Genomic DNA, 72,089 nt, shown 5'->3' with positions numbered 1-72,089 from the left:
TTATTTCCTTTGTACAGATTAAGATCATGTCCACCATTTAAGAACTAATTCAACTGTCCCTCTTTTTGATAGTTTTTAAAAATTATAAAGTATAGACACATTTTTAGACCTGGAAATATTTGTCAAAATGCAGATTATTTACCACAGTAATGAAGTTATTTGAATGAACTAGCTGATGATGGTTAAACTCTCCCTAATTGTTAAGCATTTACCAAGACAGGACTAATTGTCTTCAATAGATAGTATTATTACACATATGCTTTGGCTGTAAAGATAGAGCCTGATGGCCGTACCTAGAATACAAGCTTGTGTATTTGAGAGGACCATTGCTAAAAAGGTCAAAGTATCATTGCGTAGGTTTCGAAATATGTAGCCAATTTGCAATCATATTCTCATTAAAGGCAAAAATATCACCAATCCTTTTGTAATTTAGAAGCATTAGGTTGTATGCTATCTACATTATTATACTTCTTTTCTTTCACAACTCTTTGATTACACTTTTTAGCTTAGACTGCACACTGGACTGTAATTGTTAGTTTACATCTCTGCCATTCCCCAGTCTGTAAACAGCATAAGGGCAAACTCTGATTTATTTATCTTCAGTCCTTAGTAACAGGCACAGCTACAGAGTTCAAGTAGACAACCTTTGCATTTTATAAAGATGTTTGAGTTTAAAGAGGTTAAGTGGTTTGCCTCAGAAAATAAAATTGCCTCTTGATAACAAGCTAGACCTTTGCTTTTTTCTAAACTAAGCATTATAACAAAGACATTGACAGAAAACTATGAATGCTTTTTCACTTATTAAAGTTGAAATTTTGCCTAAGATAGACATCACTCTACAGTATTTAATAAAATTCGTATCTGCCACCACAGTATCCACAATGTGGATCATCTATAATAAATTACTCTCCTGACAACCTCTATATTCTAATTGATATCATCTTGCCATCAATTGCTATGTTAGAAGAACTGATTAATTTTAATTATAGAAATACTAAATATAATTACGAAGCTAAGTTTCCCTCCTTAAATTCCAGGCATAGGTAGGGATGAATGTTGAAGGAAGCTATACAGGTGGATTATCATTTGATACTTTTCTCTGAAATGTCTCTAAAAGATAATAGTATTCTGCTGCCTACTTGAGATATTTAAATCTGATTAATCCATCGTTATTTCATGCAAAAGCCTTAATTTAGACAATTCTACAGACCCTAAATATTCTTTTTTTTCCAACTGGCAGCAACTAGTTTAGAAAGTACTCCTTATATCATTTATCTATAAAACTTTGATGCTACGTATTAGTTTTAACCAAGGAAATATAGAGATGGATAAATTTCATTTTGCAAAAATGTAGATATGTCTGTACACTAAGCTCGTCTGTACCAGTTCTTACAAGGATTCTAGCACTGGGTAAGGATTGTGGAGGAAGTGGGACATCTCAGAATTGGTTTTACTTTATAACTCACCTCCTGTCTACTTAGATCAATAAGGATGGTATTGTATTCCATTAAGGGAAAGACATTTTATTTCCCATTTTGACATTGCCATTTTCACACTGTTGTTCCTTTTTAGTCCCTTGAGACTCTCTCTGAAACTGGAAGCTAGACTAACTATGGACGTGTCTCTGGCTCTGCCCTTCCCCCTGACTTTCACAAACTAAGTAGATGTGCTGATTAACTCCCTTCAAATAGACATCGAACATTGCCATTAAAATCCCATAAATGAAATAGTTTTTAAAATTGCTTTTGTTCCCCATGATTTTCCCAGGGGGCTTTTCAATAAAAAGGAAGGTTTCCTATTTTAAAAAGATTCTAACATTGTCACAATCTTCAACTCCCTGATGACTTTAATCTAAATAAAGGTCATGGCTACCCTATTACAATAAAGTTGCTAAGAGAAAACAAAATTGGCAGTAGAATTTCTGGTCATAAATATATTCATAAAACCTTATTACTTCAGTTGAAAGTCAAGGATATTACTATTTCAGTTATGTCAGTTGTTATTGGCACAAATAGAAATTTGAATTGGTTTAGGTCTATATCTTGTCAGCACCTATTTGGCAAGACATGAACTTTGTAGCTTTTCCAAAAACTGCCAAAAAGCAATAACAACAATAAAGTAAATATGTATTTCTGAAAAACCAAGATTATGCTTAGTAGGAAAGTTCAACATGACCAAACATCCCTTCAAATGATTATAATTCCTTGGAGCAATATTTTGACCATATTACAAATGTTGCAAAATAAAATATGTTTTAATAATACTCTCAAGGATAAAAAAAGTTCTGAAATAAAATTAATACAATTTTATGAGAAAAACAAATGCTAATGCACCCATTTTCATATACCTTAGATTCCTATGAAACTGTAGAGCTAAATTTAAAGAAGTTTAACCAGTTTTGTCAGTATGACTTTGCCTACAAACTTTAAAGATCCTTGGGGTGGTTAAAATTGCATCCCATGGCATAATTCTGACTCTGGAGCTCCAAGAGAGTGTATTGGGAAAGTAAAGTCTTGAGATAAGTTCTTTCTTCATTAACAAAGATTATGTCCTTTATTATGCTTCTTACACACTTGTGTTAATTAGCACTTTAAAATTCTATTCCTAAATTACCCATATTATAGTTACTCTATTTACTATATGTTGCAGAACAAATTGTGATCTTGATGTGTATTCTTTTATAAACAATAGAGTAAATACTCATCACATTTTCATGCCTTAAAAAAATACTTGCTTTTCTGTCAGTTACAAATGTTGAATCTGTATTTCTTCTTCCTGACATTTGCATTTCTCACACGGTGCCATCATTTGAGCTATGTCATGTGAATGATTCATTTTATAGGGAAATAGATTTAAGAAAACAAGTTTGTTGGTGGATATTACATTCACTCCTTTTCTAAATCAAGGAATAGAGTAACTATGAAGTATCTGAAACATTTTCCTTTAAGTGCCAGATTTAATTGGCATTTTTCTAAAATTGTCTGCACTGTTTAATGCCTTCATGGAAAGAATCTCATGATGCTCATGGATATAATTATGGATGTTATTGCATTCTTTTAGATAAAATAATTTTTAAATTAATGAGATAAATAAAATTAACCACCCCTGCAATTAAAGGCCGTAATTTTCTATGATTTGCAAATTCTGTACCAGTTTTTCAGAATCTCTGGCATCTTCTTCAATGAGAGAATGCTAAACTAACTTCCTTTTTGTAACTCAGAGTTAGTATCCAGCAGTCATTAATGTAACACAAGCTTTGCTTTAGAAAAGCTAGGTTTGAGTACAGAGTATACTATGGAACTTGGTAAAGTAACCTAATGAAGCCTCAGCTTCACCATCAGTAAAATGGTGACAATGTGAGAATCCAGCCCATAGCATACTGATATTTGCACTGAGATTTAACTAAAATAGAGCATATAGAGCTACTAGAGTAATGATAAGCAGCAATAAAGGTCATCTATTGCTAATACTCTGACTCTAAAACCAGTATGTATTCACTCAAACACTTGAGCTGAAATCGAGAGTTGGAAAGTCATCCATGCAAAGACAGTAGTAAAGATATTCTGAGCAAAGTTGCAGTTGAGAAGTCCTTGAGGTGACAAGAACATATCTGAGCCACAGAGAAGAAGTCCGTATGCTTTTAGTAAAAATATGAGATTAAGTTGGAGAGGTAATATAAGGACCATTTACAAAAGACCTGTAGAACATAGTAGAAAATAAGAAGCATTGCATGAGTTAGTGGAATGGTCATGATTTGAATTAGGTTTTTAAATTATTAGTCTCTTTGCTTTTTGTACAGGAAACTCTATGTAGACAAAAGTAAGGAGACAACAAGAGGTGTAGTATGGGTGAAAAAATAATGGTGACACAGATCAGGATGATTTTCAAATAGATTAAGAGACACATGTGTTTCTCTCATGTTTCATTGCTTGGATTCCATAAAATTTGATTTCTGATTCTCTACGGAAAGTATAGGCCTGTTCCTATTTTCGTGGCATTTGCTTTCCATGTGCTAATATTCTCCTATATAAATATACACATTCGCATATTACCACTTTCTGATTACAACAACCCCATGAGTTTGTTATGGGTTGAATTGTGCCTCCTATTCCCCCGAATTCAGGACTTGAAATTTTAACTCTCCCCCCTCAGAATGTGACCTTATTTAGAAATAGGTTGTTGTGGATATAATTAGTCAAGTTTAGATGAGATCATTCTGGAGTGGGATGGGCCCCTAATCCAAGTATGATTGGTGTTCTTATAAAAAACAAATGCTATGTGAAAAGATGTATAGGCACACAGGGAGGACACCATGTGCAGAATGGGGTTATGCCACCACAAGTCAAGGAAGAAGAGGAAGCTACCAGAGAGGCCCAGAACAGATCCTTCCTTCAAGCCTGCAGAGAAAATACAGCTCTGTTGATCCCTTGATTTCAGACTTCTAGCCTCCAGAATTATGAGACCAATTTTCTGTTGTTCTAAGCCACCTAGTTTGTGGTGCTCTGTTACAGTCACCCTAGCAAAACAATGCAGAGTTATATGGTAATACTGTCATATTGAGGGAACTAAGGCTGAAAGGTTATATAATTAAGATCACATGGTAGTAAATAGTAAAGCTGAAGTTTAAGCCAACAGTCTGATTCTGGAGACAGAACTCTTACTGGAGCAAAACAGCCTCATATGTGACCTTAAGATTCCTCAGTGAATTATCTTCTCTCTTCTTTTATTTGATGAACTGAAATTAAGGTTCTTTTTAATGGAAATATTTGCAAGAAACTTATATTGGAATCAATTGATTTAGCTTTAAATATAAAAGTAAAAGTTCATTAGTTGGAATTTATAGTAATCTTTATATGATAACTTTTACATTTTATGAAAAAGCATATAAGTTTTATTTAGAAAATATTTTTGGGTAGATAATCATTAATTAAGTGTTAGATACTCATAACTTGAGAAGGAAGTCACTCTCCAATCAACCTATTTTTAAAGGTTTTTGACATATTGAAATTTAAAAGAAAGCCATTGCTTAGCTTTTTATCTCTTAATATATTTGTGTATCAACTCTAATATGACATATTAATGTGATGTACCTAATAAATGTAGTTAGTTACCTATTTTTTTAGTCATAGTCTTCTATTCTTATGACTATTAAAAGTTTAAACACAAAATGCACATCTTCCCACCAGTATTGCTTGTAACAGGGAAGATTTAAACTGAATTTAAAAATAGTTTAAAGGGACATTATAGTGGTCTTGCACAAAATGTGCTTGCTTTAGGGCTGTCTTAATCCTTAATCATCTCCTCATACTGTAGCTCTGTGCTAAAACCGTAAATATCATGTTATAGTAAATTACATAAGTTGTATCTTATAATTATTTAACTTTTAAAATACTTTTATCTAAAGAATTCAAAAGTGGTGTTACTTAATACTAGCTTAATCAGAGGAAAAAATGTTCCTATTTTAGTGACAAAGGCATCCATAAAGAAAATAATCTCAGAGATCATGAAGTTATCTACTTCCACCATTTATCCCATAGAAGAGGAATTTGAGGCTCAAAAAGGTGAAATTCTGGGCTAAATTCCAGAAAGAGTTAGTGGCACATAGAATAATGGTTTTGCTTTTGTGACTTCCAGATCGTGCACTTGCCACTAAATTATGCTACCTGTCATGACTTCACTATATTATGAAACAATTTTTTAAGATATTCTTGTTCTATATATCCTGTCGACTTGTACCACGTCCTAGTTACTACTTGAAGATATTTTTTTTAGTTGTGATTGATATACACTCTTATGAAGGAAGGTTTCACATGAAAAAACAATGTGGTTACTACATTTACCCATATTATCAAGTCCCCACCCATACCCCAATGCAGTCACTGTCCATCAGGGCAGCAAGATACCACAGATCCACTAGGTGCCTTCTCTGTGCTACACTGTTGTCCCCGTGATCCCCCACACCATGTGTACTAAACATAATACCCCTCAATCCCCTTCTCCCTCCCTCCCCACCCGCCCTCCCACACCCTTCTCCTTTGGTAACCACTAGTTCATTCTCGGAGTCTGCTGCCTTTGTTCTTTCAGTTTTACTTCATCGTTATACTCCACAAATGAGGGAAATCATTCGGCATTTGTCTTTCTCTGCCTGGCTTATTTCACTGAGCATAGTGTCCTCAAGCTCCATCCATGTTGCAAATGGTAGGATTTGTTTCTTTCTTATGGCCGAATAGTATTCCATTGTGTTTATGTACCACATCTTCTTTATCCATTCATCTACTGATGGACACTTAGGTTGCTTCCATATCTTGGCTATTGTAAAAAGTGCTGTGATAAACATAGGGGTGCATATGTCCTTTTGAATCTGAGAAGCTGTATTCTTTGGGTAAATTCCAAGGAGTGGAATTCCCGGGTCAAATTGTATTTCTATTTTTAGTTTTTTGAGGAGCCTCCATACTGCTTTCCACACTGGTTGAACTAGCTTACATTCCCACCAGCAGTGTAGGAGGGTTCCCCTTTCTCCTCATCCTTGCCAGCATTTGTTGTTCTTAGTCTTTTTGATGCCAGCTATCCTTACTGGTGTTTGGTAATATCTCATTGTGGTTTTAATTTGCATTTCCCTGATGATTAGTGATGAGGAACATCTTTTCATGTGTCTGTTGGCCATCTGAATTTCTTCTTTGGAGAACTGTCTCTTCATATCCTCTGCCCAATTTTTAATCAGGTTATTTGCTTTTTGGGTGTTGAGGCATATAAGTTCTTTATATATTTGGGATGTTAACCCCTTGTTGGATATGTCATTTACAAATAAATTCTCCCATACTGTAGGATGCCTTTTTGTTCTGCTGATGGTGTCCTTTGCTGTACAAACTTTTTAGTTTGGTGTATTCCCATGAGTTCATTTTTGCTTTTGTTTCCCTTGCTCAAGGAGATACGTTCAGGAAGAAGCTGCTCCTGCTTATATTTAGGAGATGTTTGCCTATGTTGTCTTCCAAGAGTTTTATGGTTTCATGACTTACATTCAAGTCTTTGATCTATTTCAAGTTTACTTTTGTGTATGGGGTTAAACAATAATCCAGTTTCATTCTCTTGCATGTAGCTGTCCAGTTTTGCCAACATAGGTGTTGAAGAGGCTGTGATTTCCCCATTGTATATCCAAGGCTCCTTTATCATATATTAATTGACCATATATGGTTTGGTTTATATCAGGGCTCTCTAGTCTGTTCCATTAGTCTATGGATCTGTTCTTGTGCCAGTACCAAATTGTCTTGATTACTGTGGCTTTGTAGTAGAGCTTGAAGTTGGGGATTGTAATTACCCCTGCTTTATTCTTCCTTCTCAGGATTGCTTTGGCTATTCGAGGTCTTTTGTGGTTCCATATGAATTTTAGAATGATTTTCTCTAGTTCATTGAAGAATGCTGTTGGTATTTTGGTAGGAATTGCATTGAATCTATAGATTACTTTAGGCAGGATGGCCATTTTGACAATATTAATTCTTCCTATCCATGAGCACGGGATGCATTTCCATTTATTGATATCTTCTTTAATTTCTCTTAAGAGTGTCTTGTAGTTTTCAGGGTATAGGTCTTTCACTTCCTTAGTTAGGTTTATTCCTAGGTATTTTATTCTTGATGCAATTGTGAATGGAATTGTTTTCCTGATTTCTCTCTCTGCTAATTCATTGTTAGTGTATAGGAAAGCCACAGATTTCTGTGTATTAATTTTGTATCCTGCAACTTTGCTGAATTCAGATATTAGATCTAGTAGTTTTGGAGTGGATTCTTTAGGGTTTTTTATGTATGATATCATGTCTTCTGCAAACAGGGACAGTTTAATATCTTCCTTGTCAATCTGGATGCCTTTTATTTCTTTGTTTTGTCTGATTGCCATGGCTAGAACCTCCAGTACTATGTTGAATAGAAGTGGGGAGAGTGGGCATCCATGTCTTGTTCCCTATCTTAAGGGAAAAGCTTCCAGCTTGTCGTTGTTAAGTATGTTGCTGGCTGTGGGTTTCGCATATATACCCTTTATTATGTTGAGGTTCTTGCCCTCTATACCCATTTTGTTGATAGTTTTTATCATGAATGGATCTTTAATTTTGTCAAATGCTTTTTCAGCATCTATGGAGATGATCATGTGGTTTTTGTCCTTTTTGTTGATGTGGTGGATGATGTTGATGGATTTTCAAATGTTGTACCATCCTTGTATCCTGAAATAAATCCTACTTGATCATGATGGATGATCTTTTTGATGTATTTTTTAACTCGATTTGCTAATATTTTGTTGAGTATTTTTGCATCTATGTTCATGAGGGATATTGGTCTGTAATTTTCTTTTTTTGTGGTGTCTTTGCCTGGTTTTGGTATTAGAGTGATGCCGGCCTCATAGAATGAGTTTGGAAGTATTCCCTCTTCTTCTACTCTTTGGAATACTTTAAGAAGAATGGGTATTAGGTCTTCACTAAATGTTTGATAAAATTCAGCGGTGAAGCCATCTGGTCCAAGGGTTTTGTTCTTAGGTAGTCTTTTGATTAACAGTTCAATTTTGTTGCTGGTAATTTGTCTGTTTAGATTTTTCTGTTTCTTCCCTGGTCAACCTTGGAAGGTTGTATATTTCTAGAAAGTTGTCCATTTCTTCTAGGTTATCCAGTTTGTTAGCATATAGATTTTTCACAGTATTCTCTAATAATTCTTTGTATTTCTGTGGTGCCGGTCATAATTTTTTTTCCTTTCTTGTTTCTGATTCTTTTTATGTGTGTAGACTCTTTTTTTCTTGATAAGTCTGGCTAGGGGTTTATCTATTTTGTTTATTTCTTGAAGAACCAGCTCTTGCTTTCATTGATTCTTTCTATTGTTTTATTCTTCTTGATTTTATTTATTCCTTCTCTAATCTTTATTATGTCATTCCTGCTACTGATTTTGGGCCTCATTTGTTCTTTTTTCTAGTTTCATTCATTGTGAGTTTAGAGTGCTTATATGGGATTGTTCTTCTTTCCTGAAGTAGGCCTCTATTGCAATATACTTTCCTCTTAGCACCACCGTGGCTGCGTCTCACAGATTTTGAGGTGCTGAATTATTATTTTCATTTGTCTCCATATATTGCTTGATCTCTGTTTTTATTTGGTCATTGATCCATTGGTTATTTAGGAGCATGTTGTGAAGCCTCCATGTGTTTGTGGGATTTTTCATTTTCTTTGCATAATTTATTTCTAGTTTCATACCTTTGTGGTTTGAGAAACTGGTACTGGTACAATTTCAATCTTTTTGAATTTACTGAGGCTCTTTCTGTGGCCTAGTATATGATCCATTCTTGAAAATGTTCCATGTGCACTTGACAAGAATGTATATTCTGATGCTTTTGCATATAGAGTTCTGTAGATGTGTGTTAGGTCTATCTGTTCTAATGTGTTGTTCAGTGCCTCTGTGTCCTTACTTATTTTCTGTCTGGTTGATCTGTCCTTCAGAGTGAGTGGAGTGTTGAAGTCTCCTAGAATGAATGCATTGCATTCTATTTCCCCTTTTAACTCAGTATTTGTTTCACATATGTAGGTGCTCCTGTGTTGGGAGCATAGATATTTTTAAAGGTTATATCTTCTTGTTGGACTGACCCCTTTAACATTATGTAATGTCCTTCTTTGTTTCGAAGTCTATTTTGTCTGATACAAGTACTGCAACTCCTGCTTTTTTCTCTCCATTAGTTGTAGGAAATATCTTTTTCCATCCCTTCACTTTTAGTCCGTGTATGTCTTTGGGTTTAAAGTGAGTCTTTTGTTGGCATTCCCTCTTACAGATGGGTCTTGTTTTATTATCCATTCAGTGACTCTATGTCTTTTGATTGGTGCATTCAGTCCATTTACATTTATAGTGATTATCGATAGGTATGTACTTATTGCCATTGCAGACTTTAGATTCCTGGTTACCAAAGGTTCAAGGTTAACTTCCTTACTATCTAAGAGTCTAAGTTAACTCACATAATATGTATTACAAACATGACCTAAAGGTTCTTTTCTTTTCCTCCTCCTTTATCTTCCTCCTTCATTCTTTATATATTAGGTATAATATTCCATACTGTTTGTCTATCCCTTGATTGACTTTGGGGATAGTTAATTTAATTTTGCATTTACTTAGTAATCAGCTCTTCTACTTTCTTCACTGCAGTTTCATTTCCTCTGGTGACAGCTATTAAACCTTAGGAACACTTCCATCTATAGCAGCACCTCCAAAATAGACTGTAGAGATTGTTTGTGGGAGGTAAATTCTCTCAGCTTTTGCTTATCTGGAAATTGTTTAATCCCTTCCTAAAATTTAAATGATAATCTTGCCAGATAAAGTAATCTTGGTTCCAGGCCCTTCTGCTTCATTGCATTAATATATCATGTCACTCCCTTCTGGCCTGGAAGGTTTCTGCTGAGAAGTCTGATGTTAGCTTGATGGGCTTTCCTTTGTATGTGATTTTATTTCTGTCTCTGGCTGCTTTTAATAGTCTGTCTTTATCCTTGATCTTTGCTATTTTAATTACTATATGTCTTGGTGTTTTCTTCCTTGGGTTCCTTGTGTTGGGAAATATGTGGATCTCCATGGCCTGAGAGATTAGATCCTTCCCCAGATTGTGGAAGTTTTCAGCAATTTTCTCCTCAGTGACGCTTTCTATCCCTTTCTCTCTCTCTCTTCTTCTTCTGGTATCCCTATAATGTGAATATTGTTCCGTTTGTATTGGTCACACAGTTCTCTCAATATTCTTTCATTCTTGGAGATCCTTTTTTCTCTCTGTGCCTCAGCTCCTTTGTATTCCTCTTCTCCAGTTTTTCTATTTCATTTATCATCTGCTCCACCGTATCCAATCTGCTTTTAGTACCCTCCATTGTGCTCTTCAACAACTGGATATCCAACCGGAATTCATTCCTGAGTTCTTGAATATCTTTCTGAACCTCCATTAGCATGTTCATGATTTTTGTTTTGAACTCCCTTTCAGGAAGAGTCATGAGGTCCATGTCATTTAAATCTTTCTCGGGAGTTGTATAATAATTTTACTCTGGACCAGGTTCTTTGGCGTTTCATGTGTGTATATGGCACCCTGTAGTGTCCAGAAGCTCTACTCTCTGGAGGTGCTCAGCCCCTGAAGCAATGTTGGGGGTTGCAGGGGAGTGGTATTGGTGCCTGGGGGTTGCAAAGAGCTATTTTCTGCTTCCCAGCTGCTGTGCCTGAACCAGTGGGACGCGCACACAGGTATAAGCTTTTGTCCCAGAGCAGCCAAATATGGATCCCTGCTTTCCACAAGCAGCTGGAATCTCAGTCTCTCCAGGAATTCTGTCTGTCTTAGCTTTCCTACCCCATAATCATCAGAGTATCATGCAAGCACCATGAAAAGTAGGTTTGTGTTTCCAGAGCAGATGTCCAGAGTTAGGTATTCAGCAGTGCCAGACCTCCATTCCCTCCCTGCTCAGTTTCTCTTCCTCCTGCTAGTGAGCTGGGGTGGGGGAAGGCTTGGGTCCCGCTGGGACACAGCTCTGGTACATTACCCTATTCCATGAGGTCTGTTCTTTACTTCAGGTGTATGCAGTCTGGCGCAGTCCTCTTTTCTGTTGCTCTCTCAGGATTAGTTGTATTAATTGTATTTTCATATTATATGCAGTTTTCAGAGGAAGCCTCTGTCTCACCTCTCATGCTGCCATCTTTAGTCTCAAGTGGGTTAGTTGAAGACATTTTAATGGTTGGCATTGCTATTTGGAAACACTCAATTTCTCAAACATTGTTCTTGCATCTACATTGCAATTTTATAGTTTTGTTTTCATTGAGAATGTATTTTTCTCAAATAAAAAAATTAACCCCTAAATAGTAAAAGTATCACCATTCCTCTATTTCCATTTCAATAGCCATTGCCCTCAAAATATGCTCCGTAATTAGTCAAATGGTTGTCACCTAATTCACTGAAGTCTAATTTTAATCTGTCTACTCACTATCTTCTTGAGTGAAACAAGCCCTCAGGATATGAAAGCTTGTCATTGTAGTTTCTGACTGTGAAGGGTTGTAGTTCACATAATCACTGAAAGTTTTATTTGTCATTCAGGCTATTCCTTGCCTCTTGCTGGGAAAGTACTACTTGCTGAAAAATACATCTGCCTTAACCTTTCTGACCCAAGCCAGCTCATAATTGTCCAAACTAAATCACAATCACAGGTGTACAGTTTCTGTGTTAAAGGCAAAAACAGATATTGCAATTTTAACCTCTCCATACTATATGTATTTAAGGAATAAAGGACAAAAGAGATTTGGGGGCATCCCTTTTTCTCAATCATTTTTAATGATTCCAGCCTTATTGGAAAAATATATCCATAAAGGTGGACATTTGTTTGGGTTAACTAGAATTGGATGGTTGGCCATAAATTCAGTGTTGGAGCCACCTCTGTTTCAGTCATGCTGCTCATTGTCTGAACCTATTTTTCATTATTTGGTTTGAGAAGTGTAATCACTTTAGGTATAGTGTCTCTCAGCAGCAACGCAGTTCTCCATCCCTCGTCAGGCTGTGTAAGTTCATAACTAGAAGTACATCAATTGAACTTTCAGGTAGTGTCTGTGAAGTATAAGCCATCTGAACGTGGGTAGAGATGCTGAAAAAAATTGCATTTAAATAATTATATATTTTTTATAAGTACTTACTTTTTTCCTTCATTTTTACTCATGTGCTTGGCTGAGTGGGTGCTTTATATCTTTTTTCAGAACACAACTGGCTGGCATCATCTAAAGAGATGGAGACAATATATTTGAATAAATGTCCCTTAAACAACATAATTCTTCTGTAGAATAATGCATTTTCCTAAACAATACCTAAAATTATAGAGATTATTTCAGCAATTGACAGATATTTTAGTATTATTTAATGCACACCATTGTACATCTTGGGGGAAAAATTCCTTGCAGGTCATATAACCTTAAAACAGAATCCTCATCAGAAAGAAGTAGTAGTTTGACATCAAATCATATTGTATTCTGCAAAGCACTTAGCAACACAAGTAATTTTCAGCAACCTTAAGGCATGCCTCCTCTTGGATTTCAGAAAAACAGTGTTTTCATGGCAAAGTAATGAACACCTAATAAGCATTCAGAAAAATCTTAATGGTTGATTAGCTGATCTGTCTTTATGAGTGCCATTCTTCCATTCATTAGTATATTTGATGACTACTCTCCCAGTAAATGAAGGAAAATTGTTTTTGCCAATTAAGGCATTAGCTAACCATGTGATTAAAATGCAATCCAAAAAAGCAGAGTCCAATTAAAGTTTTTAGTAAGCATATCAAGATCTACCAAAAAAAAAAAGAGAAATCTCCAAAATTTTTGCTCCCACATCCTTTCCCCAGCTAGCTAGAATTCACAAGATCGAGGAGATGGGACACTGAAATCATTTAAATATTTACTCTTCTGTTCACCCTACATACTATTACCGAAGACTCAGCCATTCGTTATATTAAAGAATAAATCGGGAAATACAGTTAAGAAACCCAAAAAGAAAAAAAAATCATCCTAAATCCAACGCACCAAGTTAGGAAGCACTGCTATCAGTTTGTATACACTCTTTCAGATGTTTTTCCTATTATTTTATGTTGATATATTACTGGCATCACAACACTCTTTATTCTATAATCTGCATTTGTTACTAAATATTTTTATTACTCTTTGTCTCAAGTATATATGTTCATTTTATAGGGCTATATATATTTTAATAGTCTTGATGTTGCATAATTTTGAAAAACAGACTATTACTGTGGACTTTAAATTATTTCCAAATTTACAAAAATATTTACAAATAGCCTTCTTATATATGATTAATCAGATATTCAAAAATTTTCACATGAAATTGTCAGTCATTTCAAGAACAATGGTGTTATAGAAAAGAGTTTATGTATTTTATGCATTCCTCCCATTTCATTACCATAGACTATTTAAAAAGATGTTTACTAAAGGGCCCAAATTGAATAAAATTAAGGATGTTATTGTTTCATCAAGGACATTTAAAAAGTGAAACTGGCATTTATTTTCCTGTGAGCAAATGGCTTTGAGAAATATAGTAACTATGAATAGAGTTTGGTGCCACTTGCAGAACTTTTACCCCCATTGCTTTTGGACCATCAGTACAAACGTTAGCATAGTGAAAAAAAGGGAAATAATGTCTTAGTATTATTATTAAAATAGTTTCTAATTTAGCTTTCCCCAAGAGAAATTTGTAGTCATCCATTGACTTACTGAGAATGACCTAGTCATGAAGTGCATGTAGTCTGTACAATTATTCTTATGCCAAATATCTGTTGAGCACATTTCTAGTTTGTGGAGATATATAAGTGAACAAAACAGGAATCAGACTCATTGCTGTCTTTTAAAAGTGCATGAATAAATCATATGTGAAAACATTGAAAACATTGAACAGAAGCTGATCAAGAATATTGTAGAAAATGATAGATGTGATTTCCAATAAATTGATATCTATGGGCAATCCTATTGTAAGTGTGGGTTAAAAAAAAAACAACTTGTTAGTTGGCTCATTACTGATTAATTTTTCTAGATGAATAAATACTCTGGTATAAACTTTGTTTAAATAGATATTTCAACTTTTAAGCCCACCTGCACCTGAAAACTTATTTACTAAATTAATTATTTAGAATATATAATCATATATTTCAGTAATGCCTATTTTTTGGTAAGCTAATATCCATGAAATTTTTCCAGCTATTATAAAGCAAGTAAAATGAAATGGTTTAATAAAATGCCATAAGGATAGTGTTAGAGAAATTTCAGAAAATGAAGCTCAATCAGTGGATTAGAAGATTTTTTTTTTTTTTTAGATAATAATTTTTTATTGAAGGGTAGTTGATGCACAGTATTACATTACATTAGTTTCAAGTGTACAACACAGTATAAAACATTTATATACATAATTCTAGGTTCCAGCTATCACCCTACCAAGCTGTTACAATATCTTGACTATATTCCTTATGCTATACATTACATCCTGGTTACTTATTTATTTTACCATTGGAAGTCTGTCCTTTCTTTCTTTCTTTCTTTTTTTTTTTTTTGTGAGGGCATCTCTCATATTTATTGATCAAATGGTTGTTAACGACAATAAAATTCTGTATAGGGGAGTCAATGCTCAATGCACAATCATTAATCCACCCCAAGCCTAATTTTCGTCAGTCTCCAATCTTCTGAGGCACAACAAACAAGTTCTTACATGGAGAACAAATTCTTACATAATGAATAAGTTACATAGTGAACAGTACAAGGGCAGTGATATTTTTGTAAGTTTCTACTATGTTTTCAATATCCCAACAAAATACCTATTTAGCAGGGAAAATAGATCACAACCAAAAATCATACAATTAAATCAGTGAAAAGTAAGACTTACTGACCAACCTATTTATAAATCTCAGATTTTTCTTCAGGTTAAAAAAGAAAAAAAAAAAAACTAGAGGTATACCAGAAACCATAATTGGTGATTCAGTCATGTTATGCTAAGTTCATCAGGCAAGCATGGTTTGCCCTGTTAATAGCTAAGAAGACTCAAGCCTTCCAAACAGATCACTGCTTGCTTTATTTTATGAACTATAAAACCTGGGTAACTAGAAATAAACTTTTCATCCTTATCGGTTTATATCTTTCCAAAAACTTCCTGAAATTTCCTCACTTATATACAATCTGTTAGAATGCTGAGTAGGGACTGCTTGCTGGCCATGATTTTATTCTGGAGGTTATAGCTCCAGCACAAAAGATTTATAGGCAAAAACAAAGTTAGAAGGAGCCATAGGGCAATATGTTTTCAAATTAAAATATCTAAAAGGCAGGCCTTAGTGAAGCAATAGCACCCAAGTCTAGGAAATTTGTCCTGTATAAAGGTACTAAAGATGTCAGGCTTTATGTTAAGAGATGAATTCATCCATCTCAGGCTGTAGATTGGAGAGCAGGATGCTATAAGCACCCAGATGAATAGTGTCAATAGCAAAGGAATAGTCCTATATTTTCTTCTTTGGCAAACATTGGGTCTCTTTGGGCATGCACTTTATCAAAAATAAGTGAGCAAAAAATATATGTACAAGAAATCCAAAATGTGGAATATATTTTGAAAAATAAAACAAAAGAAGTATTATATTATGGACTAGTAGGAAAAGCTACCCAAAATTAATCAAATAAGGGAAAAATACTTAGAAAGATTAGATTTATTTCTTAAAAAGATACAAGAAAATTTCACCTCTATGAAATGAAAATGAGAAGTCCTAAAGCAACATCTAGAAGAATGATAGCACACCAAAGATCCCTAATACTCTAGTGAGATACAAGAACTCAAATGAAAGTGAAGAAACTAAAAGGTAATTGAAAATGTAATAGCAAAATTGTGGTCCATTCATTTAGGTTAGTAGGAACACACTGAGGAAAATTGCAGCTGTGATTCTCAGGACATTTGAGAAGCTCCATTAGAATATCAAGTATAAGACCAGTAACACAACTTTCTAAAGAATGAGATGTTTGGTGTTGGAGTTAAAGACAGAAAAAGACACAGACTTACAATATTGGCTTACTAGAACCGAGGAAAAAAACATTAATCAAACTTACAATAGAAGAAAGTCAACTTCCTGATTTGACAAATTACCTGAGTAGCTACCCCCAAAGTGCTTATTGAATCTAGACAAAATTAGGGACAAGAGAATCATGTGTTATATTTTGAGTAACAATGATAAAGAAAATGTAGTCAACATAAATCCACATGACAACTGCTAGTTTTCTTAGAACCCCAAGTAAACAAAACAGGAAAATCATATCATATTATATTCAGACTTCATCTCTAAAGACTAAATGTCAGAAAAATTTGATCAGTATTTACAGAATTTAAAAATTTTGTGTTCATTTGTCACCCAATAATTCTGATTCCAGATACAACCCAAGAACACAGAATAATTTCAGCTTCTTATTCAGTAATCACAGAAGAAAGAAAGCTGAGCTTTTCAATACAAAATGTGGACCAAAAATATTGTTTTGGCCTAAGAATCTGACCTTTATGCTTGCTGTGGAAAATTTATTCTGATTCTCCAGATGGATGCCTCAGAATTTATAAGCTTGATGATATTAAAATTTCAGATTATTTTACTATCTTCATATCCTCAGGTTCTATTCTCACCAAATTTTTTTGCAAAATGTCTGCCAATGTAAGATACCTACAAAGAGAAAATTTTCTAACAGAAAAACTTGTATCCAGTTTTCCTTTGAGATTATAACTTTGCAGTTCTTGAGTATATTGGCATATGGCTTACATAACAATCCAGAACATTTTTTTAAACAAGTGAATTCATCCCCTAATTTACAGATATATTCTTAAATACTTTTGTCAGAAAAGTTTGTATCTAAAAAAGTTAGAACAAAACTTTGGACTGTGAAATATTTACTAATGGATGTATGTACTGCTGTGGACCCAACTAACTGGGTTTTCCTTTCTTATTTAAAATTCTACTTTAGACATTAGGTTACAAACATTCATTTCTTTAATTTTCATAGTAACTACAGGAGAAAGTTCTACTTTTTTTTTCCTGTTTCATGTGAGGTAATTGAGGAAAAAGAGGAAAATTGACTGTATTTATAGTTTGTTGTCTTGAAAGTTTTCCTAATTAGCATATTTTATAGACATTTGTGCAATATGCAGACAATAGAAATTCATTTTAATATAAATTCCACCATCACCTTTAAAATCCTGATTTGGTAAATTGAAATCACTGTGCTCATTCTAGTTATTGGCATTCATCTACAAAGCACATTTTATACACCTTATAAATATTGTTAAATGTTATATCTTGAAGCAAATGATATGGAGATTCCTGAAATCTGATGTGTAGTGAAATCTTATGAATCCTAGGTCATTCCAGCAACACCCTTATAGAATCTTCTTCTAGACATACTCAAAGATAAAAATTTAAAATAGTAGAAGTCTCAGTTTTGTTACTTGTGTCACCATTAAGGCATCTATCATGTGTTAAAAAAAACATGAGAAGCGCAGATTTCTTAAAATGTAGGAGTACAGTTCATTGTGGGGATACTGCAGCAATGAGAAGGATAAATGGGAATGCTTTTCTAAAAGCAGCATTTTGAAAATGCCAGTTCCTTGATTAGGGCTCAAAGTCTGGAAATGATACACTGTGACTCTAGTATCTGGCCTCTGAGTAAATTCTCCTTTTTCAAGAAATATAGCCCATGTTTGCAGAAGAGTGACTTTCTTTTTCGATTTTCGTTGATAGATATTTGACGAATCTGTGTATGTTTAACTAGAAAATTAGTGGAGGATAGAGGTGCCTACTATTAAAATCCATTGAGTCACATTTTAGAGGATATGGTTACTAGAATTGTTATATTTTATTTGGAAAGAAGAAAATAGAACTGAAGTTGGATACACATCAGATGCTTCCTGAAATTGAAGTTTTATATAAACCAAGGAAGTGAAACTGGCCATCAAATATCTTTATATATTTGAAATAAGGGAATTTTTTGTGATGGGAATGCTGAAGTCAGAGAAAAGTCTTCTGCCATATATATATAATAGTTTTCTAGTATGAATTATATTTCTTTTATGTGGTAAATAGAATGGAATTGCTTACTTGTGTGTATGTACAAGGACTCTTTGGTGAAAACCATAATAGAAAATAAAATTACCCTTTTCATCTTAAGGCAAAATTACATGTATCAGTTATTTATATCTGCATAACCATCCCAAAATCATTGACTTAAGATAATGATAAATTTTATTGTCCCTCATAATTTTTATGGGTCTGAAGCATCTTGGGTTGAGTAATTTGCTAACAGATATTAACCAGGACTGCAGTATTCTGAAGTGCTGAAGGGGGCTGGAAGATCCACTACAAAGTTTAGTTACATAGCTGACCAGCAAGCTGGTGGTGATTGCTGTTAAGAGATCCTACAAGGGGGCCTCTGTACAGGGCTGCTTCAATGTCTGTATAGCATGTTGGATGGCTTCTTCCAGAGCAAGTGATACAAAAGATGAAGGCAGAAGTTTCAATGTATTTTTTGACCTAGCCTCAGAAGTAGTCATATAGCATCTTGTCTGTAATGTCTAATTGGTCCACAAATCAGTCTTGTTCAATTTGAGAAGGAACTACATAAGTGTGCAAAGACAAGGAGTTGAGAGTCAATGAAGAATAATTAACACAGTCTTTTGGTCTCCAGTGATTCATGCCTTCATGCCCACCCCCTCATGCAAAATCTACATCTTCTCTTCAAAGGTTCTCCAAATTCTCATCCAGTTTTCAATTATCAGCTCAAATACAGGATCCTGTCTTTGAAATCAGGTTCGGGTGTGGGTGAGACATCTCAGATCAGAAGACTTGTGACTTAATGACACAAGTTATTTGCCCCACCACATCTCCACTCCCCATAAGTTCAACAGGCAGTAATAGGATAGGCACTGATCCCTTATTTCAAATATATAAGGATATTTGATGGCCAGTTTCACTTCCTAGCTTCTTTTTTGTTCTTAAATTAGGATATAATTGACATATAACATTGTGTAAGTTTAAGTTGTGCAACTTGATGATTTGATACATTTATATATTGCAATATGATTACCACTGTAGCATTAGTTAACACCTTTTTTACATAACGTAATTATAATGCTTAGCATGATGCCCTAAGGTCCATCCTGTTGTTGCAAATGGCAAGATTTCCTTCTTTATCATGGCTAATGTGATAGTCCATTATATTATATATCCCATTGTATTATGTGTGTGTGTGTGTGTGTGTGTGTGTACCCATACCACATCTTTATTCATTCATCTGTTAACAGACTTAGGTTGTTTTCACATCTTGGCTATTGTGAATAATGCTGCAATAAACATGGGAGTGCAGATATCTTTTCAATGCCCTGTTTTCATTTCTTTTGGCTATATATCCAGTAGTGAGATTGCTGGATCCTATGGTAGTTATTTTTTTTTTATTTTTGGAGGTACTTTTATACTGTTTGTAAAACTCCTAGAAGAAAACATTGGGAAGTTCCTTGACATTGGTCTTGGTAATGATTTTTTGGATATGACGGCAAAAACACAAGCATCAAAAGGTTTTACCTTTGTTTTGTTTTGTTTCACTTCTGTCAAAAAAGTGGGACTATATCAAACTAAAAAACTTCTGAATAGCAAAGTTGTCAACAGAAAGGTGTTAACATGAAGATTACACTGAATTATCTAGGTGGGCTCAATGTAATTACAGGGGTCCTTATAAGACGTAGAGTAGAGTCAGAGTCAGAGAAGGCAATGTGATGACATACCCAGAGCACGGAATGATGTTTGCCAAATACTGTGACAGCTCTAGATGCCGAAAAAGGAAGGAGCAGATTCTCCCCTAGAGCCTGCAGAGGAAATGCAGCTCTGGTGACACCTGATTTCAGCCCTGAAAGCTTTATTTTGGACTTCTGATCTCCAAACCTTAAAATACTGAATTTGTATTGTTTAAGGCCTCTGTGCTTTCAATAACTTGTTATAGTTGAAAAAGGAAACTAATGAAACTGTGTTTTCCTGAATATACCTTGGATTTAGTTTTGCCTGGAAAACATTACTTAATTTTAACATGTTTTGCTACCTGGAGAGGCTGGTAATTTTTAAACACAGAAGATCAGTACTCTTTTATGTTCAACAATTCTTTTTTTAAAAAAAAATCATTCTCTTGTACTTTGCTAGAAGCATCAAGAAGAAACTAGGTGGCACATTCAACACTCTTCTTGAAAATATCCTGATCTAGATCACTGTTATATTAAGTATTTTATCTCCTTTTCAGATACAACAGACACACTTTCTGCCACCACACAAGTTTCTGCTTTCTCTTGTTTTTGACATTTATCATGAATAGATCACTGATATTTATGTAAATATTTTTCTGAATAAGTTTGTAAGGAACAGTTAGTTGCAGAACAATGGGACTAAATATGCACTATAGGTTTATATTTTTTTAAACCAGTGAAATAACAAAGAATTCAAACTGATTGTTTAGGCAATCCAATTTCAAAACTGAATTATTAAGATTCAAGAATAAAAATTCTATTGACAAATATAGGACTAATTCATATGATGGTTATGTTGATTTTGTCATGATAGCTAATCAATTTATATTTATTCTATTTTGCTATAATGAAATTTTTATTTAGTTATTTAAACAACATTTGCTTTCTTCAATACTATATTGAATTACATATACAATATATCTTAAAGGTATAGTTAAATCATATTTTGATTTGCATAGTGACAATATTTACAGTATTTCCTAACACAACGTAATGTGTTTTTCTATAGAATATTGACATACAATTTTATTTTATTCATTCAGTTATATATGCATGTGTCTCAGTGCTGCTTTATTATGTTATAATAGTTTGGAAAAAATAAACTCAGAATTATATGCTTGCCTGGTAAATAAATAGTTTCTATGTAAAATATGATTTCTACTAAAACAACACATTTGAAGTAGAAATGAAGCTTTTCTTTAAAGTTCTGCATATAGATGTTCTCTAGGAAAATACTAGTCCTTTCTCTTGCTTTGTTTCTCATATAATTAATCTCACTACTGATAGATTATCTATTCAAAAAGAACTAATAAATTATATTTTTCCTAAAATAGTTCTTAATTGCATAGACACACAGTAGGGCATGATGGTATTTTATTGGTTACTTTTATGCATACGTATATTCAGCAAACACCCAACTAATGTAATTTCTGCATTCTCCAAAAGTTAACCTGCTACAGGTAATTTCGCCTGCTGGAGACTGACTTTTTGTTCCCCATTTACTGCTCTAATCATGGTTCTTTAAGACCAGTTATTTTGTCTCTGTATATGTGAAGTGAGATTCAAATATGAAATTTAGAATCATTAATACATCCGGTTATCAGCAACAATGAGTGTACTTTCCTGAATTAGTTAGTCATGAAGGGGCCATTCCTGAATGAATGTAACACAGGGTAGGTAAATTTGCTGTGCCAGTTATGGAGTGTTGACCAAAAATTGCTGACTTGCATGGACACAGAGCAGGGAAAGCACATACTTTAAGAGGTCAGGGTGAGGACGCTGAGTGCTTCAAGCTGGATGCAGGGATGCTGGGAGGGAAGTGAGAGGGTGCTGAAAACGAACTCAGCCTATTTAAAAATTTTGTCTACAGCTGTAATACACCTCTGTAAATATTTTCATTATTGATTTGTGCCTGTCACATCTGTCATTGTGACACATCATCGTTATATTCTACATCTCTTGCATGTGAAACCTGGTTGCTGCTAACTGCCCATCCTGAGGTTTTTAAAAAGGCTCTTTCATTTCGTTCCTCATATCTGATTTTCCTCTGTGTTTCTTCCACTTAAGTGCATTAACATTTTTATATCATTTTATATTATTAACTTATATTCTTTTTCCAACTAGCAACTCTCATTTCTCCCTCGTGATTCCTCACTTAGTATTAAATACCTCTTGGCCCCTGTGATTTCTCCTCATTTGAATCCCAGAAAAAAGTAATAATCTAAAGTTAAATGCAAATTTCTTAAAGCCATTCAAATACCAGTAATTAATGGAAAGAATCATGTGACTGTTGGAGGCTAAACATAAAATACTTGAGCACACAACTGAAAAAACTTGAAAGATCTATATCACTTGTATATACCTATGTGTAATTATTTTCAAGCTAACTTAGATATGCTAATTCAGATATGAAAATTCCATTAGAATGAATCATCCATATGACGACAATCTGAATGTATCATTGTAGCAGATCATGTTGTTCTCATTCTGATTATTTTAGGATGCAGAAAAATAAATTATCTCATTTGCTCCCCAAAACATATTTCTTTCCTTTTCTCTATTTTACTTAAAGAAAATGTCAAATAAAACTTTTTTCCTTTTTTAATAGTAAGAATTAATTTTAAATAGGACTCAATGTATGGAGAAAACACATTATGTGTCACCACACAATTGCTCACCACAAAAGTCCATGAGTCACTCTTGTTTTTTTTCTCTCATCTCCACATCCAGCCCATTAGCAAGTCCTTAGGTATTACTTCTGAAATACATTTTAAATCTATCCTTTGTATCCATTTCTAGTGCTCCCTTCACAGGCCAAAGCATCATTATCTCATTTCTGATGTGCTATGTGGCAGTCTTACAATGCTTTTTGTTGTTGTTTGTTTATCTTTTGCTATTTCCATTTTTCCCTTTCTCTAAACTCCTAATTCATCCAGGCAGGATTAATATTTCTCTTGAGGTCTGGTGAAGCCTATGGGCCACTTCCCAGAATAATTGTTTCTAATATAAAATATTTTGAATTACAGGGATGATATTACATTTAAATATACCCTAAAATGCTTGTAAAATGTAAATCAGTTCATGTCACCATTTTGCCTGTGGATTATTACTGAATTAAAAAGAAAACCTGAACTGCATATCATGATCATCAAGATTCAATTGACCTATTTCTCCAATATTTATCATCTCATCCCTTGTTTACCAATCTTTAAGTAGATATGTTTTATTTTCCATCAATACTCAAACTCTGTCTTCATGTTATATGAATTTGATGTTTCCTATTTCTGTCTCACATGTCACTTTATATCCTCTGCCAGTCAGTACTCTTTTTTATATTATTTTATTTATTTATTTATTTTTTTGTTTTAATAATTATTTTTTTATTGAAGGGTAGTTGACGCACAGTATTACATTACATTAGTTTCAAGTGTACAACACAGTGGTAGAACATTTATATACATAATTCGAGGTTCCAGCTATCACCCTACCAAGCTGTTACATTATCTTGACTATATTCCTTATGCTATACATTACATACCGGTTACTTATTTATTTTACCATTGGAAGTCTGTCCTTTTTTTTTTTTTTTTTTTTGTTTGTAAGGGCATCTCTCATATTTATTGATCAAATGATTGTTAACGACAATAAAATTCTGTATAGGGGAGTCAATGCTCAATGCACAATCATTAATCCACCCCAAGCCTAATTTTCGTCAGTCTCCAATCTTCTGAGGCATAACAAACAAGTTCTTACATGGAGAACAAATTCTTACATAATGAATAAGTTACATAGTGAACAGTACAAGGGCAGTCATCACAGAAACTTTCAGTTTTGCTCATGCATTATGAACTCTAAACAGTCAGTTCAAATATGAATACTCATTTGGTTTTTATACTTGATTTATGTGTGGATACTACATTTCTCTCTTTATTATTATTATTTTTAATAAAATGCTGAAGTGGTAGGTAGATACAAGATAAAGGTAGAAAACAGAGTTTAGTGTTGTAAGAGAGAAAATGTAGATGATCAGGTGTGTGCCTGTAGACTATGTGTTAATCCGAGCTAGACAAGGGCAATAAAACATCCACGTATGCAGAAGATTTCTCTCAGAACATGAGGGGGGAGGTTCTAAGCCTCACCTCTGTTGATCCCCAATTTCTCACCTGATGGCCCCCATGCGACTGTGCCTGTCTTAGGTTGTTCCTCCCTTGAGGAATCTTACCCGTCTCTGGCTAACCAGTCATCTTCCGGGGCCATACAGGGAAATGTGAAGTTGGTAAGTGAGAGAGAAGCCTTATTGTTTGAAAAGGTTAGCTTTTTACATCTTTGCATATTTATGCCCTGTGGCTTCTATGCCCAGCATTTGTCTTGAGGTATCTTTACCACTTGGAAGAATTATGATACTCGGTAAATTTGATACGAGGCACGAATTCTATTTAAGGGTTGTAATTAGGAAGGAAGAAGAAAAGCTGTAGAAGTAGCAGGCGGAAGAAAACATGGGAAGATTGATTATTTCTTTGGCATATTTTCTTGTAGAGTACTTCAGCATGAATAGGTTTTAAGCTACTACTTAAACTGCGCACACACATTAACATAATAGGAGTATAGTTACATAACCAAAGCATATCTGTAATTACCAGCCATCTCCAGTGAAACCAAGAAAACCAGTTAGGCACCTTAGGCATTTGTGAAAACTTATCTATGACATGGTGGATATTGTCCAACTGAACTTGAACAGTCTGAGAGAAATCAGACAAATTAAAACAACCCATTCCTGGGGACTGTTCACATGCCATATGTTCTTTTAACAGTAAATAGTCTGTAGTTGTAAGACTTTGGAGCGCTACAATTTGCACTTCTCCAAATTCTTGGTTGAGTTCCAACAGTATAGATCCAGTCAAATTTGTTGTTTTACTGTATGCACAGGCCAGCTTAGATATCTCCTTCCTCATTCCCATGGCAAGTCCAGGAATGGGTGGGATGAGTGCATCTACAGCTGTAGCAGTGCGTGGATCTTTGTTGGGGTTTTTTGATGATCATCTTCTGGCATGAGTCTTCCAGAGAGTGCTGATGTTGGAAGTTCTTTTTCATATCGTCTCTTAGTTCATTTTTGGGGTAGCCCAATTAGGCTTTGATCCTCTGTATAAACACAAACAGACCCTTTGCCTACACTTTTATATGCCCTTTATACCCTTGTGTAGAACTCGCTGGAGGTTACCACACAGGAACTGCCCTTTTTTTCTTTTTTTCTTTGTTTTTGGTATCACTAATCTACACTTACATGACGAATATTATGCTTACTAGGCTCTCCCCTATACCAGGTCTCCCCTATAAACCCCTTTACAGTCATTGCCCATCAGCATAGCAAAATGTTGTAGAATCACTACTTGCCTTCTATGTGTTGTACAGCCCTCCCTTTTCTCCTACCCCCCCTTGCATGTTAATCTTAATACCCCCCTACTTCTCCAGCCCTTATCCCTCCCTACCCACCCATCCTCCCCAGTCCCTTTCCCTTTGGTACCTGTTAGTCCATTCTTGAGTTCTGTGATTCTGCTGCTGTTTTGTTCCTTCAGTTTTTCCTTTGTTCTTATATTCCACAGATGAGTGAAATCATTTGGTATTTCTCTTTCTCCGCTTGGCTTGTTTCACTGAGCATAATACCCTCCAGCTCCATCCATGTTGCTGCAAATGATAGGATTTGCCCTTTTCTTATGGCTGAGTAGTATTCCATTGTGTATATGTACCACATCTTCTTTATCCATTCATCTATTGATGGACATTTAGGTTGCTTCCAATTCTTGGCTATTGTAAATAGTGCTGCAATAAACATAGGGGTGCATCTGTCTTTCTCAAACTTGATTGCTGCGTTCTTAGGGTAAATTCCTAGGAGTGCAATTCCTGGGTCAAATGGTAAGTCTGTTTTGAGCATTTTGATGTACCTCCATACTGCTTTCCACAATGGTTGAACTAACTTACATTCCCACCAGCAGTGTAGGAGGGTTCCCCTTTCTCCACAGCCTCGCCAACATTTGTTGTTGTTTGTCTTTTGGATGGCAGCCATCCTTACTGGTGTGAGGTGATACCTCATTATAGCTTTAATTTGCATTTTTCTGATAATTAGCGATGTGGAGCATCTTTTCATGTGTCTGTTGGCCATCTGTATTTCTTTTTTGGAGAACTGTGTGTTCAGTTCCTCTGCCCATTTTTTAATTGGGTTATTTGTTTTTTGTTTGTTGAGGCGTGTGAGCTCCTTATATATTCTGGACGTCAAGCCTTTATCGGATGTGTCATTTTCAAATATATTCTCCCATACTGTAGGGATCCTTCTTGTTCTATTGATGGTGTCTTTTGCTGTACAGAAGCTTTTCAGCTTAATATAGTACCACTTACTCATTTTTGCTGTTGTTTTCCTTGCCCGGGGAGATATGTTCAAGAAGAGGTCACTCATGTTTATGTCTAAGAGGTTTTTGCCTATGTTTTCTTCCAAGAGTTTAATGGTTTCATGGCTTACATTCAGGTCTTTGATCCATTTTGAGTTTACTTTTGTATATGGGGTTAGACAATGGTCCAGTTTCATTCTCCTACATGTAGCTGTCCAGTTTTGCCAGCACCACCTGTTGAAGAGACTGTCATTTTACCATTGTATGTCCATGGCTCCTTTATCAAATATTAATTGACCATATATGTCTGGGTTAATGTCTGGATTCTCTAGTCTGTTCCATTGGTCTGTGGCTCTGCTCTTGTGCCAGTACCAAATTGTCTTGATTACTATGGCTTTATAGTAGAGCTTGAAGTTGGGGAGTGAGATCCCCCCTACTTTATTCTTCTTTCTCAGGATTGCTTTGGCTATTCGGGGTCTTTGGTGTTTCCATATGAATTTTTGAATTATTTGTTCCAGTTCATTGAAGAATGTTGCTGGTAGTTTCATAGGGATTGCATCAAATCTGTATATTGCTTTGGGCAGGATGGCCATTTTGACGATATTAATTCTTCCTAGCCACGAGCATGGGATGAGTTTCCATCTGTTAGTGTCCCCTTTAATTTCTCTTAAGAGTGACTTGTAGTTTTCAGAGTATAAGTCTTTCACTTCTTTGGTTAGGTTTATTCCTAGGTATTTTATTTTTTTTGATGCAATTGTGAATGGAGTTGTTTTCCTGATTTCTCTTTCTGTTGGTTCATTGTTAGTATACAGGAAAGCCACAGATTTCTGTGTGTTGATTTTGTATCCTGCAACATTGCTGTACTCCGATATCAGTTCTGGTCATTTTGGGGTGGGTCTTTAGGGTTTTTTATGTACAGTATTATGTCATCTGCAAATAGTGACAGTTTAACTTCTTCTTTACCAATCTGGATTCCTTGTATTTCTTTGTTTTGTCTGATTGCCGTGGCTAGGACCTCCAGTACTATGTTAAATAACAGTGGAGAGAGTGGGCATCCCTGTCTAGTTCCCGATCTCAGAGGAAATGCCTTCAGCTTCTCGCTGTTCAATATAATGTTGGCTGTGGGTTTATCATAGATGGCCTTTATTATGTTGAGGTACTTGCCCTCTATTCCCATTTTGCTGAGAGTTTTTAACATGAATGGATGTTGAATTTTGTCAAATGCTTTTTCAGCATCTATGGAGATGATCATGTGGTTTTTGTCTTTCTTTTTGTTGATGTGGTGGATGATGTTGATGGACTTTCGAATGTTGTACCATCCTTGCATCCCTGGGATGAATCCCACTTGGTCATGGTGTATGATCCTTTTGATGTATTTTTGAATTCGGTTTGCTAATATTTTGTTGAGTATTTTTGCATCTACGTTCATCAGGGATATTGGTCTGTAGTTTTCTTTTTTGGTGGGGTCTTTGCCTGGTTTTGGTATTAGGGTGATGTTAGCTTCATAGAATGAGTTTGGGAGTATCCCCTCCTCCTCTATTTTTTGGAAAACTCTAAGGAGAATGGGTATTATGTCTTCCCTGTAAGTCTGATAAAATTCCGAGGTAAATCCATCTGGCCCGGGAGTTTTGTTCTTTGGCAGTTTTTTGATTACCGCTTCAATTTTGTTGCTGGTAATTGGTCTGTTTAGATTTTCTGTTTCTTCCTGGGTCAATCTTGGAAGGTTGTATTTTTCTAGGAAGTTGTCCATTTCTCCTAGGTTTCCCAGCTTATTAGCATTTAGGTTTTCATAGTATTCTCTAATAATTCTTTGCATTTCTGTGGGGTCCGTCGTGATTTTTCCTTTCTCGTTTCTGATACTGTTGATTTGTGTTGACTCTCTTTTCTTCTTAATAAGTCTGGCTAGAGGCTTATCTATTTTGTTTATTTTCTCGAAGAACCAGCTCTTGGTTTCATTGATTTTTTTCTACTGTTTTATTCTTCTCAATTTTATTTATTTCTTCTCTGATCTTTATTATGTCCCTCCTTCTGCTGACCTTAGGCCTCATCTGTTCTTCTTTTTCCAATTTCGATAATTGTGACATTAGACCATTCATTTGGGATTGCTCTTCCTTTTTTAAATATGCTTGGATTGCTCTATACTTTCCTCTTAAGACTGCTTTAGCTGCGTCCCACAGAAGTTGGGGCTTAGTGTTGTTGTTGTCATTTGTTTCCATATATTGCTGGATCTCCATTTTGATTTGGTCATTGATCCATTGATTATTTAGGAGCGTGTTGTTAAGCCTCCATATGTTTGTGAGCCTCTTTGCTTTCTTTGTACAGTTTATTTCTAGTTTTATGCCTTTGTGGTCTGAAAAGTTGGTTGGTAGGATTTCAATCTTTTGGAATTTTCTGAGGCTCTTTTTGTGGCCTAGTATGTGGTCTATTCTGGAGAATGTTCCATGTGCACTTGAGAAGAATGTATATCCCGCTGCTTTTGGATGTAGAGTTCTATAGATGTCTATTAGGTCCATCTGCTCTACTGTGTTGTTCAGTGCTTCCGTGTCCTTTCTTATTTTCTGCCCAGTGGATCTATCCTTTGGGGTGAGTGGTGTGTTGAAGTCTCCTAGAATGAATGCATTGCAGTCTATATCCCCCTTTAGTTCTGTTAGTATTTGTTTCACATATGTTGGTGCTCCTGTGTTGAGTGCATATATATTTAGAATGGTTATATCCTCTTGTTTGACTGAGCCCTTTATCATTATGTAGTGTCCTTCTTTATCTCTTGTTACTTTCTTTGTTTTGAAGTCTATTTTGTCTGATATTAGTACTGCAACCCCTGCTTTCTTCTCACTGTTGTTTGCTTGAAATATGTTTTTCCATCCCTTGACTTTTAGTCTGTACATGTCTTTGGGTTTGAGGTGAGTTTCTTGTAAGCAGCATATAGATGGGTCTTGCTTTTTTATCCATTCTGTTACTCTGTGTCTTTTGATTGGTGCATTCAACCCATTAACATTTAGGGTGACTATTGAAAGATATGTACTTATTGCCATTGCAGGCTTTAAATTCGTGGTTACCAAAGGTTCAAGGTTAGCCTCTTTAGTATCTTACTGCCTAACTTAGCTCGCTTATTGAGCTGTTATATACACTGTCTGGAGATTCTTTTCTTCTCTCCCTTCTTGTTCCTCCTCCTCAATTCTTCATATGTTGGGTGTTTTGTGCTGTGCTCTTTCTAGGAGTGCTCCCATCTAGAGCAGTCCCTGTAAGATGTTCTGTAGTGGTGGTTTGTGGAAAGCAAATTCCCTCAGCTTTTGTTTGTCTGGGAATTGTTTAATCCCACCGTCATATTTGAATGATAGTCGTGCTGGATACAGTATCCTTGGTTCAAGGCCCTTCTGTTTCATTGTATTAAATATATCATGCCATTCTCTTCTGGCCTGTAGGGTTTCTGTTGAGAAATCTGACGTTAGCCTGATGGGTTTCCCTTTATAGGTGACCTTTTTCTCTCTAGCTGCCTTTAACACTCTTTCCTTGTCCTTGATCTTTGCCATTTTAATTATTATGTGTCTTGGTGTTGTCCTCCTTGGATCCTTTCTGTTGGGGGTTCTGTGTATTTCCGTGGTCTGTTCGATTACTTCCTCCCCCAGTGTGGGGAAGTTTTCAGCAATTATTTCTTCTAAGATACTTTCCATCTCTTTTCCTCTCTCTTCTTCTTCTGGGACCCCTATAATACGGATATTGTTCCTTTTGGATTGGTCACACAGTTCTCTTAATATTGTTTCATTCCTGGAGATCCTTTTGTCTCTCTCTATGTCAGCTTCTATGCGTTCCTGTTCTCTGATTTCAATTCCATCAATGGCCTCTTGCATTCTATCCATTCTGCTTATAAACCCTTCCAGAGTTTGTTTCATTTCTGCGATCTCCTTTCTGGCATCTGTGATCTCCTTCCGGACTTCATCCCATTTCTCTTGCGTATTTCTCTGCATCTCTGTCAGTATGTTTATGATTCTTATTTTGAATTCTTTGTCAGGAAGACTGGTTAGGTCTGTCTCCTTCTCTGGTGTTGTCTCTGTGATCTTTGTCTGCCTGTAGCTTTGCCTTTTCATGGTGATAGGAATAGTCTGCAGAACTGGGACGAGTGACGGCTGGAATGACTTCCTTTCTTGTTGGTTTGTGGCCCTCCTCTCCTGGGAGAACAGCGACCTCTAGTGGCTTGTGCTGCGCAGCTGCGCGCAGACAGGGCTTCTGCTTCCTGCCCGGCTGCTGTGGAGTTAATCTCCGCTCTTGCCGTGGGCGTGGCCTGGCTCGGGCAGCTACTTCAAAATGGTGGAGTCGCGTTGGAGCAGGAGCTTCTGGGAGGCTATTTATCTCCGTAAGGGGCCTGTCTGCTCCCTGCAGCCCAGGGGTTAGGGTGCCCAGAGATCCCGGATTCCCTACCTCTGGATTAAGTGACCCGCCCTGCCCCTTTCAGACTTCCAAAAAGCACCCGCCGAAACAAAACAACGACCACCAAAAAAAAAAATAAGAAAAAAAAATTTTTTAATTAAAAAAAAAAAAAAAAAAAAGGGGTGGTCGTTCGTTTTTCTTTATTCTCCGGTGCCAGCCTCAGGCCTCTGCTCACCGGTCTTTCTGCCCTGTTTCCCTAGTATTGGGGTCCCTATCCCTTTAAGACTTCCAAAAAGCGCTCGCCAAAACAAAACAGCAAAAAAGCAAAAAAAAAAAAAAAAAATTGTCGCGCGCTTTTCTTATGTCCTCTGTCGCCCAGCCTCCAGTGCCCGCTCACTGTTCTTGCTGCCCTGTTTCCCTAGTATTGGGGTCCCTATCCCTTTAAGACTTCCAAAAAGCGCTCGCCAAAACAAAACAGCAAAAAAGCAAAAAAAAAAATGGTCGCGCGCTTTTCTTATGTCCTCTGTCGCCCAGCCTCCAGTGCCTGCTCACTGTTCTTGCTGCCCTGTTTCCCTAGTATTGGGGTCCCTATCCCTTTAAGACTTCCAAAAAGCGCTCGCCAAAACAAAACAGCAAAAAAGCAAAAAAAAAATGGTCGCGCGCTTTTCTTATGCCCTCTGTCGCCCAGCCTCCAGTGCCCGCTCACTGTTCTTGCTGCCCTGTTTTCCCAGTATCGAGCGCCCTGCACTCTGGCCCGGATGGCTGGGGCTGGGTGTTCGGCAGTCCTGGGCTCCGTCTCCCTCCCGCTCTGCCTGCTCTTCTCCCGCCGGGAGCTGGGGGGAGGGGCGCTCGGCTCCCACGGGGCTGGGGCTTGTATCTTACCCCCTTCGCGAGGCGCTGGGTTCTCTCAGGTGCGGATGTGGTCTGGATATTGTCCTGTGTCCTCTGGTCTTTATTCTAGGAAGGGTTGTCTTTGTTATATTTTCATAGATATACGTTGTTTTGGGAGGAGATTTCCGCTGCTCTACTCACGCCGCCATCTTCCGCCCCTCTCCTCTTTTTTATTATATACTCAGTTTCCATAAAATAAAGGTGCATAAAGTGTTGGTTCTGATCTTACTGATCAAATCAGTGGCATTAAGTTAAAGATAGTCATTGTGTTCCAAGGCTATTTGTTGAAAGCCTCATTTCAAGGAGCTTTGCATATATATATAATTGTTATTTATATTGTGTGGAAATGTCAACATTATCCAACCCCATGTGTCATACATTGAATTTGGACATGATAAAAATGCTGTATTTTTTCTTGATAAGAAATAGGTGAGAATGGAATTTTTATTAACCTTTTGAAGTTGCTTTGTCTATATTCCTGCAAGATATAAAAGAATGAACATACTAATAGTCATCTTTTTACAATATTAAAAATCCCAAAACTGAAGTATTAAATCACTACTTTGTTGTCTAATGAAGTATACTTAAAAAGAGGCTATCCTTTAGCATATGCTCTGATTGAAATTAGTGATTCATGAAAATATATCATTACTTAATTGGCTAAGCTCAGCAGTACATATAATCATCAGTGACAGAAAAAGGAGTTAAAGCCACTAACTGCCTGCAAATTATTGAAGGGAAGTTCAAGAAATGAGATTAAGCTTGGCAAGAGTTATTTATGAAAAGAGTCAATTGAGAAAAAGTGCCATAGCAGTCATTAAACTAATGAAGGGAAGCTCCTAAAATCACATTTTAAGGGCATATCCTTAGGGTCAGAATATAAACGAATGCTATTTTATTTTGCAGTTCATTGAAACTTAGTCTGGCATTTAAAACATTGTGCATTGTATGTTTAGGAGTAGCAAGTGCCTATGAGTTTCCTATCAGAAAATTACAAAAACAAGTATATCAAAATATGGTTCTAATTTCTGATGAAATTTGTTCAGATGTTTTTATCTAAAGTGATGAAGTTTTGCCGATGTTGGACAAACTGCTTTGTGATTTTACTGCATTTGATCTTGGAGATGAAATAACAGAATTTCTCATCTTAGAAACAGAAATATGAGTATGAAGATCAACACTTTATACATGAAATAATCTATAATTTATAAAGTGTATTCAGATAGACTTACTAATTTGTCTCTTCCCAAAGGGCATATTTGTGCTAGCAAAACTAATGTGTTTTGTCACATATGTATGTACACCTGAATCAAGAAGAACAATTCTGTTTCTATAACTCCAAAATTCTGAATCTGTTTGGAAGAAACATGAATAAATGCTTTAATTTTCTCAGTTTTTTTTTATAATAACATATGTTACTAATACATATGAATTAACAAACTGTGAATAGAAGAGACCTTGGGAAATTTATGAGGTATGTTCAGCAATTTAGCTCAGGCAAAAATAATGTATGTACAGTTCAACATACTATCTTCATACTCCAACATTAGTCATTTAGAAAAATGTTTAAGAAAATATCTAATTGCTAAATAGACATTGATGGGAGGCTATTTAACAAAAAGTAGATGATGCTGATTGTATGTGCTAAGTTGGGGTTAAGTAAGACAGAAAGCCAGTTTCATTCTTAAAAGGTCACAGTCATAACATATAGTCATTTCTTGTATTAACAAAACAAGAGTTGATCATTGTAATTCAAGGATTTTGAAAACCAGCAATACATTTCAGGGCTGTGTCTGTATATTACTCAGCAGATTTTGAAATTCATATCACTTATGTTTAAAATGAAGACATTATTAGAAATATCTCTATATATGCTCTGTTGGTAGTATTTTATTTTGTGTTTATATTCTCAGGATTCTAAAACTTGGTTGATTTCATACAATCTGTTATTCTCAAAATAAGTAAGTAAGTAAGTAAGAGAGCTTCTTGACTGGGTAACAATATCACCTATCACAATACCATTATGATAGGCTCATTTTGCTGTAATTTTATTTGAGTTAAGACCACTCTGTAGTTGGCTTGACCACATTATGATTCCTTTTCTGAATCAAATGTGCTGCTTTTCTGAAATTTGAGTACATTTTGGGTAGCATAGACATCCTTTTTGCTGGTTGCTCAAAATGAAAAGATGAAAAATTTTTTTTCTAAATAAAGTTGTTAATAGTTGCTCTCATTAAGTGAACCAGGTAACAAATTCTGTCAATACTCTCTAGGGTAGAGGGTTCAAAGTTATGATGGTGGGTGTGTAATTGTAAGTCTGAGTGCACCCCCACCTGGGCCTGTTGCAATGGATATAGCTGCTTGAGAGACCTAAAAGAAATGCCTAAGGAGAGTGAACAAAATTTATTAGGGACTTAGGTACAAGGAGTCCAGGAGTGGTGGCTGGATGAGGCTGCGCACTGCTCCTGAGTTTAGGGAAAGAACTGATTGTATGGAGTAAGGAGACTGAAGCTACGTGAGTGCCAGAGGCAAGAGGCATGTATGACTGATGACTTACCTTACAGGTTTTGCTGGGAGGAATAATCCTATTGTGACCAGCACTCCAAGGAACAGACCCTGTATCACAGGCGTCTGCATTCCTTTGCCACTGGATGTTTCTGCCAATAAGGGCTGGGGCTGCTTCCAGCCAGGCCCCAGCTGTTATACAGTAGCCTGGTAAGTCTAGGGAAGGAGAGGGTCATGTGGATACATGGTTATTATTGGACATGGGGTTATAAGCATGTAATTCTGGTCCCCACAGTTGGGGTCTAGGGTTTCTCAAACTTTTCACCACCATGCTCCAGTCTTATGACAGTGAAACCTTTGTGACCAGGACATACCAGTTAGGAGATAATAATACACATTTTTCCTAGGAACTTGTGGCTATGACTCACCTGTGCATCATGATCTAGTTTTCTTACTTGCCATGTTACATGTTTCTCCCACTATCATAAGAAGAGTGTTCTTATGAAACATTTCATAAGCTGAAATGGTATAAAGTGAGGAAGCAATTGCCATTGATTTCTATGGAAAACATATTTTTAACAAAAGAAAATTTAAGAAAGGAAATTTTTTCCCGGACCCCAAAAATAATCCCTTAGGCTTTTCTGATACCTTAGAGCACATCTTATTAACAAATGTACAAAATAAGTCTAGATAAAGCACAGATGCTCACAGACAGTTGAAAGCCATGAAGGTGCAGGGCCAAGATGCTGAGCGTGGCTTCCTGGGGAAGGAACTTAGTGGGGCCACCCTTGCTACTTGGCATAGGCACTACCTTTATAATGGTTTGCCACAAACAAATGCTGAATGCCATTTTTGCTTTTTGCCTTTTTTTTTGTAAAGGTGAAAATCCTCCTTTGATTTCTTTCAGATAGTGAAAACAGGTACCAGTGTAGGTTTTCATCAAAGCAAAGTGGCTTTACATGAACTCTAGAAAATGGGTTACCTGTGTACCTGTCACTTTTTAGGTCTCCTGTTTGAGGCCATTGGGACATAAGATTCTTTGTGATGTTAATGTTGATGTCAACTATGGCAGCAGGGCCATGAATGTCCATTTAAGGTAGCAATGTAGCTGTTTCCTCTTGGTGTTGAGGATGCCAGTGCCTGAGTTTAGAAGATGTTTTCCACAGGTGGTGAATATATCAATACCAATAGTGCTAATGTATCCATGTGCCAAATTTTGTTTTCCCCTGCTTTTATTTTATTTCCTTTTGTATGAGTTTTCTTACATTGTGACTGTAGTATGAGCCTGTGAGTACTTATCTAGAAAACAATCATTGAAACAGTAAAATTCTCTCTCTAACTTTGACATCATGACCGCAAATCAAATTTGTGAGGCTCTACTCACTTCTTCCTTAGGGTGCCTTCTTTCACAGGTGGCTTCTCATATCCTCTTGGCTAGACCAGCTTGACTTTTAAGCTCTGGACAATGTGGTTTCAAACTTGAATCCTTGATGCTCTGAGCTACACCAGCCAAGTTAATTAATTATGACATGGAAAAGGACATAAAACATTTTTTGAAACAAGAAAGCCTGGGATATATCCTGTTGAATATTGCAGTACTGGCACAAAAAGTGTGTTATTATTCTCTATTTCCCTTTTATAACCAGAATCAATATTCCCAGAGCACTCCCCTTCAAAGACACACTAGTGTGTATGTTTTAAGCATTAAATGCAGGGCTTTTTTTTTTTTTTAGTATTTTTTGCTCCCCTGAGAGAATAGAGGGAAGGGAAGCAAAATATTCTAACAATTCCTTGTTCCATAAATTAATCTATTGGTATGTGTATGTATACATGTATGTCTGTGTTTAAAGTAATATCAGGTACTCTTTCTTAATGTTAATGAAAAAAAAGTTAAAGTGAATTATGATTATTGATCTTTTATTTGTAATTATAGCTGTTAAAATAATAAATCAGTCTAAACATATGGATAATTTTTTTACAACTCAAGGGCCAATTAAAAATATATTCAAAAGCAGAAGAAGTGTTATAGTAGGTTTATTTTATTTTTCTTTTTGGCTAAAGATGTTAAATATATTTTTTTAGACTTTTTACCCATTTCTCCCCACCCTTTATAATGCCTTTCTGGCAACCAACCAACTGTTCTCTGCATCTATGATTTTATTTTTTTTAATTACACGTATAGGAGAGATCATATGGTATTTGTCTTTCTCTAACTTATTTCACTTAGCACAATACCCTCTAGGTCCAACCATGTTGTCACAAGGCAAGATTTTTTATGGTTTAATATTCCATTGTATATAAGTGCCACAATTTCTTATCCATTCACCCAGTAATGGACACTTAGGTTGTTTTTTCATATCTTGGCTATTGTAAATAATGCTGCAGTGAACATGGAGGTACAGATATCTTTTCAAATTAGTGTTTTTGTTTTTGTTTTCCTTGGGTAAATACCTACAAGTAGAATTGCTCAAACATATGGTCTATTTTTAATTTTTTGAAGAACCACCATATGGTTTTCCATAGTGGCTGCACCAATCTACATTCTAACTAACAGTTCCCTCTTTTCATTTAACACTTGCTATTTCTTGTGTTTTTGTTACTAGCCATTCTAACAGATGCAAAGTAATATCTCATTGTAGTTTTGATTTACATTTCTCCGGTGATTAGTGATGTTGGGCATCTTTTCACGTGCCTGTCGACCATCAATATGTTCTCTTTGGAACAATGTCCATTCAGATCTTAAGAATTTTTTCATTTTTCAATCAGATTGTTTCCTTTTTGCTTCTGTATTGTGTGAGTTCTTTTTGTGTGTGTGTGTGTGTGTGTGTTAGCCGAGTTTCAGATATACGATTTTATAAATGTATTCTCAATAATTCAATCGAATTGTTCAATAAAATAATCTATTAGTGTGTGTATGTATACCTATGGTTTAAGGAACTCTGGGTATTCTTGAATGGAAAATTAGCAAGAAGAATAAACAGATAATATCATAGTAAGAAAATTCTGTATTCATTTTGCTATATTATTGAAACAATTTTAAATAAAGTTAGGTTCAGTGCTTTTCTCTTATTGAATGTATGCATTTCTCCTGCAAAATAAATGAACTGTAGTCAATAATATTATCCTTGCAACAACAAATGTAAAATAGGAAATGCTAATATACTGCTATGTCATTTACATTGTACATCTATTCTATGCTTTTTGGCCTAGATTAGCTCTGTTAATTACCAACTATGTTTAGTCCCTCTTAGACTAAGCATTTATTTGGGCTTCTTCAATATAATCTATCAATTTTGGCTCCCAAGACAAGTTACAAAGTAAAAATAAAATAAATTCAACCATTGTATGTTTCCTGTTTCCTTAGGATATGAGATTTATCTCCAACTAATAGATCTTTTGTTTTTCTAATAACTGTATAACAATTGATTCTCCATCTGATTTTAATAGCATAAATTCTTAATTTTGTTTCTCAAGGGTAAATGTCATAGTAATTTTTCATCATACCTATCTCTTTTTTAATATTCAAATTTACATTATTTCTGATAATGAGTAAATACCTATTTTTTCAAAGCACAAGATAACTTATTGCTTATTTCCAGGATTAATTTTCATATTTAAAAAGAAATTATATAAAATATTTACACTCTTGGACCCGGCCAAGATGGCGGCGTGAGTAGAGCAGCGGAAATCTCCTCCCAAAACCACATATATCTATGAAATATAACAAAGACAACTCTTCCTAGAAAAAAGACCAGAGGACACAGGACAACATCCAGACCACATCCAAACCTGTGAGAACCCAGTGCCTCGTAAAGGGGGTGACTCCACCACTTTGGAGCGGCAGACCGAGACAGGCCACACCCACAGAAACAGTGGAGATAAACTCCATAGCAGCCGGGCAGGAAGCAGAAGCCCTGTCTGCGTGCAGCTACCCAGCACAAGCCACTAGACATTGCTGTTCTCCCAGGAGAGGAGGGCCACAAACCAACAAGAAGGGAAGTTCTTCCAGCCGTCACTCGTTCCAGCTCTGCAAACTATTTTTATCACCATGAAAAGGCAAAATTACAGGCCGACAAAGATCACAGAGAAAACACCAGAGAAGGAGACAGACCTAACCAGTCTTCCTGACAAAGAATTCAAAATAAAAATCATAAACATGCTGACAGAGATACAGAGAAATACGCAAGAGATATGGGATGAAGTCTGGAGGGAGATCACAGATGCCAGAAAGGAGATTACAGAAATGAAACAAACTCTGGAAGGGTTTATAAGCAGAATAGATAGGATGCAAGAGGTCATTGATGGAATTGAAACCAGAGAACAGGAACGCATAGAAGCTGACATAGAGAGAGATGAAAGGATCTACAGGAATGAAACAATATTAAGAGAACTATGAGACCAATCCAAAAGGAACAATATCCGTATTATAGGGGTACCAGAAGAAGAGAGAGAAAAAGGGATAGAAAGTATCTTGGAAGAAATAATTGCTGAAAACTTTCCCAAACTGGGGGAGGAAATAATCGAACAGACCACGGAAATACACAGAACCCCCAACAGAAAGGATCCAAGGAGGACAACACCAAGACACAAAATAATTAAAATGGCAAAGATCAAGGACAAGGAAAGAGTTTTAAAGGCAGCTAGAGAGAAAAAGGTCACCTATAAAGGGAAACTCATCAGGCTAACGTCAGATTTCTCAACAGAAACCCTACAGGCCAGAAGAGAATGGCATGATATATTAAATGCAATGAAACAGAAGGGCCTTGAACCAAGGATACTGTATCCAGCACGACTATAATTCAAATATGATGGTGGGATTAAACAATTCCCAGACAAACAAAAGCTGAGGGAATTTGCTTCCCACAAACCACCTCTACAGGACATCTTACAGGAACTGCTCTAGATGGGAGCACTCCTAGAAAGAGCACAGCACAAAACACCCAACATATGAAGAATGGAGGAGGAGGAATAAGAAGGGAGAGAAGAAAAGAATCTCCAGAACAGTGTATATAACAGCTCAATAAGCGAGCTAAGTTAGGCAGTAAGATACTAAAGAGGCTAACCTTGAACCTTTGGTAACCACGAATTTAAAGCCTGCAATGGCAATAAGTACATATCTTTCAATAGTCACCCTAAATGTTAATTGCCTGAATGCACCAATCAAAAGACACAAAGTAATAGAATGGATAAAAAAGCAAGACCCATCTATATGATGCTTACAAGAAACTCACCTCAAACCCAAAGACATGTACAGACTAAAAGTCAAGGGATGGAAAAACATATTTCAGGCAAACAACAGCGAGAAGAAAGCAGAGGTTGCAGTACTAATATCAGACAAAATAGACTTCAAAACAAAGAAAGTAACAAGAGATAAAGAAGGACACTACATAATGATAAAGGGCTCAGTCCAACAAGAGGATATAACCATTCTAAATATATATGCACCCAACACAGGAGCACCAGCATATGTGAAACAAATACTAACAGAACTAAAGGGGGAAATAGACTGCAATGCATTCATTCTAGGAGACTTCAACACACCACTCACCCCAAAGGATAGATCCACCGGGCAGAAAATAAGTAAGGACACGGAAGCACTGAACAACACAGTAGAGCAGATGGACCTAATAGACATCTACAGAACTCTACATCCAAAAGCAACAGGATACACATTCTTCTCAAGTGCACATGGAACATTCTCCAGAATAGACCACATACTAGGCCACAAAAAGAGCGTCAGAAAATTCCAAAAGATTGAAATCCTACCAACCAACTTTTCAGACCACAAAGTCATAAAACCAGAAATAAACTGTACAAAGAAAGCAAAAAGGCTCACAAACACATGGAGGCTTAAAAACACGCTCCTAAATAATCAATGGATCAATGACCAAATCAAAATGGAGATCCAGCAATATATGGAAACAAATGACAACAACAACACTAAGCCCCAACTTCTGTGGGACACAGCAAAGTAGTCTTAAGAGGAAAGCATCTAGCAAACCAAGCATATTTAAAAAAGGAAGAGCAATTCCACATGAATGGTCTAATGTCATAATTATCAAAATTGGAAAAAGAAGAACAAATGAGGCCTAAGGTCAGCAGAAGGAGGGACATAATAAAGATCAGAGAAGAAATAAATAAAATTGAGAAGAATAAAACAATAGCAAAAATCAATGAAACCAAGAGCTGGTTCTTCAAGTAAATAAACAAAATAGATAAGCCTCTAGCCAGACTTATTAAGAGGAAAAGAGAGTCAACACAAATCAACAGTATCAGAAAAGAGAAAGGAAAAATCACGACGGACCCCACAGAAATACAAAGAATTATTAGAGAATACTATGAAAACGTATATGCTAACAAGCTGGGAAACCTAGGAGAAATGGACAACTTCCTAGAAAAATACAGCCTTCCAAGACTGACCCAGAATGAAACAGAAAATCTAAACAGACCAATTACCAGCAACGAAATTGTAGTGGTAATCAAAAAAGTACCCAAGAACAAAACTCCGGGAAAGATGGATTTACCTCAGAATTTTATCAGACACACAGGGAAGACATAATACCCATTCTCCTTAAAGTTTTCCAAAAAATAGAGGAGGAGGGTTTACTCCCAGACTCATTCTATGAAGCTAACATCACCCTAATACAAAACCAGGCAAAGACCCCACGAAAAAAGAAAACTACAGAGCAATATCCCCGATGAACGTAGATGCAAAATTACTCAACAAAATATTAGCAAACTGAATTCAAAAATACATCAAAAGGATCATACACCATGAACAAGTGGGATTCATCCCAGGGATGCAAGGATGGTACAACATCATCCACCACATCAACAAAAAGAAAGACAAAAACCACATGATCATCTCCATAGATGCTGAAAAAGCATTTGACAAAGTTCAACATCCATTCATGATAAAAACTCTCAGCAAAATGGGAATAGATGGCAAGAACCTTAACATAATAACGGCCATCTATGATAAACCCACAGCCAACATTATATTGAACAGTGAGAAGCTGAAAGCATTTCCTCTGAGATCGGGATCTAGGCAGGGATGACCACTCTCCCTACTGTTATTTAACATAGTACTGGAGGTCCTAGCCATGGCAATCAGACAAAACAAAAAAATACAAGGAATCCAGATTGGTAAAGAAGAAGTCAAACTGTCACTATTTGCAGATGACATGATACTGTACATAAAAAAACCTAAAGACTCCACCCCGAAACTATTAGAACTGATATCGGAATACAGCAAAGTTGCAGGATACAAAATCAACACACAGAAATCTGTAGCTTTCCTATACACTAACAATGAACCAACAGAAAGGGAAATCAGGAAAACAACTCCATTCATAATTGCATCAAAAAAAATAAAATACCTAGGAATAAACCTAACCAAAGAAGTGAAAGACCTCTACTCTGAAAACTACAAGTCACTCTTAAGAGAAATTAAAGGGGACACTAACAGATGGAAACTCATCCCATGCTTGTGGCTAGGAAGAATTAATATCGTCAAAATGGCCATCCTGCCCAAAGCAATTTACAGATTTGATGCAATCCCTATGAAACTACCAGCAACATTCTTCAATGAACTGGAGCAAATAATTCAAAAATTCATATGGAAACTCCAAAGACCCCGAATAGCCAAAGCAATCCTGAGAAAGAAGAATAAAGTAGGGGGGATCTCACTCCCCAACTTCAAGCTCTACTATAAAGCCGTAGTAATCAAGACAATTTGGTACTGGCACAAGAGCAGAGCCACAGACCAATGGAACAGACTAGAGAAACAGAGATTAACCCAGACATATATGGTCAATTAATGTTTGATAAAGGAGCCATGGACATACAATGGTAAAATGACAGTCTCTTCAACAGATGGTGCTGGCAAAACTGGACAGCTACATGTAGGAGAATGAAACTGGACCATTGTCTAACCCCATATACAAAAGTAAACTCAAAATGGATCAAAGACCTGAATGTAAGTCATGAAACCATTAAACTCTTGGAAGGAAACATTGGCAAAATCCTCTTAGACATAAACATGAGTGACCTCTTCTTGAACATATCTCCCCAGGCAAGGAAAACAACAGCAAAAATGAACAAGTGGAACTATATTATGCTGAAAAGCTTCTGTACAGCAAAAGACACCATCAATAGAACAAAAAGGGACCGTACAGTATGGGAGAATATATTTGAAAATGACTCATCCCATAAAGGCTTGACGTCCAGAATATATAAAGAGCTCACACACCTCAACAAACAAAAAACAAATAACCCAATTAAAAAATGGGCAGAGGAACTGAACAGACAGTTCTCCAAAGAAGAAATACAGATGGCTAACAGACACATGGAAAGATGCTCCACATCGCTAATTATCAGAGAAATGCAAATTAAAACTACAAAGAGGTATCACCTCACACCAGTAAGGATGGCTGCCATCCAAAAGACAAACAACAACAAATGTTGGTGAGGCTATGGAGGAAGGGGAACCCTCCTACACTGCTGATGGGAATGTAAATTAGTTCAACCATTGTGGAAAGCAGTATGGAGGTACATCGAAATGCTCAAAACAGACTTCCCATTTGACCCAGGAATTGCACTCCTAGGAATTTACCCTAAGAATGCAGCAATCAAGTTTGAGAAAGACCAATGCACCCGTATGTTTATCCCAGCATTATTTACAATAGCCAAGAATTGGAAGCAACCTAAATGTCCATTGATAGATGAATGGATAAAGAAGATGTGGTACATATACACAATGGAATACTACTCAGACATAAGAAAAGGGCAAATCCTACCATTTGCAGCAGCATGGATGGAGCTGGAGAGTATTATGCTCAGTGAAACCAGCCAAGCAGAGAAAGAGAAATACCAAATGATTTCACTCATCTGTGGAATATAAGAACAAAGGAAAAACTAAAGGAACAAAACAGCAGCAGAATCACAGAACTCAAGAATGGACTAACAGGTACTAAAGGGAAAGGGACTGGGGAGGATGGGTGGATAGGGAGGGATAAGGGCGTGAGAAGAAGGGGGATACTAAGATTAGCATGCACGGGTGGTGGGAGAAAGGGGAGGGCTGTACAACACAGAGAAGGCAAGTAGTGATTCTACAACATTTTGCTATTCTGATGGACAGTGACTGTAAAGGGGTTTATAGGGGGGACCTGGTATAGGAGAGAGCCTAGTAAACATAATATTCATCATGTAAGTGTAGATTAATGATACCAAAAAAAAAAAAATAAGGCAGTTCCTGTGTGGTAACCTCCAACGAGTTCTACACAAGGGTATAAAGGGCATATAAAAGTGTAGGCAAAGGGTCTGTTTGTGTTTATACAGAGGATCAAAGCCTAATTTGGCTACCCTGAAAATGAACTAAGATACGATATGAAAAAGAACTTCCAACATCAGCACTCTCTGGAAGACTCATGCCAGAAGATGATCATCAAAAAACCCCAACAAAGATCCATGCGCTGCTACAGGTGTAGATGCACTCATCCCACCAGTTCCTGGACTTGCCATGGGAATGAAGAAGGAGATATCTAAGCTGGCCTGTGCATACAGTAAAACAACAAATTTGACTGGATCTATACTGTTGAAACTCAACCAAGAATTAGGAGAAGTGCAAATTGTAGCACTCCAAAATCTTACAACTACAGACTATTTACTGTTAAAAGAACATATGGGATGTGAACAGGCCCCAGGAATGGGTCGTTTTAATTTGTCTGATTTCAAGTTCAGTTGCACAATATCCACCATATCATAGATAAGTTTTCACAAAGGCCTAAGGTGCCTAACTGGTTTTCTTGATTTCACTGGAGATGGCTGGTAATTACAGGTATGCTTTGGTTATGTAACTATACTCCTATTATGTTAATGTGTGTGCACAATTTAATTAGTAGTTTAAAACCTATACATGCTGAAGTTACTCTACAAGAAGTTATGTCAAAGAAATAATCAATCTTCCCATGTTTTCTTCCATCTGCTACTTCTATAGCTTTTCTTCTTCCTTCCTAATTACAACCCTTAAATAGAATTCATGCCTCATATCAAATTTACCGAGTATCATAATTCTTCCAAGTGGTAAAGATACCTCAAGACAAATGCTGGGCATAGAAGCCACAGGGCATAAATATGCAAAGAAGTAAAAAGCTAACCTTTTCAAACAATAACGCTTCTCTCTCACCTACCAACTTCACATTTCCCTGTATGGCCCCGGAAGATGACTGGTTAGCCAGAGATGGATAAGATCCCTCAAGGGAGGAACAACCTAAGACAGGCACAGTCGCAGGGGGGCCATCAGGTGAGAAATTGGGGATCAACAGAGGTGAAGCTTAGAACCTCACCCCCCCTGTTCTGAGAGAAATCTTCTGCATACGTGGATGTTTTATTGCCCTTGTCTAGCTTGGATTAACACATAGTCTACAGGCACACACCTGATCATCTACATTTGCTCTCTTACAACACTAAACTATGTTTTCTACCTTTATCTTGTATCTACCTACCACTTCAGCATTTTATTAAAAACAAAATAATAAAGAGAGAAATGTGGTATCCACATATAAATCAAGTATAAAAATCAAATGAGTATTCATATTTGAACTGACTGTGTATAGTTCATAATGCATGAGCAAAACCGAAAGTTTCTGTGATGACTGCCCTTGTACTGTTCACCATGTAACTTATTCACTATGTAAGAATTTGTTCTCCATGTAAGAACTTGTTCATTATGCTTCAGAAGATTGGAGACTGATGAAAATTAGGCTTGGGGTGGATTAATGACTGTGCATTGAGCATTGACTCCCCTATACAGAATTTTATTGTTGTTAACAACCATTTGATCAATAAATATGAGGGATGCCCTCAAAAAAAAAATAAAAATATATTTACACTTTTAATACTTTAGGTTAATGGTCTTTAAAATTACAATTTTAAGAAGGCTAATTTCTTAGTGAGTTTATTATTCCTATATGGTTGATTTTAAAACATTTAATAGAATGTAACTACTTGTTGTTTTAGGCATATATGCTGAAAATCAGTGTTAAAAATTCTATGCCCTTTTGAAATCTGATCATTAACATAGGAATACTTTTTTCTTTTTGTGGAAGAATATAGGAATTTCCTTTTATTTTTTGATTCTGCATTTAATCTGTTATGCCTAATGTTGATATTTTCATATTCACTGTCCAAACTGCACAGAGCTTCTTAAAAGTTCATGCATTTATTCTATACTGTAAATTAATTTTGATTGTTTATTCAAGTAACTGTCCTCTCCCTAGTCTCTGTTCTCTCTTCCTGAAACTTCCTTTAGTTTTCTCATTTAGTACTTGAGAGACGTGCCATTTCCTTTCATCTCTCTGGTAGTACTTTCTGCCTGGGTCTGACCCCAAATCTGCTGTTACTTGAATTGCTCCTCCTCAGTTGATAAGATGTCATTCCTGTCTTGCTGCATTCAACATTTTTTTTTACTTTAGTTTTTATAAGTTTGACTATGATGTGCTTTGAATTATAATTGATTTCTTTGGATTTACCTTGTTTGAGGTTTGCTCACTTACTGAATCTGTAAGTTTATGTTTCTTACCAAATTTAGAAAGTTTTCAGCCATAATTTACTCAGGGCTTTTTGGCCCTGTCCTATTTCTGCTCTCTTTCTGGGATTCTAATGACACAAATGTTAGATTTGCTGATATGGTTCCACAGATCCCTGTGTCTCTATTCATTTTTTCCTTGTTTTTTCCTATCTTTTTTGCTCAGATTGGGTAATTTCCTTTGTTATAGTTTCCAATTTATTTGTTATTTATTCTGTCCTCTCCATTCTGCTGTCAAAACTGTCATTTGAGTTTTTAAATTTCATTTATTTCATTCATTTCATTTTCCAGTTTCTTAATTTTCATCTGGTTCTTTTTTATATTATCTATTTCCTTGCTGAGACTATTTCCTCACTTGTTTTTAAGCATGTTCCTAATTTCTTGTGGGATCATTTTTATGACGACTGCTTTAAAATTTTTGTCAGATGATTTTAATATCATAATGTTTGTGTTCATATATAATTGAGTATATTTTTCATACTAGAGGTCATATTTCATTTTTAATATTTTTCAGTTTGAGATCTTCCTGGTTCTTGTTACTATAAATAATTTTTAACTAACATTTGGACATTTAGGTATTATGCTATGAGGCTCTGGATCTCATTTAAACTTTCTGTTTTGCAGGCTTCCTCTGACACCTCTCTAGCAGGGGCCACCACCTCATTAAAGCCATGTTGGGGCAGAAGTCCAGGTTTCCGACTTGGCTTCCATTGATACCTTAGGAAGGGGGCTTCCTCATAATTGTTCAGTGAGATGGGAATTCTGGCTTACCACCAGGACTCCTCAGACATTTCCCTCATTGGAGGGGTAGGAGTGCCTCGTTACAGCTCCCTGTATGGCTTCCACTGACACCATTGGTGGGAGTACTTGGGGGAGAATGGTGGCTTGCTTACTGCTTGATAATGGAGAGGAGGCCTTCTCTAGGCCACTCTGATATGACACCAGAAGAAGAGGGAGGTTCCTCTTCTTATTGCCAGATGTGGGTGAAAATCCAGCTTTTCTACACAGTCTCCACTGGCACCCTGGGAGCTTGTTATAGCCCATTGGGATGATAGTCCCAGATCGCTACTGAGTCCTCACTAACACTGCACCTGGAGGTGGGGGGATTGGGACTCCTTGTTACAGCCTGGCAGTGTGGAAATCTAGGCTACCTCCTTGGTCTTTACTGGTGTGGTTAGGGGTTGGGACAGTTCTTCCCTCCTGTGGTGTTCAGCTAAACAGAGCAGTTATTCCTAATTGTTTTCTGTTTCCTTATGCTGTACCGCTTCCGTAGGCTTGTGTTAGGGCTTTTTAATTTTTTGGTTTGGGCCCCATTCTGTGTTTCTAGTTTCTTCATCATCAGATCTAGAGCCTAGGAGGCAGAAGAAAACCCAGGAAACTTACGTTCCATTTTGTTCTTGGGGTGTGGGAATCCTAGCTCATTGACATCTTCTCTCCATGTCAGTGTCTTCTTGCATTTGTCTTATATGTAATATCCATTTTTTGTTTGTACTTAGAGGATAGATTAGGAAAAATTATATTAGCTTCTTGGAAATGGAAATCCTTATTCTATAATTTTTTAACTTTTACTGACCTGTTCTTAAGATCTAATTTTTTTTTGGTTCTCACTGTTGCTTCATTATAACATTACTGATTTTGTGTGTATGGTCAACTTATTCTCCTTTAATAGAAGGGTATTAGCTCTACATTTGTTTATATTTTTATTTTCCTTTCTACATTAACTATGTTTACTTAGAATTCCATTGCTTCTACTTGTTGTTCTCTTTCTTTTCTATTAGAGATATTCCTCAGAGAGTTGACTCCTTGTCTGTCCATTTTAATTGATGTTTCTATGAGAAGCTAACCAGATGTTCTAGTAGAGTACACAGGCTTGTTAACTGATTAGACTAAATATAGTGTGACTGGGCAGGGACTCATCCATTTCACTAGTGTCCTCTAAACACAATGATTTGTAATTTCTTGTTTGGGCAGATGACAGAAATACTTGAGACATTGCAATAGTGATTTTACAGATAAAGAAAGAGAGAGAGAGAGAAGAAAGAAGGAAGGAAGGGAGGGAGGGAGGGAGGGAAGGAAGGAAAGGAAGTAAGGAAGTTTTGGAGAAAAACTAAATATATACTTACTCAGATTACAAAATTTGAAACAGTGATGGAAGTGAGAGAGGAGGAAATGATGGCAAACAGGGCAGAGGGAGCCCAAATTAAGCCACTTTCTATTGGCATAATGGACCAACAACAATGAATACATAGTAGAAATGCATGGAAAACAAAATATTAACCATATTCCAGGGGAAAAATCATGAAAATAGATGAAATCCAAACACAAACTAGGAATAAGTACGTGTCTTGCACAGAAAAAAACAAACAGCTATTTGTTATCAACCCATGAAAATACAATTAACAGGTTGGTTCTGTATGTCTCTTCAGCAAAATTAAAATATATGACCCATGGATGTATTATTTTGTTTTATTTTCATGCAGAATAGTTATTTGGGACATAGCATATCTAAAAATGCATTTACATTTTATCCACACATGTCACCATTTGGTTGGGTAGAAATCATAAAAAACCAGAGTGATTGTGACTTTCTTGCCAAGAGTCTATGCATTTAAAGAAAAATCACAGTAGATAGGTATGTAGAGATAGTATTTCACTTCATTTGGACCTACTTTTTAAAATAGACTTTAATTTAGAACAGTTTTAGATTCACAGAAAAATAGAGCAAAGATTACACAGAATTGCCATATACTTCCTAATCCCACACATTTAGAGCCTCCCCACTGTCAAGAACCCTGACTAAAGTGGTACATTTTTTATAACCAATAAACCTACATTGACACATTATCACCCGCAGTCTACAGTTCACATTAGGATTCACTCTTTGTGTTGTACATTCCATGTGTTTTGACAAATATGTAGTAACATGTATCCACCTTTATACAAAGTATCACTTCTCTAAAAATTCTCTGAGCTCTGCCTTTTCATCCCTCCCATCCCTCTGATTCATAGAAACTAATTATCTTTTTACTGTCATCATAGTTTTGCCCTTTCCAGAAAGTCATACAGTTGAACTCATACAGCATGTAGCCTTTTGGATAGGCTTCCTTCACTTAGTGGTGTGCAATTAAGGTTCTTCCATATATTTTCATGGGTTGGTAGCTCACTTCTTTTTAATACTGAATAATATCCCATTATCTGGATGTGCCAAAGTTTGTTTATCCATTCACCTACTGAAGGACATCTTGGCTGTTTTGATGTTTAGCAATGATGAATAAAGCAATGGTGTTAAATATCCCTGGGCAGGTTTTTGTGTGGACATGTTTCCATCTCACTTGAACAAATATCAAGGAGCATGATTGCTGGATCACATGGTAAGAGTATGTTTCATTTTGTAAGAAACTGTCTTCCAAAGTATTTACTGTTTTACATTCCCACCAGCAATGAATGAGAGTTTCCGTTGTTCCGCATCCTCATGAGCACTTGGTGTTTTGAATATTTCAGTTTCTGGCCATTCTAATAATTGTATAATGGGTCAGTGTTGTTTTAATTTGTGATTCCTTAGTGAGATATGATGTTGAGCATCTTTTCCTATGCTTATCTGTCATCTGTGTATCTTCTTTGGTCAGGCATCTGTTCAGAACTTTTGCCTATTTTTTAATCAGGATTTTCATTTTCTTACTGTTGATTTTTAATAGTTCTTTTCATATTTTGGATAATAGTATTTTATCAGGTAAGTGTTTTGCAAATATTTTCTTGTAGTCTGTGGCTTTTCTTCTTATTCTCTTGATAGTATCTTTAACAAACTAGTTTTTAATTTTAATGAAATCCAACTTACTATTTCTTTCACGGTTGTGCCTTTGGTGTTCTATCTCCAAGCCCAATATATTTATATTAAAAAAAATTTAAAAGAAATTTGGCACTACATATCAGCTGTGAATCTTTTAGTTGGCTTCCAGTAGCCTAATCAAAGACTGACTCATAGTAGTCACTTTATAGAGAGTGAACCTTTTTAGAATAATTTTTAGAATAGATGCAAAGTAAAAGAATGCTTGGTTAAATGTCACTTAGCTATTTGGGTGCTGGGAGATGGATATGTGGTTATGTAACTGGTTGCCAGTTACCTTTTAATTCTGTGTATTTGATTATATAGCCCTACCTCCCAACCACAACCCCCACCCCAAACTCCCACATTACTCCTTACTTGAAACTGAATTCCTTCTTTTGGTCAATCTGAACCTTGATTTTCTTTAGGAGCCAGAAGGAAATAATTGTTGTCTCCTTTGAACTCTTTTGAATTTCTTTAGTGCATACAGCCTACACACTGTCAATCACTTTTCTATCATTTCAAAATTGCTTTCATATTGCTTCATATATATGGTTATTTTCTCATCTTCTAGATGCACATTTCTTCAGGGCAGTACAAGAAGACTCTTTTACTAATTTTCACATTTTATTGAAGCCATACTGGGTTAAGACATGAAATCTGAGCCTGACATAGCCAGCAGGTGTCAGGTACTCTGCAGGAAAGGAAGGATGGAGAGGAGCCTTGTTCCTGTTTGTCTCACCAGGACCCCTTACTCTAAACTGGGTAAGGAGATGAAGAATGAGCAAAACATGAGGAGCAAATACACAAAGTGCTCTTTTAGGAGACAGGGACAATAAGGGAAAGGGCAATGAATGCATAAATGAATACACTGACTCATCAAAGAAAATAATTGGGAAGAGGAGGAAAAATAACATTTTTGTACTAATTTATAAATGATGGATCATTTTTAAAAAGGTGAATAAGTTGTGGTAAATATTGCTGTGGGGGTAGTTAGAACATAAGGAAGGGGAAGTTGCCCATTCAAAGAAGAAACTTGTTAGATCAGTCAAGATCCATTCAGGAGAAATGGGAGTACTCTCTGTATGGGAAAAAGAATTAAATAAGGTAATTTGTTTTTGTTATGTGAAGGAATATCTGAATATACAAAGAATATGTAGTGAGGCCACACAGAAATTAGAATTAGCAGTGAATGCTTAATTTTTATGTCAAATTGACTGGGCCACAATGTACCCAGATTGGGTCAAACATTATTCTGGGTGTTTCTGTGAGGATGTTTTTGGATAAGATTAACATTTAAATTGGAAGATTGACTAAAGCATATTGACTTGCCTGTTGTGGGATGGCATCAACTAATGAATTGAAAGCCTGAGTATAAATAGAAAAGCGGACCCTCACTTAGTTAGTAAATTCTTTCTACCTGACAGCCTTTGATTAAGACATCAGTTTTTTCCTGCATTTGACTAAGATTGAAACCTCAGCTTTTCCTGGCTTTCAAGCCTGCTGACCTTAAGACTGGAACTGCACTGTCGGCTCTCCTGACTCAGGCCTTCAGACCAGACTGAAACTACAAGATTGTTTCTACTGGGTCTCTAGCTTGCCAATTAACCCTGCAGATCTTGGGTCCTGTCAGCCTCCATAAAAATACACACACACACACACACACATGCACACACACATGTGTACCATATATTGTAGATATGTATATGCAAATCATATATATAATTTGCATATAGGCATCATATATACAGTATATGATATGTGTATATATCTAAAATATATGATGTGTGTATGTATATACATCATATATATACACACCATATGATATGAATATGTATGTATGTGTGTGTATATATATATATATATCATATAATATGTATATATGCATCCCATTAGTTTTATTTCTCTGGAGGACCCTAACTTATATAATCAGTAAGGAAGCTATCTTCATTCCTATGGCTGGAAGGGCAAATGGAGCATGTAGTGTTAACAGAGATCAGGAGCCAGGGCCACATAGCTGAACTTGGAAATCTGGATGGCATAAGGTGCGACTGTGGTGGAGTGGTTGATATCAGAAGCTAGAGTCATGGAGAAAATTCATTCTCTGCCAAACATCTATCCAATGCAATCAGTGAGAAAAATAATACCCTAACTTCTTCCTTCCTCTCATGCTCCAAACATTCATCATAACTTCCACTGGCTGAATAGAGCTGGAAGGTAGTTTGCAAAGGAGTCAGAAGAATTATTTCCTAGCACCATGCAACACAGAAAGAGACGGGTGGAGAATGAATCAAAAAGCAAATGTATACGACCTGTTCATTTAAGACAGAACACAAAGTACTGCTTTTGAAAATTTATATTTTTAATGAAATTCATGAACTTAGAGAAAAAACACTGAAAAAATTTGGAACTATTTTCAAAATACTATATAGTTCAAAATGAGGAGTAAAGTCAGCAGAAGGAGGGACATAATAAAGATCAGAGAAGAAATAAACAAAATTGAGAAGAATAAAACAATAGCAAAAATCAACGAAACCAAGAGCTGGTTCTTTGAGAAAATAAACAAAATAGATAAGCCTCTAGCCAAACTTATTAAGAGAAAAAGAGAATCAACACAAATCAACAGAATCAGAAATGAGAACGGAAAAACCATGACAGACTCCACAGAAATACAAAGAATTATTAAAGACTACTATGAAAACCTATATGCCAACAAGCTGGAAAACCTAGAAGAAATGGACAACTTCCTAGAAAAATACAACCTTCCAAGACTGACCAAGGAAGAAACACAAAAGTTAAACAAACCAATTACGAGCAAAGAAATTGAAAAGGTAATCAAAAAACTACCCAAGAACAAAACCCCCGGGCTGGACGGATTTACCGTGGAATTTTATCAGACACACAGAGAAGACATAACACCCATTTTCCTTAAAGTTTTCCAAAAAATAGAAAAAGAGGGAATACTCCCAAACTCATTCTATGAAGCCAACATCACCCTAATACCAAAACCAGGCTAAGACCCCACCAAAAAAGAAAATTACAGACCAATATCCCTGATGAATGTAGATGCAAAAATACTCAATAAAATATTAGCAAACTGAATACAACAGTATATCAAGAGGATCATACACCATGACCAAGTGGGATTCATCCCAGGGATTCAAGGATGGTACAACATTCGAAAATCCATCAACATCATCCACCACATTAACAAAAAGAAAGACAAAAACAACATGATCATCTCCATAGATGCTGAAAAAGCATTTGACAAAGTTCAACATCCATTCATGATAAAAACTCTCAGAAAAATGGGAATAGAGGGCAAGTACCTCAACATAATAAAGGCCATATATGATAAACCCACAGCCAACATTATACTGAACAGCGAGAAGCTGAAAGCATTTCCTCTGAGATCAGGAACTAGACAGGGATGCCCACTCTCCCCACTGTTATTCAACATAGTACTGGAGGTCCTAGCAACAGCAATCAGACAAAACAAAGAAATACAAGGAATCCAGATTGGTAAAGAAGAAGTTAAACTGTCACTATTTGCAGATGATATGATATTGTACATAAAAATCCCTAAAGACTCCACTCCAAAACTACTAGAACTGATATCAGAATACACCAAAGTTGCAGGATACAAAATTAACACACAGAAATCTGTAGCTTTCCTATACACTAACAATGAACCAATAGAAAGAGAAATCAGGAAAAAATTCCATTCACAACTGCATCAAAAAGAATAAAATACCTAGGAATAAACCTAACCAAAGAAGTGAAAGACCTATACCCTGAAAACTACAAGTCACTCTTAAGAGAAATTAAAGGGGACACTAACAAATGGAAACTCATCCCATGCTCATGGCTAGGAAGAATTAATATAGTCAAAATGGCCATCCTGCCCAAAGCAATTTACAGATTTGATGCAATCCTTATGAAACTACCAGCCACATTCTTCAATGAACTGGAACAAATAATTCAAAAATTCATATGGAAACACCAAAGACCCCGAATAGCTAAAGCAATCCTGAGAAAGAGGAATAAAGTAAGGGGGATCTCACTCCCCAACTTCAAGCTCTACTATAAAGCCATAGTAATCAAGACAATTTGGTACTGGCACAAGAACAGAGCCACAGACCAGTGGAGCAGACTAGAGACTACAGACATTAACCCAAACATATATGGTCAATTAATATTTGATAAAGGAGCCATGGACATACAATGGCAAAATGACAGTCTCTTCAACAGATGGTGCTGGCAAAACTGGACAGCTGCATGTAGGAGAATGAAACTGGACCATTGTCTAACCCCATATACAAAAGTAAATTCAAAATGGATCAAAGACCTGAATGTAAGCCATGAAACCATTAAACTCCTGGAAAAAAACATAGGCAAAAACCTCTTAGAGATAAACATGAGTGACCTCTTCTTGAACATATCTCCCCAGGCAAGGAAAACAACAGCAAAAATGAACAAGTGGGACTATATTAAGCTGAAAAGCTTCTGTACAGCAAAAGACACCATCAGTAGAACAAAATGGAGCCCTACAGTATGGGAGAATATATTTGAAAATGACACATCCGATAAAGGCTTGACGTCCAGAATATATAAGGAGCTCACACGCCTCAACAAATAAAAAACAAATAATCCAGTTAAAAAGTGGGCAGAGGAATTGAACAGACAATTCTCCAAAAACGAAATACAGATGGCCAACAGACACATGAAAAGATGCTCTACATCGCTAATTATCAGAGAAATGCAAATTAAAACTACAATGAGATATCACCTCACACCAGTAAGGATGGCTGCCATCCAAAAGACAAACAACAACAAATGTTGGCGAGGCTGTGGAGAAAGGGGAACCCTCCTACACTGCTGTTGGGAATGTAAGTTAGTTCAACCATTGTGGAAAGCAGTATGGAGGTTCCTCAAAATCCTCAAAATAAACTTATCACTTGACCCAGGAATTCCACTCCTAGGAATTTACCCAAAGAATGCAGCACTCAAGTTTGAAAAAGACAGATGCACCCCTATGTTTATCGCAGCACTATTTACAATAGCCAATAACTGGAAGCAACCTAAGTGTCCATCAGTAGATGATTGGATAAAGAAAATGTGGTACATATATACAATGGAATATTACTCAGTCATAAGAAAAACAAATCCTACCATTTGCAGCAACATGGATGGAGCTAGAGGGTATTATGCTCAGTGAAATAAGCCAAGCAGAGAAAGAGAAATACCAAATGATTTCACTCATCTGTGGAGTATAAGAACAAAGGAAAAACTGAAAGAAGAAAACAACAGCAGAATCACAGAACCCATGAATGGACTAACAGTTCCTGTGTGGTGACTTCCAATAAGTTCTTCACAATGGTATAAAGGGCATATCAAAGTGTGGACAAAGGGTCTGTTTGTGTTTATACAGAGGATCCAAGCCCAATTTGGCTACCCAGAAAATGAAATAAGATACGATATGAAGAAGTTCCAACATCAACATACTCTGGAAGAGTCATTCCAGAAGATGATTATCAAAAAATGTCAACAAAGATCCTGACGCTGTTGCAGTTGTAGCTGCATTCATCCCACTGGTTCCTGGCATTGCCATTGGAATGAAGGGGGAGATATCTAAGCTGGTCTGTGCATACAGTAAAATAACAAATTTGACTGGATCTATACTGTTGGAACTCAACCAAGAATTAGGAGAAGTGCAAGTTGCAGCTCTCCAAAATCTTGAGACTACAGACTATCTACTGTTAAAAGAACATATGGGATGTGAACAGTTCCCAGGAATGTGTTGTTTTAAACTGTCTGATTTTTCTCAAACTATTCAAATTCACTTAGACAATATCCATCATATCATAGATAAGTGTTCACAAAGGCCTAAGGTGCCTAACTGGTTTTCTTGGTTTCACTGGAAATGGCTGGTAATTGTAGGTCTGCTTTGGTTATGCAACTGTATTCCTAATATGTTAATGTGTGTGTGCAATTTAATTAGTATTTTAAAACCTATACATGCTTAAGTTACTCTACAAGAAGATATGTCAAAGAAATAACCAATCTTCCCATGTTTTCTTCTGTCTGCTACTTCTATAGCTTTTCTTCTTCCTTCCTAATTACAACCCTTAAATAGAATTCGTGCCTCATATCAAATTTACCGAGTATCATAATTCTTCCAAGTGGTAAAGATACCTCAAGACAAATGCTGGGCATAAAACCCACAGGGCATAAATCTTCAAAGAAGTAAAAAGCTAACTTTTTCAAACAATATGGCTTCTCTCTCACTTACCAACTTTACATTTCCCTGTATGGCCCCGGAAGATGACTGGTTAGCCAGAGATGGGTAAGATTCCTCAAGGGAGGAACAACCTAAGACAGGCACAGTCGCAGGGGGGCCATCAGGTGAGAAACTGGGGATCAACAGAGGTGAGGCTTAGAACCTCACCCCCCCTGTTCTGAGAGAAATCTTCTGCATCCGTGAATGTTTTGTTGCCCTTGTCTATCTTGGATTAATACTTAGCCTATAGGCACACACCTGATCATCTACATTTGCTTTCTTACAGCACTAAACTATGTTTTCTACCTTTATCTTGCATCTACCTACCACTTCAGCATTTTATTGAAAATAATAATAATAATAATAATAAGGGAGAAATGTGGGATTCACATATAAATCAAGTATAAAAATCAAAGGAATATTCATATCTGTCCTGATTGTTTGTAGTTCATTATGCGTGATCAAAACTGAAAGTTTCTGTGATGACTGCCCTTGTACTGTTCACCATGTAAGAACTTATTCACTATGTAAGAATTTGTTCATCATGTAAGAACTTGTTCGTTGTGCTTCAGAAGATCGGAGACTGATGAGAATTAGGCTTGGGGTGGATTAATGATTGTGCACTGAGTCACCTGTACAGAATTTTATTGTTGTTAACTGTTAACAACCATTTGATCAATAAATATGAGAGATGCCCTCTCAAAAAAAAAACAACTATATAGTTCAAAAGTAATAAGTAAAAACTTCCTGGATAATACAGACCTTGTGATTTCATTATTTTATACTGTAGACCTTGTACTACCATATTACATTATAAAGAATCAGAGGAAAGCATTACAGATTAAAAGCATTTCAGATTAAAAGCATTTTCAATGATATAAATGAGCTTGGCTAAATGGGAAGGCAGGTAGCTATTGTGGAGTGATTAAGCAAGCAGGAACATTAGGTGAAGCATGAGATTTTATGCAGGAGTCATATTATGCAAAACCATGTTAAGAATTATGAAATTTTTCCTAAATGCAAGGCAGGCTGTTGAAATGCTTTACGCAGGAAAATATGGCCATATTTTTCTTTAATAAGACCAGTTGTGGCCACTAAATGGGAAATGTACTTGAAGAGTGCATAATAGTAATTAGAAACCAGTCAGGAAGTTACTCCAAGAAAGGGCGGTGGTATCTTGGACTTGGAAAATGTAAGTAAGAAGGAGAAAGGAGGAGAAATTAAATAAATGTTTTGGAAGGACACTGTGGTAGGCTAAATAATAGCCTTGCAAGATGTCCACATGCTAATTCTTGCAACCTGTGAATATGGTAGTTTACATAGTAAAAGAGACTTTGCAGATGTAATTAAATTAAGGATCTTAAAGTGGGGAGATTATCTAGGTTACTCCGGTGGCCCAATGTAATGACAAGGGTCCTTGTAAGGAAAAGAGGGAGGCAGAAATCAAGTCAGATGATGATGAAAACAGAGGAAAGAGAGATAAATTTGAAATGTTACATTGCTGGCATTAAAAATACAGAAAAGGGCTACCTGCCAAGGATTGCAGGCAGCCTCTCAAAGCTGAAAAAGGCAAGGAAATAAGATCCCCTAGGAAGTCTTCAGAGGGACCACAGCCTTGCTGACACCTTGACTTTAGACTTCTGACCTCCAGAACTCTAACATCACATTTTTGTTTTGTTTTAAAGCTTTAATTTTGGGGTTAATTTATTAAAGCATAATAAGGAAGAAATATAGAAACTTAAGGGAAGGTGGTGATGTTTTGAATGTGGGGGATAAAGGAGAGGAGAGGTGTCAAGAAAATGTCTCACTGTCTGGTAGATGGAGCATCTATGTGAGGTGTGGGAAACTGAAGGAGAAACATTTCTAATATGTGGACATGTTAAGTTTGAGATATTAATGAGTTGGCCAAGTGGTGACATCAGATATGCTGTTGTGTTTGTGAGTAAGAAGCACCAAAACAAAGGTAATTCTGGCGGTAGCTAATTCTAATATTAGAATTACCCAGTAGATGGAATTTAAAATTCATGGCAATAAATAAGACTTCTTATGAAGGAAGTGATATGTGAAAAGAGGAGGCCCATGATTGGACTCCAGGATTCTTCAACCATTGGAAATTAGGTAAAGACAGGACTAACACATCATAGTAAGAATTTAATCAGGAAGGAAGAAGGAAAAGCAATATGTTGTGTTTTAGTAGAAACTAACATAAGAGAGTTTATGGGAGAGAAGATAAATTGTAAAAACAATATTAAGATGTGAAGGAAACAAAATGAATATCTAATTCTTCAAGAAAGTTGACCATGAAGGAGACATATTACTTTATGTCCTCTTTTTATCTCATATGAGGGAGGTAAGACAAAAATGCAAGTCCCAGTGTGACCCAAAGAAAGATAAGATAACCAGGTTGCCCTGATGCACCTTCTCTTTCTTTCATGCAATTAGGACTGAAGATATGGTAGTAACACTTTTAGTTTTCTGCTTTTATATGTTTTGAGGGATTGAGTGCTTGGGATAAAGCTAAAGTACACTATTTTAGAAGAGTAATGTTCAATTATATCCTATATCTGCTAAATAACTGATCAAATTTCCATATGCATATAACTAGCCATGATTCTGAAAGATAAGAAGTGGAATAGATGAGAGTGATGGTTAATTTTGTGTGTTAACTTGGCTGAGCCACTTTGCCCAGATATTTAGTTGGTATTATTTTGGGTGTTTCTGTAAGGACTTCTTGGGTGAGATTAACATTTAAATTAGTGAACTTGGCATAAAGTAAAGCAGACTACCTTCTTTAATGTGGGTAGACCTCATCTAAACAGTTGAAGACTTTAACAGAACAAAACCTAACTTCCCCTGAAAAAGAAAGAATTCTGCCAACAAATGGCCTTCAGACTTGAAATACAGGATTGGCTCCTTCCGGTCACAAGCCTGATGGCCCACCATGTACATTGTGGACGTGCCAGCCTCCACAACTGCGTACCTTAAAGTAAAGCTCTCTGTCTGTGTGTACACAAACACACACGCGCACACACACACCCTACTGGTTCTTTTCTGGAGAACGCTGACTAATGCAATGTGTAATAATAGGGGTTGGAAACAGGCACATCAGGGTACAGAGGGAGGTGGAAGTTTTTGTATGTGTAATTAGAAACAACTATCCTCTCCAACAGCCAGATTTTTCTCAATGCCACTGTCCTTCTGCTTATTCTGCATTTCTGATAAAATAACCAATCAATTTTTGGCAGTCCATGATGACAGTTGTTTTCCATCCTGATGGAAAGAGAGGAGGAGTCACAGGTTGGTATCACCGGGAATTTTCAAATGCATAGCAGGAATGCTACAGAAAGAACACATAGACTAGATAATGGTTGAACCTCTTAGGAACTTGCAATTCCATGATTCTTAGAAACAACAGGAAATCACAGAAATGTCTATGTAGTGTCAAATGTTTTGAAGTTATTTTTTCTATCACTTCATATTTAGTTCCCTTTTTGATTTTTGACACTTCTTTCTATTCTGTTTTTCATACATCCTTTCTCTGCACTGGTGGTAGCTATATCTTGCTTCAAACCCTGTAGCTCCCTATCTCTGTATTTATACTACAGGCCTTAGATCTATACATACGTGCACATACATGCACATACACCAGACCAGAGCTCTAGAGTGGGCAAGGCACAGTCCTCAATTGAGGGGAAATTGTTCTACCTCAGTGACTGATTTTTCAATTTAATAGTTTCTTTCACTTAAAATTAGTTTTTAATTTTTCTCTTTTAAAGGTTTAAAAAAGTGAACAAGGTCTAGGTCAGATTAAAAATACGGCTTATTTGTATTTTTCTCTTATTAATTCCAATTTCCAGTTAAATTGTATTTCTCAGGGTCATAGTAAGGTAACATGTATAAATGCATTTATTTGATTACCCAAGTTAAACCCACAGCACATATTTCTATCAGACATGCTCGAGACTTTTGGCTTCTTAATCTTTTAAGATCAAAATATACCCTTCATTTCCACAGACACTGAACTCTTTCCACACATTTGGATTACAGTCAAAGAATTGCCATGTTTTATATTTATTATTGGAATGATTGGTTAATCAGCTTTATTATTCAGTGGAAGAGTATTTAATCCTCGTGTTTCAAATTGCCATTAAAAAAGAATAAAGAGGTCACTATTAAACATGAATAGTGCTGTAGTAAGAATAAAATGTGCCTTGGAATAATTTCCAGTGTAGTAATGATTGAACTTTAAGTGTTTCTGCTTCCATTAGATTTGCTGAGTTTCCACCTCCACATCTGTTTATTCTTAAATAATGTTTTTCTCTAAAGCATAATAAATAGAATTATACTTAATTCTATAATTAGTTTTTTCTTTTTTATAGTTGTGATTTTGAATTTCTATTAGGCTTGACAACTTTATTCAAGATTGGAAATTAAAGTCATTTTCTATAATTTACATTTTATTCAAAATTTATTTGATACATTAGTTCAAATCTATTTGTGAAAATTAATGTATTCTTTAGGCAATGCATGTATTCCTTACCATTGTCATTTTGTGACAACCACTGATAAATCTCAATACTACTCTGTATCCCTAAAGAAAAGATACTTATTCAGTGACCTAGATTTTTTTCCAATAATATTTGAAGGCTGCTTGACTGTGACTTGTTTGTGTGTGTGTGTGTGTGTGTGTGTGTGTCTGTTTGATTTTGTTTTTTCTCTTTTACCTACTTCTGTCAGGTCTCTTAGGAACTATTCGGCTTCTGAAAATTTAAGAGAAGTTGACGTTTGAATGGCTGTTTCTGAGTGCCAATATAATGAATTCTTGCAGTTGGAAATATACTCAAATTGATGAGTTACAAAGTGAATGCACTATATGTGTTCCATGTCAGTACCTGCTAGTATATATTATTATGTATTTTCTCCAATATTCATAAATTGAGTTTGATAAGTTCACTTCCACCATAGATGGACAATAATTTATAACACAAAACAGCTATTTAATATCAATTGTCAATATTTGAAATAAATGAACTCTAGCAAATATATATGATACAGAAACAGAAGAAACAGGGTTTTATAAATGAATCATACTTTTTTATCAAACATTAAAATTTAGATAGTTAATGATAGTTAGATGCAATGATAAATAATTATGCATAAAATTATGCCTTTGGAAGTTAGAAATAATAAATAGGAGCTTTTTTTAGAAATACGTCATATGCATGAAGGTAGTATTAAAATGCTAATTATATATGCATTTAATTACCAATTTAATATATAGAATTAAAATTCACAAAATGTCATTAAAGAAACAAAATTCCCATGTTAAAAGTATTATCCAAATCTGAAGATTGAAGTATGTTCTACTAGGTGTCCAGTTTATGACATATGCAACAATAGATATTATAGACACCTTTCAGTGCCTCTTGTTCACATTAGCTGTATTGTAAGTGTACCTATGTAAATTTATTTAGACAAAGTGACATTTTGAAAAAAATAATTCTTCATCTCAATTCTAAATGCTTGACCTCATCTGAACTATCCCAATGTCTTTTTTGATATCTTGCTCAGAATTTTAGTTTATGACATTTTTTAATGTGAATGCCTAATCTCCCCATTTATAGATGTTTATGAGAATCAGTAAGGTAATATACATGAATATGAAATAAATACAAGTTACATTAACAAAAGAGAATCTATTTAAAGGAATGTGCCTGAAAATTCATAAAATAACTGTTTTTCTGTTAACACTACCCTTTTGTTTTTATTTATGTTTTATTTATCTAAAAATTTTATTAATTTATTTAGGTGAGGTCTTTTCTTATTTTGCATACAGCATAAACTGGAACAAATTCTGAAGAACTCTCTCTACCTCTTATGCTCTCTCTGTGTCCCAGGAAAACATGATCATAATAATACTCCCATCTTCTCAAAGTAAATAGTCAGATATTATTATCTATAATAGTGAGTAAATATTTTAATTTAAAGAGTTTTTTCAAAACTTATTAATCTAAAAATTTTTATAGAAAATCTATTGGCATTTCATGGAATTTGAGTTCCCAGTATGATGCAATGATATATAAAGCTGTAGAAATTACTTGACTTTTTTATCTATAACAGACTTTATTTCCTTCTCAGTCTATAAGCTAAAAGTTACTCAACTGCGATTTCCAATTTGGATACAGAAACTTTCAAGAGATTTTTGCTGCCACCCTATATACAAGAACAAACTGGATAAGTCAAACACCAATTTTTTTCAAGCCTATCACTTAGCTGAGCATGCAATGAAACTTAAATGAATTAAATATCAGGATGTAAGGTATCATTTCTAGGAAAGAAGTGATTCCCTCTGGCTTCTTCCTTGATAGAATAACGGAATACACTATAGATAGGATTAAGGCAAATCTAGTTATATTTTAATCATACTAGACTATCCTCAATTGGCTAGAATAAAAGATTAAAATCTGTGGGTGCCTCAGCCCGAGTATATCTGTATCCACTGGCCAGTGCTTTCCATGGGCCTTTACCAAGTGCTCAGAGGCAGTAGGCCAAAGAAATCTGGGCAGGGAAACTGAGAGGTCTAAACACATTGTCTGGAAGTGAATGGCAATGGCCTGCTATAGCTGCAGTCAAGAAAAGAGAGCCAGAGGCGTCATGTAAAAAATACGCTCCCTGTGTGAGACAGGTTTTGGAGGGGGCAGTGCCTCTCAGTTCTTCAGAGAAATAGAGAGCTGTTGCTGGGACATACAACAAAGAGAGCTCTAGAGTGACCTGTAAATCTGGTATTCACACTGCAAATCAAAATGCTGTCACATAGGAGAGCTGGCGTCATGGATGCAGATCATGTTGTGAACACCAGAATCTCCACTGTGCTCAGATCCAGTGCTCTACAAAAGGATAAATCCTGATGCTGCCTTCAAAATATTTGAAGCTAAACATGAGCTGAATTGAACTAAGGCAATAACAAAGCCAAAGTCAGCTCAAATGCAGAGTTGATTGACTCAGTTACCTACACTAGCTACCTGAAAGAAACAGGCATGGCTTTTTTTTTCCTGGAGAATAATATTCACTGTAGTCTTTAAATTTTTTAAAGCAAAAATCTAGCATATAATTAAAAAATAAGAAGCAAAGCAGAAGAATTTGACCCATTGTTAAGAAAGAAAAAAGTTAACAGAGGCATACTGAGAGATGACCTAGATATATGAATTATCAGTGACAGAAATAGGCAAAAATATTCTTAACTGAAGAAAAAACCTCTGCTTTTTCCCTGAATCACATAAAAATTACCTCATTATGAATCATATAGCTCTTCATGTCAAAGTATTACTTCAGTAAGAAGTTATCATTATTCATAACAAATATTTACTTCTATGTAATGTGTCTGTTCACTTTGAAAACATAAAAGATGATCTTTTTATTACTGATTTTCAGTAATTTTACTGTGTTGTACCTAACATGAAACATAGGAGATACCATTTATTCAATCATAGCCAGAAGCTCACTCATTTTATATATATCCTAACTCTGAAACTCACTTTCAAATGGGTCAGTCTACCTATATACAAATATAATCCTGATAGTCATTATGTATATTTGTATGTACATATATAAAATATCAGTTGATCTTTGTATCAGTCCATCAGCTTTTTTATATATTTGAATTTTTCTCATAATAAACATTGGACAACAAAAGAATGTGACAAATTTTTTTCAAGGAACTATGAACTTGAGATAAATAAGCTTGAGATAAATAAGAACAATGACAAAATAGTGCAAAATAACCTACTGGAAATAACATTTAACCTTGTATTTGATGGAATATGAATGGACATGGCTAAAAAGATGTAATCTTCTGTCTCCATGGTCTCCATTATATATGGTCTCCATATATAATCACCAACTTAGAGATCACAGAAAATGTGCCTAAGTACTATGGTTAAGACCTTGTTTTGTAATGAAATGAATACTTCAAAACACATTTCAGTTGTGTACATATTTTTTTTTAAAACTGGAGTGCTGCATTCTTAGGGTAAATTCCTAGAAGTGGAATTCCTGGGTAAAATGGTTTTTCTGTTTTGAGCTTTTTGAGGAACCTCCATACTGCTTTCCACAATGGTTGAACTAGTTTGCATTCCCACCAACAGTGTAGGAGGGTTCCCCTTTCTCCACAACCTCGCCAACATTTGCTGTTGTTTGTCTTTTCAAGTTGTGTACATATTTTATATTATTTTTAAGGGCCATTTATGTGTTTTTCTGAATGATAAAACCATATGAAAATATGCATTATGTTATAAATAGTGTCAATAGCTCTGTTTAGAGGCTAGAGGGCTGTGATAAGCCCAAATACTGATTTCAAAGAGATTCTATATTTCTAGTTGAAAATTTTCAAAATACACATGGAAAGAAAACAAAAAAATGTAGTACAAAAACAACTATTACATAAATATTATGGATGAAAAATGAAACAAATGGCAAAAAAAGAGACATGGTATAAATACATGAAAATACATCATTATATGAGAAGCCATCAGTTTTATTTTCATAAAATTCATAATACCAAAAAATGAAATAGTACCATTTGAAATTTTTTAACTAAAGGCTGTCCCTTAATCTAAATTCTTTTACTTTTTCACCTTTCTCTGTAGTTAGAGCTAGCATACTATGTTTTGAAAATAAAGCAAGTCTTTAGAGTTCACAAACAACCAATTTCACACTACAAGTAATCATAAATAGAGCTAAATTCCTTTTAGTAATACACTGTTTATCTCTGTGCTTCATTGAGTTCAAAGAAAGCATTTTTCAGAGTTTAAACAATTAACATCCCAATTTTTTTTCTATTCTAGAAAGGACATTATCAGAAAAGCACGGGATTAGGAAGCTGCAAACCTATCAGGACTATTCTTAGTGTATGAAATTTCAATTTAGCAAAACATGTAAAACCCTAAAGGCAGTTAAGACCCAATACAGGGAAACCATTTTTTTTTCACAGTGTATTTATTTTGCATTGACTCTGACCCAGCTGATTTTCTGCTGAATTGCAGTGAATAGGTATTAGCTTCAGAAATTATTCCATGCTTTATATTCATTACCAAATCAATGCTATGGTTTACCTAGAAAATTTCCTGGAAAATCCTGTCAAACTAATTGTATAAAACAGAGCTCATAGTGCAAACACTTCATACATCTGACGTTCAGATTTTACTTTCAAAAGAAGCTAAAATGGAGTAAACTTATTAAATATGTGTCACATATCCTTACAGAAGATTAGAAATTGATCTGTTATCAAATGACCACCCATTGGAATAATTATAATATTTTCCCTATGCTTATTGAAAAATATATCGATTTTAATAGATTATAAGATAATTTATAAAATAATTCAGAGATGCAAAACAGTTATATAAAAAACGGGATTAAAATAATTATAAGAGAGGGTTTGGAGAAGATGGTGATGGAATGGTCATTGTTACTACACCATTTTCTTTCTCTAAATTCTCCAGTTAAAACAGTTAAAGCTACTAGCATAGCAAAACTAAATACCCTTTGACAATATTGACAAACAAAATTGGTTGGCAGAATAACGCTACAAACCTAGAAATACAACTGAGTGGAGACATAGCACTGGCAGCTGTAAGACAGATTGGGTCAAGATCTTTATGGGAAGAGGTACAAGGAAATAAATTTGGCTTCTGATGAAATATCCAGTTATTGCAAACATGTTAGGACAGTCTGAAAGAGCAATGGAAACAGAGTTGTTCAATATTAATTTCATGAGTAATACAGGACTTACAGTGCAGGAGTAGACTGAACCCTATAAACACTCTAAACAACACGACTCACAGCCTGCCAGGATGAAGCTCCACACTATGGAGACACAGTAGGGAGGAGACTCCACACTGAACAAGACAGGGCCAGTGGGACAAAAGAAATATGAGTTCTCTATTAAAAAGCATGAAAGGAAGCAGAGGTAACAAATTTCATAAAGTATGAAGCTCTATATAGAATAATTTTACTGTGATACCATAAATGAAGGAGCTGGTATGAAAATGGAATTATATAAAAATGTGTTAGGATGCAGTTAAAACAGTGCTTAGAGGAAAAGCAGTTATAAATGCTTTTATTAGAGAAAAATGTTCTAAAATCAATGATCTTTTATTGTATCTTAAAGTAGAATTTTAAAAGGATTCTACTTTAAGATACAATAAACGAGAGAGATAATTAATACAAAAACAGGTAGAAAAAAGAAAGTAATAAAAAGGAGAGCAGAAACCAATGAAATAAATAGAAGACTGAAAATAGAGAAAATTAACAAAACTACAACTTGGTTCTTCAGAAATATCAACAAAATTGACAGTCTCTCCCCTTAACCTTGGGTAAAACAGAGAACACAAATCAACAGTAGCAGAAATAAACAAAAGAATTGTCAGCGGAAATTCTACAGACATTAAAACTTTATGCCAACAATTTGATAACTTAGACAAAATGTTTAAATTTGTTGAAAACATAATTTTCTATGTAAGAAAATAAAACCTGTATAGATATATATATCTATTGATTAACTTATTATTAAAAACCTTTCCAAAAGACAACTCCAGACCCAGAGTCTTTTACTGATGAATTCTATCAAATATTCAAGTAAGAAATGGTATGGTAATAATCTTACTTAAATATTTTTCTGCAAGTAGAAAGGAGGGATCATTTCCCTACTCAGTTATAAAGCTAACAAAGTCCTAATAGAAAAATCTGATATGCCACTGAGAGAATAAAATTGTAGACCAATAGTCCTCATGATTGGCATAATAATCTTTAAAAATATTAACAAATTGAACAAGCTAGAGAAAAGATAACCATTACTAAGAAGCTTGCTTCTCCTGCCCTTCAAACTCTTGGAAGCAGCTGTACCATGCCTTAGCTCTGTACTGCACTGACAAATAAAAATAATATTTTGGAACATTAAAACAACTTTTTCACCAGAAATTCAAGTTTGGCATAATAGTAATAGATCAATAAAAATTAGTGAAAACTTTTAGGTTGCCAGACAATACTGTAAGTGCTTTACATGTATGAAATATCACGATAAATATTGAGAAAATTGTGACGTAGCTATTAAATGGCAAAAGAGTAATACAAATGGAGATAACTTAGCTCCAGAATCTTAATCACTACACTATGTTGTGACCAAATGACTATTGGCCAAAATATATCAGATTTTACCTTCCTTCATTGTTTAATATTTAGTTTTATATAGAAGCTGTAGATTTAGGGCTCACAATGTTTTTATGTCCACATGATACACAGAGTATTTGGCTTGTTTTTTTGACATTTCAAATAATTAAGACAGTATATAAAATCAATCCATTAAGAGGAAATTTTCAAAAGAGAGCAAATATAGTTTGTATAAATCAACCTGGTAAGAGGAAATTATTTAAGAAGAGCAAATATACTTTATGTAAAGGAATAAAATTCAGGATGAATAACTACCCACAATTCTTAACATTAGAAATAATGATAAAATATCTTAATTTCAGAGGAAGATATAATTCCCTAGTAACTAGCCAAGACATCATTGATGAGATAACTCCAAATATCCAGCAATACAATATATCTTTCCTGGGAAATTACAGTTGTAGTCTTGATGAATAAGAGTGCAAAGATAGTGAAGTAGGAATAAAATTGAAAACAAAACTCTAGTCAAAAATATAGTAACCCTACTTTTTTGTGTTTTCTCATTTCACAATTTTTGCTTAAGATAGTATGTTGGTTTTCTTCATGTGCTCACTCTTATCACTTGAAAATGGTTTTCATGGATGCTTTGTCAAGAAGGATTCTGAGACTGTGTCTGAGCTATTCAGGAAAGATTACTTTGATGAATTCAGGATGTTTCCATTTGTTATCACTGCTATAGAACCTAAAAACTGAATATAAAAAGTCTTCTTTAATTCCACATGTCTAACCCACAGAAAACTGAATAATATTACTGCTCTTCAATATCTTTTAGTTCAAAGAAAAAAGAAAATCTCATCTTAAAAAGTCCTATTATCATATTGAATTATAGACAGTACATTCATTATTATACTTTAATATTTTTCTATCAGGGATACATTTTAAATGGAGCATTTTTCCTATAACCTGAAATAGCAATAATTACATTAGCATGTTAGTATCCTATGGCTGCTGCAACAAATTACCACAAAATTGGTGGTTTAAAGCAAATTAACTTTATTCTAATAATTTTGGAGACAAGAAGTCTGAAATCATTATCTTTGGGCAAAAATCAACGTATCAGAGGATTGGGCTTCTTCTGGAGGCTCCAAGGGAAAATCTATTCCTCGCCTCTTGCAGCTCCTGGTGGCTGCCACCATTCTTTGACTCATGTGCACATGATTCTGATCTCCTTTCTGTCACGTTGCCTTCTCCTCTTCTGTCTGTGTGTTCTCTCTGTGCAAAATTTCCCTCTGTAGCTTTCTTGTAAGGACACATGTGATTGAATTTTGGGTCCACCCAAATAATCCAGGATAATCTCCCCTCTCAAGATCCTTAATTCAATAACTTTTTTTTTTGCACTTATATATAAAGAAATAGTCACAGAGCCTGGAGATTAATGCCTGGTATTTTGGGGGTACATTTTTCATCCTACCACTAATGGTAACAGTAAAAGTAAAAGTAACAATGATATCTGACATCTATTGGGTGATTACTGCGTAGCATGATCTGTGCTAAGTGTTTCAAATACATTGTCTAATTTACATATACATATGTCATTTAAGAGTAAATATATGCATAAATTAGATAAACATATTATCCCATATAAATATATTATCTCATTTAGCTTCACATGAACCCAGTAAGATCAGTTTTTTTTTGGGTCACTATGTTGGAGCAAAAAGTAGAAATTTTAACAAACTTAGAAATAAGAGAATGAATGCAATACTGAAGATAGTTATTGGTAATAGGATAGATCCTTTGACCAAAATTAGGAGATGTGTAAAAATTGGTGAAATTTAATGGCAAATAAGGAAAATATAACAGAAGCGTATTATATGCAAAATACAAAGAAACATTTTTAGAAATTTGAGATAGAAGTATTTGAATTTCAAAATAGATATGTAGTCAAGCATGTCATTTTTTTGAGCAACCACACAGTATAATTTAAGATATGAAATGACTCAGAAAAATATGTCATTGACATATATTTGTTTTAGATTCAGTTCAAAATTTTACATAAAAATTTAGGGTCCAAAGAAAGTACCCAAGTATAGAAAATTCAGAATTAAAAGAAAAATCACAGGAATCATATCTTCAATTATTACATAAATAGTGCATAATGTGTATTTTAATTTTTCAAACAAGGAAACCCACTTAAATATAAAATGTAATAATGAATGAAGAACTAATGTCATTCAATAAAAAATAATGAGATATGAAGCAAGAACTAAAAAATGAAGACATGCAGAAGAAAGTAACATTACATATATTTGGTATCATTAATGTCATAAGTGCACTATTCTTGGATTTGATAGTCAAATATGTAGTTTTTACTATAATACATGATGCAATAATGTCTTCTTCACATAAGTTCCCTAAAACCTGGCTTGAGGAAAAGCTAAATGCTTCTTTACTAGTTACAATCTGGTGAAGCAAGAGTGATTGGAAAAAGAAAGGACAATAAAATAAGAGGGAGAGCCTCATCCCAGCCTCATATAAAACTTGGTTGTTTTCTTGGTCTAATTTGTCATTCTGGTAAGACTTCAGAACCATCCATCTGGGTCAGAAGAATGAGCAAGTAATATGCTAGCTCCTTATCTCCTGTCATTCAATGTTATACATTTACCACATGACACTTTAACTTCACCATGTCTGGCTTATGTTATCTAGCCCCTCTTGGCTGACAGATTCCCTCTGATTTAGGATTATATCATTCAGTATTTCTGTAAAACTCTGGTCCCTGTGAATTGGTTGGTCAGACTTTGATGCTGGAGTTTCTGTAACTTCTACCTTTGTTACTATAGTGAGAGGTATACTGAGGCCTGACTCTTGCCATAGAAAGAATATGAAAGCAGTAGTGGTATTAAGTTAGAAGCAGTGACAATGACAATGATTTCAGTTGTGGAATTGGCCATCAACCAAGAAATACCAAAGAGCCAAGGCCAGTTTTGAGTGGTGCATGATTACCCCTGCACTAATCAAATATACTAGCACCTTCTTATACCTGAATGTTCTATGGGAACTTGCTGCCATCATTTTCTCAAGTGTGGAGGTGCAATTCCAGTACTTAAAAGAGTGACCTGTGGAATTTTAGGAAGATATTTAAGAAGATAATCAAACCAAGCTACTATATGAACTGAAAGCTGTAACTGGTCCTTTAACCTAAACTAATATTAGTACACTTCCTTCTCTATCACCTATTTTAGTTTTTCCTACATGCAGCCAACAAGTCAAATAGTCTGTACTGCTTCCCTGGTATAGTAACTCAGATATTTCATCCATTCATTGCTTTAGAATCTTTTTCAACATAGCATTCCATGAAACTATAGGAAAATGGTTGGATTCAAGACATGAGAAGAAATAATTTCTTATTAGTAATAGCATATAACAAAGATGACAAAACAACAGACTGTATGTATCAATATGGCATTTAATAGAACATTAAACATATAAGCCAAAAGAATATCTGTAATTAATGTAATTAATAACTATTAAATCAGTGACTTGGCTTGAGTTAAATTTATCTAAGTACACTTTACAAGAGAACACATCATAAAACGAAAGGTCAAATATTACAATATGGGCAAAAATTTATCAGGCAAATGCATTGACATAAAAAATAATGTTATAATGATACTAAAATACAGTGCAATAATCACTAAACAAATAGGTGGTCAATTTAAGAAAAGTTCAGTTACATAAATATTTATTTTCTTCAGGAACCCTTTATCATAGTACAATACATAAACAAAAACCAAGTAGAAACTAAGGGGCATTCTGGAAATTTAAATAACATTAATAATTGTTCATAGATTAAAGAGAGCAAATACCTATTATATAGAAATATTTAATGTTATTCTCATACAGTTGAATTAGTAGTTATTTATTGAATTTATTAATATAAAATAAAGAATATATCCTATTTCGAGCATCAGAAAGAGTTTACAAACTTGATTATACATGTTTTTCCTAAATTGTATAGGATGAAAATGAATGGGAAGAAAAGACTTATTTCCAAATTGAATTTAAAAGGGAGAAAAGATAATAAGTGTATTATTTCAGATTTCAAGGTTCATAGGTATTTCATGCTATATTTATTTTCCAAATTACAGAAAACAAAGAAAGCTCTTGAATGTATTTTACAAAAAATTTTTTAAGGCTTCAAAGAGGTATAAAATTAAGCCATGTATTAATATAATACTTCATATCTTTAAGTCAATGAGAAAATCTGATGAACTTCTTAGTAAATGTCAGAAATAATCTTGATATAATTGATTACAATTTATGATAAAATATTCAGATGGAATGAATGCACTGATAAACTATATAATATTTTAAAGTATTATTTATATTTATTAAATATGTGTGACAAAATATGCAAAACATATGCAAAAACAACATAATGAATCTGTGTAATCAAAATTTAGCTCAATAAATAATACCAAATCAAGTATTATATGCCATGGATCAGAACTTATGCATGGCGGATATATTCTGTCATTCTGTGTCTTGTTTCACTTCAGTATTATCTAGAATAGGTGTTTTAAGTTAATGGGATCATATCTCTTAATCTTTTCCTCAGGCATTTGAACTTTTATATATTGTTTAAATAATGCATTCCTATGCAGTTAACAAATGTTTTCTTTTAAACAGTTAAAGTTTTGCTCTTCACATTTGGTCTTTAATGTATTTGGTAATGCTTTTAGGGCATTATTCACAGCAAAAGTCCAATTCGATTTTTC

The sequence above is a fragment of the Manis pentadactyla genome, chromosome 1 (assembly GCF_030020395.1).
Source record: "Manis pentadactyla isolate mManPen7 chromosome 1, mManPen7.hap1, whole genome shotgun sequence".
Lineage (NCBI taxonomy): Eukaryota > Metazoa > Chordata > Mammalia > Pholidota > Manidae > Manis > Manis pentadactyla.
This window is presented reverse-complemented; position numbering follows the sequence as displayed.